This window comes from Meriones unguiculatus, chromosome 5 (assembly GCF_030254825.1).
Source record: "Meriones unguiculatus strain TT.TT164.6M chromosome 5, Bangor_MerUng_6.1, whole genome shotgun sequence".
Classification (NCBI taxonomy): domain Eukaryota; kingdom Metazoa; phylum Chordata; class Mammalia; order Rodentia; family Muridae; genus Meriones; species Meriones unguiculatus.
The window spans coordinates 119,377,511-119,449,599 of NC_083353.1; the positions used below are offsets into that span (position 1 = coordinate 119,377,511).

General features: G+C 38.6%; 3 protein-coding genes and 1 pseudogene across 3 annotated transcripts; 1 reads left to right on the top strand and 3 right to left on the bottom strand.

Annotated features, from left to right (window-relative positions):
• Positions 1-16,849: 16,849 nt before the first annotated feature.
• LOC110564129 (taste receptor type 2 member 14-like) lies at positions 16,850-17,725 on the bottom strand (annotated as a pseudogene).
• A 15,520-nt stretch (positions 17,726-33,245) lies between these two features.
• LOC110542392 (taste receptor type 2 member 136-like) lies at positions 33,246-39,070 on the bottom strand. The gene is made up of 2 exons (XM_021628984.1): positions 39,051-39,070; positions 33,246-34,149 (listed from the first exon to the last, which is right to left on the bottom strand). Exons 1-2 carry the CDS (start codon positions 39,068-39,070, stop codon positions 33,246-33,248), a joined length of 924 nt encoding a protein of 307 aa, XP_021484659.1.
• A 9,760-nt stretch (positions 39,071-48,830) lies between these two features.
• On the bottom strand, positions 48,831-49,832 carry LOC110542393 (taste receptor type 2 member 136-like). The gene is given in 1 exon segment (XM_021628985.1): positions 48,831-49,832. A coding segment is annotated over 1 exon segment (1,002 nt).
• Positions 49,833-59,923: 10,091 nt separating this feature from the next.
• Positions 59,924-60,858, top strand: LOC110542389 (taste receptor type 2 member 117-like). The gene is given in 2 exon segments (XM_021628982.1): positions 59,924-60,832; positions 60,835-60,858. Coding segments are annotated over 2 exon segments (933 nt in total).
• Positions 60,859-72,089: the final 11,231 nt, after the last annotated feature.

Consider the following 72,089-nt stretch of genomic DNA (forward strand, 5'->3'; position numbering starts at 1 on the left):
TATTCCTGTATCTCTTATTTCTTTCAGTTTTTTTTAATTATTTCCTTTCTGAAGGCTACAAACTGTTTGGCTGTGTCTTCCTGTATTTCTTTACAGATGGTCCTAACCTGTTTGACTTTATCTTCCTCTATTTCTTTACACATTTTATTTGTTTCCTCCATTATCCTCTTCATAAGTATATATGTAAGGTCATCTTCTTGAATTTCAATAATGATAGGGTGTCCAGGGCTGCTTGCCTCTGGATAACTGGTTTCTGGAGATGCCATATTGCTTTGGCTTTTGTTGGTTTTGCTTTTACTCTGGCCTCTAACCACCTGGCTGTCTCAGGTGTTGGCTGTTAGTTTCTGGTGCCTACTGGAATCCTGGTGTGGGAAGGATCCCCTTGGCAGGATGATGGTTTTCCTCATGGAGGTCTCCTCAGCTTTTTGGGTATGGTCACTGATTGGCTGGTGCTTCTGAAGAATTGCCACATCTCACCTCAGGCATATGGACCTGTGTGTTGACTGTAGCAGTTGGTAGTCAGGGCTGGGGAAGGTGGTTGTCTTCCTCCTAGGAAAAATCCTGGAGACAGTTGCCCTGCCACTGGGTTTTTGGTCTGAATTTAGTGAGCTGCTGCTGCTGCTCTTATACTGTGCTTTCTGGGTACAGCTTTTTTGAAGAACCAGGTAGCCCTGCAGTTTGGTCAATTTAGCTGGAGGTACCGGTTGCTCCTTGGAGCAGCATCTGGGGGCTGATCCATGGATCCAGGCTCCTTTAGGTCTGAGGTTGGAGCTTTGTGCTCCAGTACCCAAGTGGTAATTAGTGACAGCTGAGCACAGCACTCATGCCTGGAAAACCCAGTCTCTGGTGTTGTGGGGCCCACAGTTCAGTCTGGGATGGTGATCAGAGCACTCAGTCATGTGGCTCTGCGCTGGCAACAGAGTGCCTGCCGGGACCAGGGGGGAACTCTCCAGGGTTTAGATGGAGAATGGACCCGATTACTTCTCACTTTCCTCTCACTTGGGAAACATAAGTGTTAGTGTTTTAGGGCCCAGAGTTCAATCTGTTGGTCTCTGTGCAGTCACTGCTGTCCTGCTTCTCAGACACAGTGTCCTCCTGGCACAGCCATCTTGGATTCCCCCATTTAATTCTTTAAATGTTCCATTACCTTGGAATAATTGCATATCTAAGCTGTCTCTAGTGTGTTTTATATTATTATTCTGATAAACATACAGATAGCAAATTCTCCTGAATTCTGTAACTCCCTAGGCATAAACTTTCATCCATATTTATGGCAAATTTTATTTTATATAGGACAATAGTTAAGGCAAAAATCTGTGACTTGTCAAAACACTGGAAACAAGTGACTGTTGATTCCTCAGCACGAAACCAGAAGTTGTTAACATTTATTTCAAGGCCTGTTTGTAAAGTAAATGACACAGTAGATTTCTCTCTCTGTCAGAAAATTCTGTTAATATTTTTAGATTTCTCGTTTGTTTATGCCTATGTTCAGGAAGAAAATCTGCATGCTTTGTGATGTAGATAAAATGTAAAAGTGCTTGTTTCTTCACTGTGGCAATGATAACTAGGTGGTGAGAAGCAGCCTCATGGTTTAGTACATGAGCTTTCTTGCAACCAAAGTGTTGAAAGATTACTTTGTCCACTTCAGATATGAGAAGACTCTCCAGTAGAAACTGGAATGAATAGAACTGGCTATTTTGAGCAAATAAAAGATAACAAGGGATATTTCACTCAGAATGATCTTTTCTAGATCCCACCATTTGCCTGCAAATTTTATGATTTCCTCCTTTTTGATTGCTGAGTAGAATTCCATTGTGTAAAAATACCACAATTTCTGTATCCATTCCTCCGTTGATGGACATCTGGGTTGTTTCCAGGTTCTGGCTATTACAAATAAAGCTGCTATAAACATGGTTGAGCAAGTATGCCTTTTGTGTACTTGAGCAAAGTGTGGGTATATACCTAATAGTGGTATAGCTGGGTCTTGAGGAAGCACTATTCCTAATTGTCTGAGAAAGCACCAGATAGATTTCCAAAGTGGTTGTACCAGTTTACATTCCCACCAGCAATGGAGGAGGGTTCCCCTTTCTCTACAACCTCTCCAGCATGTGTTGTCACTTGAGTTTTTCATCTTGGCCATTCTGATGGCTGTGAGGTGAAATCTCAGGGTCGTTTTGATTTGCATTTCCCTGATGGCTAAGAATGTTGAGCACTTCTTTAAGTGTTTCTCTGCCATTTGATAACCTATTGAGAATTCTGTTTAGCTCTGTACCCCATTTTTTAATTGGATTACTTGATTTGTTGCTGTTTAACTTCTTGAGTTATTTATATATTCTGGACAGTAGCCCTCTGTCAGATATAGGGTTGGTGAAGATTCTTTCCCAATCTGTAGGCAGTCGTTTTGTTTTGATGACGGTGTCCTTTGCTTTACAGAAGCTTTTCAGTTTCATGAGGTCCCATTTATTGATTGTTGCTCTTAGAGCCTGTGCTGTTGGTGTTCTGTTCAGGAAGTTGTCTCCTGTGCCAATGAGTTCTAGGCTGTTCCCCACTTTTTCTTCTAACAGATTTAGTGTATCTGGTTTTATGTTGAGGTCTTTGATCCACTTGGACTTTAGTTTTATGCAGGGTGATAAATATGGATCTATTTTCATTTTTCTGCACGTAGACATCCAGTTGGACCAGCACCATTTGTTGAAGACGCTATCTTTTCTCCCAGAAGGAGAAAGACAAACATAGTATATACTCACTTATATAGACCTATAAGATATGATAAACATAATGAAATCTATACACCTAAAAAAGATAATCAAGAGAGCGGACATGGGGTAAGATGATCAATCCTTGTTTAGAAAGACAGATGGGATGTGTTTTGAACGTATGACAGGAGTCTACTGAAGGCATCTGAAAGACTCTAACTAGCAGTGTTTTTAAAGCAGATACAAAGACTCATAACCAAACCTTCGGCAGAGTACAGGGAATCATATGAAAGAAGGGGAGTTAGTATGATGGGGAAAGGATAGGAGCTCCACAAGGACCAAATTTATCTGGGCACAGGGTCTTTTCTGAGACTGACATTCAACCAAGGACTATGTATGGATATATCCTAGAACCTCTGCTTGAATGTAGCTGTGGTAGCTCAGTAACCAATTGGTTTTCCATAGTAAGGGGAACAAGGATTATTTCTAACAGGAACTCAATGGCTGGCTCTTTAACCTCCCCACCCCCCCAGGGTCTAGCCAGCCAGACGTTGAAATGACTGGTCACAGTTCAGATAATATAAATAATTCTTATCAGACATTCTGTAATCTAAGAAACTGGATATACTATAGAAATCCACCAGTCTAAAATGTTATCCAGCACATAGAGATTCTGGAGATGGCCAGGGCAATGAGGATCTGATCCACTGAGGAGATCTTTCTTCTCTTGAGCCAATCCATGATGCTCACCGCAGCTATAAATCCATTCCCCAAACCTCTATCTATGAATTCCATAATGAAAATGATTGTAAGTGTGATCATCAGCTCCATGCCCATTGTCCTTAAGACAATGTCCCAATACCAGTTTTCATTAATGATTCCTTTGAATTTATCTAAAATGCTGCAAATATCTAATTTACAAAAATTCAACAATATTCTCAAAGTTTAAACGGGATTCTGCAAAGCAGCCAAGGATATACTTTGTACATTATTTTCACAGGTCACCTGACTTTATCTGTGGGGAGCCGAGACTCAGATGCCACTAGCTGGCGCTGACATCTCGCCCTCAAAACTTAAACCTCCAGGGTGCACGCGCAGATGCGTATACACGCTAAAGATTGCGTGAGCACGCTAAGGATTGCGTAGGCACGCCGGTAAGAGTGAGCAGCCAACCAGGGTATTGACACGTCACAAGGCCGCTAGCATAATGGTCCTAGTCATCAGGCGGGGTAAAAGTAAGCAGCCAGTCAGGGTATTCACACGTCACTCAGGTGCGACCCCGGCTTATATAAACAGCGCTACTCCGGGGCCCGTCCTCTCCTTCGATCTCTTCCTTCCCCGTTTCCCCGCCCGGGGCCGCGGCCCTCGGGAAGCCGCCCGCGCCCACGAGGTGGCCGGGCGGCCTCTCTCTCCCCTCTTCATCGCGTGACTAATAAAGTTTACTGCGGAAGGATTCCTGTGGTCGCGTGCGTTTCTGCCGGCGAAACATTCACGCGGCGGCTCCCAACATCTGGTGCCGAAACCCGGGAACATTGCTGGGTAAGGAGGGCCCCCTTTAGCGGGGAGGAATTCAGAACCGCAACATTAAGGTTTGTCCTAAAAGACATGTTCGATCTCGACTTATCCCGTTTCTCATTTTGGCTAGCAGAAGCCCTTATGGCCTTCTCTGCTGTGATAGCCGCCATAGCTTTCCTTTTTTTGGTCTCGTGCAAACTCAAGGACTGCCTCGGGAGAAAGAGGAGTAGCAGGAGATTAAGGATAGGGGGGTTGCAAGACAACATGCCAGAATCAGGACGTGAGATGAGGTTAAGGGTCCCAATGGATAGAGATAGGGACGTCTCTAAGAAAAAAGGCCCTTCTGTGGACGTTAAAGCCACGAAAGAGAGAGGTCAGGGAAAGGACGCCCTGGTAATAAGAGGTAAAAGAAAAAACCCAATTAAAAGGCCTCTTTATCCAATAAGATTAAAATTCCCGCTAAATGCCTGGGCGCAGCCATCTTGGCTTTCATCAGAGGCTTCCACGTGGCTGGCAACTGGGCGCAGCCATCTTGGCTTTGGGAAAAATGGGCGGGACCTTGGGTATGTCAGCGGTCCCCACGTGGCCGGCGCCATCTTTGATTCAGGCTAGGAGGCCCCTGCCTCCCATGTGCTCTCCATATAATTCATTTAAAAGACTGGTGATTGTTCATTACAAAATGTTTTTATGCTCTTTAAAAAAAAAAAAAAAAAAAAAAATTCTAGCTAATAGGTTTGATATGGCTAAAATAATTTTTACAGTTTAAAATTGTTCTGTTAAGCAGTTAATTTTAAAGCTTGTTTAATCATTAAAGAATTTTGGTTGTGGGGGATTATAGATGCTCCACAGTGTTTACTGTATCAGCAACACCTGGTGGCTGTACTTGGTGCTGTCAGTCGCAGCCTGCTAATGCTAACACATGGCCTGCCGCCATAATGGTTCAGCAATTAAAGACACGTAAAGCTGTAGTTTGGCTGCCATGTTTGTTTAGGGTTTCCAGCTAAGTTTAGGGTTTCCAGCTGAGTTCAGTTACACGTGGCCAGCCACCATACTGGTCCGGAGATAAAGAGGGTAAAGCTATGAGTTTGCCACCATTCTGTTCAGGTACTGTTCAATTTTATTTAAAGATTCCTTCTGCTAAATTAAAGCCCCTATTTGATATTTTAGAAGGGGATGTTCATATTTCTTCACCCAGAGCCTTAACACCGGCTGCAAGCCACGCTCTGCGAGTGGTAGAAAACGCTTTACAGGATGCCCAATTAAAACGTGTAGATGAAACTAAGGCCTTTGACCTGTGTGTCATTAAAACTAAACATTTGCCAACTGCTGTTATGGCAAGGTGGGTCCTTAGTGTGGGTTCATCCCAATGCCTCTCCTACAAAAATTATTAAATGGTATCCGGATGCAGTCGCTCAACTCGCACTTCGTGGGTTAAAAACAGCCATTACATACTTTGGGAGGGAGCCAAAGTCTTTAATAGTGCCTTATACGGCTCACCAAGTTCAGGTATTAACTGCTACCTCTGATATTTGGGCGGTGCTGGTTACCTCTTTTAGTGGTTCAATTGATAATCATTACCCAAAACATCCTATTTTGCAATTTGCCTTAACTCAGGAGGTAGTCTTCCTGCATGTAACGTCCCAAAAGCCACTTCGGGATGGACTGATAGTCTATACAGATGGGTCAAAAACAAAAATAGGAGCTTATGTGGTTAATAATAAAGTTATTTCTAAGCAATATCATAAGACCTCGCCTCAAATTGTAAAATGTTTAGTAGTGTTAGAAGTTTTGAAAAAATTTCCAGGTCCCTTAAATATTGTTTCTGATTCTAGTTATGTGGTAAATGCAACCAAAATCTTAGAGGCTGCTGGATTAATTAAAGCGTCTAGCAAGCTTGCAAAAATTTTTCAAAAGATTCAGTTTGCCTTAATTACCAGAAGATACCCTGTTTTTATTACACACATCAGGGCTCATTCCGGTCTACCGGGGCCCATGTCCCGTGGAAACGACCTGGCAGATCGAGCCACAAAGATGATTGCATTTGCCCTCCTTTCAAATTTAAAATTGGCTAAGGAGTTTCATAAAAGATTTCATGTTACAGCTGAGACATTGCGTAATCGATTTAACATAACTAGAAAGGAAGCTAGAGATATTGTTACCCAATGTCAAAATTGCTGTCAGTTCTTACCTGTGCCTCATGTTGGGATTAATCCCAGAGGAATCTGTCCACTACAAGTGTGGCAGATGGATGTCACCCACATTTCATTTTTTGGTAAACTTCAATACTTGCATGTTTCTGTTGATACTTGCTCTGGAGTTATGTTTGCTTCTCCCCTGACTGGAGAAAAGGCAGCCCATGTTATTCAACATTGCCTGGAGGCATAGAGTGCCTGGGAAAAGCCCAAAATTCTAAAAACTGACAATGGGCCAGCCTATACTTCTCAAAAATTTAAACAGTTTTGTCATCAGATGGAAATAACCCATCTCACAGGGCTCCCCTACAACCCCCAAAGCCAGGGCATCATTGAACGTGCTCACCGCACCCTAAAATCCTATTTAATAAAACAAAGGGGAGGAGTCCAGGAGGCTCTGCCCTCAGTGCCACGAGTGACGGTTTCACTGGCACTCTTCACTCTCAATTTTTTAAATTTGGACAGTCAAGGCCATTCGGCTGCTGATCGCCACTGTTCAGGGCCTAACAGGCCCAAGGAGATGATTATATGGAAGGATGTCTTAACTGGACAGTGGAAAGGCCCGGATCCTATTTTAATAAGATCCAGGGGAGCTGTCTGTGTTTTTCCACAGGAAAAAAACAATCCATTCTGGGTACCGGAGCGCCTCACGCGAAAGCTTGTGACAGCTGAAGATGATCTTCCAACAGACACACCTGCTACTGCTGAAAGAATCAAGGACAGCGAGGAGGACCACTAATTCTACTCGAGTGGATTCATTGCCCACAGACTGGCTTTACCCTGGGTTTCTTCTGCCTTTTCTTACTTCAGATTGGGTGGGGGTCGGAATGTTTGGTGTAGCATTGTGTCGTGGCTTAGTGTTTTTTACTCTGGTTGTTCTGCAAACTCTATACCCAAAACAAACGTTACTAGGTCGCAATCGCGCAAGCACTAGCACCCTTGGAACAAGGATCGTCTCCCAAAAATTTGGTTATCCATGTTAAAAAATTAAAACAGACTGTGACACTCAGTCGATGCACCTCAGGGGTTTCACCCATTGCACTGAGTCGATGAGTGATCCAGGTTAATGTTGCCTTTGCCTAAACGGTTATGGTACCTAGACAGGAGGGTGACAGCTCTTGCACTCCCTGGAATTTTATTCCATTGCACGGGAATGAGTGTCACCTCCTTTCTGAGATGTGGTACCTAGACAGGAGGGTGACAGCTCTTGCACTCCCTGGAATTTTATTCCATTGCACGGGAATGAGTGTCACCTCCTTTTAAAAATCTTCTCCCCTAGCCCCTGCACCCAGAGGACTTGTTTCCATTGCACCTGGTGGGGTAAGGGAGTAATCTAAAGCTTTTGATCGCTTACTCCCCAAAGAAGGAGTTTGCTTGATCGAGCTTAGGGCCCTCTTGTACCGTGCTCATAGGCTTTTAGGCAGTTTTCATTTATTTATTTATAACAAAAAGGGAGATGTGGGGAGCCGAGACTCAGATGCCACTAGCTGGCGCTGACATCTCGCCCTCAAAACTTAAACCTCCAGGGTGCACGCGCAGATGCGTATACACGCTAAAGATTGCGTGAGCACGCTAAGGATTGCGTAGGCACGCCGGTAAGAGTGAGCAGCCAACCAGGGTATTGACACGTCACAAGGCCGCTAGCATAATGGTCCTAGTCATCAGGCGGGGTAAAAGTAAGCAGCCAGTCAGGGTATTCACACGTCACTCAGGTGCGACCCCGGCTTATATAAACAGCGCTACTCCGGGGCCCGTCCTCTCCTTCGATCTCTTCCTTCCCCGTTTCCCCGCCCGGGGCCGCGGCCCTCGGGAAGCCGCCCGCGCCCACGAGGTGGCCGGGCGGCCTCTCTCTCCCCTCTTCATCGCGTGACTAATAAAGTTTACTGCGGAAGGATTCCTGTGGTCGCGTGCGTTTCTGCCGGCGAAACATTCACGCGGCGGCTCCCAACATTTATCCACATTCTGTGTCCTAACAACAATAGCTCAGTCTTTTGTCACCAGTGATGACACTACATTCTAACCTGCTGCAAGCAAATAAATCTGAGCACATTTGCAAGCCAAAGTGCTTATTCCCATTGGCATCATAGCTAACTTGTCCTCTCCTCTTTGGGGCATTAACAGTACTAACAAAATACTACTTTTTGAACACTGATCTTCCGTTAGAGTTTGAAAACAGACCGCAAAATCAGATATAATTATACACTCAACACTCAAAAAATTACCAGCTATTTAATGTATTATTTCTTATAAACTCAGTAATGAAAAACAGCACGTTAACATTTTACTGTTTATAAAAACATATTCTTTCCCTTTCTCTCCCTTTCTTCCTTTTCTCTTCCCTCTTTCATACACACACACATATACACAGAAGAATTTCCCAGTAACATATATTATTAATATTAAAATTATTTATTATTAAATTTAAATAATCTGTATTAATAGCACACATAGCAAAACTGCACATCATGTTTGAATTGTGTGGATGATTAAGAATTTGGTTAAAATACTTTCCATAACATATCATTAAATACAGGAAGTCAATAAACTTGAAGTTCTTCATCTGTGCCTGTGAATGCAGGAAGGAACATGTCCGTTGTCTCATGAACCAGATATTGAAATGAATGAGTTCATCCACACAGTGAGAATCCTTAACCTCTGGATCCTCCTTGCCCGGATGACACTTTCTTCTATCAGGATAAGAGATATTCTGATTTTATCTACTCCTCTGTGAGTTCTCATATGTCATTTTAATAACATTCAGTACTTCCTATTCTTCTCTCAAAGCCATTTTATTCTACACATATTTATATAATGAGAAACTTGATTATCCTTTATTCACAGGAATAGATTTGCTCACAATAGGTAATAACTATTTCAAACAAAAACAGTTTCCTTCTCCCTCACAGGCCTCCTTAAGAGCACCAGTGAATGTAAAATTCACTTGCATAAAATGATATAGGAATTAGATCAAATATACTAAGTGCATCAAATATAAAAATTTAATACAATCCATATATATATACATATATATACATAATATGTAACATATATTATTTCTCTTTCCCCAATCTTGTATTAAATCTATTTTCTTTAAACCCAAGAAAATGTTTTTCATGTCTTTAAATACCTTGCATCTGCATATTAAATCAGCTTATGCATAATAAGTTTAGTTATGATTTTGTAGTCTAAAACCAAGGCCAGCAGTACTGAATCCTGCTGAGGCCTCTCCTTCAAGCTTGGCCAGAAGCCACCTTTCTGCAGGCCCTTCTATGATGAGCACCTATGCCTGGACTCCTGGGTTCTGTCCTCACCTCAAAAGGACAGCACTGTCATTGGTTTAAAGCCTCATCTTTATGTTCCCATTGAATATTAATTATCATCATCCAGGCCCTACCTTAGTGTTTAAATGATAACTTAAAAGATTTTTAAGTAAAGCAATTCATTTAATAACAGAGTTTCTGATGTAGTTACAATACTAATAATTACTAAGCATTAGTGTATAAGAAATAACCCCCATTCATGTTATTGAAAATGTATTAATTATTTAAATCCTAAGGATACAATAATTTAGTGTTTTTATAGTCTTCAATGCTTTGAAAACAGAGATCACTTCTTTGACAAATGTGAATTATTGCTGAAGTTATGTTTGAAGTCACTTAATTCAGTTAGTTACCACTTTGGATATTAGTTATTATTATAGTATAGATAGTTTCTAGATTTTAATTGATATTTGTGAATTTTGCTTTTATTTCCTTAGATGAAAGGAATAAGAATAAGAGCCATACCTAAAATATAAGAATACATGGCTTGAGCTGAGCCCAGAGCATTTCTTCCCCTGTTCTAAACTAGTCCTAGGCCTAAGTCTGGCACCTTCTAGCCTTCATACAATCTAATATTCCACAAACTTGAATCTTGAAGCCTTCCGCTTCCAGTCTTTGTCTGCTGACCTAGGCCTAGAAAGGTCTTTCCTTGGTTTGCTTTAGAATGTATTTACTATTGTAATTGCTCGGCTCATGTTAGGGAAGTTAGGTTGGTGATACTTTATAGATGTAGCTTCTGGTAGCTTCTGAAATACCAAAAAAAAAAAAAAAAAAAAAAAAAAAAGCCTACAATTTCATAGAAAACTCCCTTATCCTCTGGCTAGTACAATCCTCTTCCACAAAATCCCAGAGCTGTAGGTGCGGAAGCTGTTTTGTAGATTTTTTTTTTTTTCAATGCAGTTTATTTAGGAACATTGAACAATTCTCGGACCCCGGGGAAAGCCAGCCCACAGCTTAAATAGCCTCTGGGTAGCCAACCCAGGCATGCCACGGGGGCAATGCAGATAGGTCCACATACATGGAAGCAAGCCAGATCCTCAGCCTTAGCCAAATGTGGAATTGTTCATGACAGAGAGCACTCACCATCGGGAAGGTGGAAGGCGGAAACCAGCTCCATCTTTAAGGCACAGCATTCCGCAGCTCTCTACAGTTCCCCCTTTTTGTTTTAGACGCATCAGGCAAGAGTAGAGGTCTGATCTCTGATATTAGAAATAAATTGGGACTTTGTACCGATGTTCATTTAGGTGTCATCCACCCAAAGAGCATCAGACCCGTCTGATACCTTTTTCTCAGAGGCGGGGCCTGGGGCATCAACCCGCATGCAATCAGACGTGCTGCAAATCTGTCTAAACAATTGTCGAGCTATATTTTAGGTAATTGGACTGGAGAATTCGATACTACGATGGAGCAGCTGAGAGTGGCCATTGTCACAGTAAATTCTACCGGAGTGGACGCAGGACTAGCCACAGGATTATCAACATGGATTGCTGCAGCCATGAATCATCTGAAGGAATGGGCGGGCATGGGAGTGTTTTGTAGATTTTTATATGTTTATTTTTACCTTGAAGCTGTAACAAATATGGAGAAAATATTAAGAGAACAAAGTAATACTCAGTCAGTTTCATATCTATCAAAAGCTTGTTTATAGGTCTTTAGAATTAAAGGTTCACATTCTTAGCCAGCACATTAACTGCCAAGGAATTCAAAGCAGAGTTTGTTTTAGATTCTTGCTTACCCAAACAAGAACAAGTAGTTGTCTTATAAGGTAACACATGAAGTTTGCTGAGCAGAATAAGAGGAACTTTTTAGTGACGTTTTATTCCCATACACTGATGTGATTTCAGACAGAGAGAATGGGATGGCCAACTGTCAGCTGTTTTCATGTCCCATCCTTCAAGGGAGTGACTGTATTTTCTGCCAGAGGAGCAAATGAACCAGTGGTTACCAACCTTCCTGATGCTGTGACCTTTTAATACAAATCTTCCTGTTGTGATAGCCCCCACAACCATAAAATTATTTTGCTGCTACTTCATAACTGTAATTTTGCTGTTCTTAGAAATTATGATGTAAATATCTGATATGCAGAATGTGTGATATGTGATCCCTCAGGGGGGTCTTGATCCATAGGTTGAAAGCTGAAAAGCGAGAACAGTTCCAACAATCTGAAGAGTATCAGAATAGCTAAGTGACTCTCTTATCTCTCAGTGGAGAAAAATAAAGGTGACTATCTTGAACATACATTGCTGAGAATAATATGCACCAATGTAGTTAATCACTGCTCAACCAACAAGCACAGTAGCTCTTATTTTCCTCTACATAAACCCGAATTAATCATTATATTCTATGAGTATATTAATTTTCTCATAGTATAAGAAAAATCTGTAGAAATTGAGGAAGACAAAACTTGATGAAGTCATGTTGTTCCAGCCATGAATGTAGTTCACTAATACCATGAACTCACTGTCAAAATTCCACAAGTAATTTGTGCACTACTAGGATTACAGTGATGAGTTAATTTAGGCAGAAAGAAAAGTTACCAAGCCTAATTCCCTGGTTATGACATATTTTGTGACTGAAATTTTTACCAGTGCTTGGATTTTAGATGTGTTTGTATACCCTGACGTTCTCATTTCCTTTTACTTCCTGTGACCAGTGCTAACCAGAAATGCAATGCAGTCTACTAAAGGAGAAATTTCATGACATTTAAAAATGAAAAAAATACAGTTATTCCCTGAACAGTACAAAATAAGTAATAATATATTGCATTGCCTTTTCACTGGAAGAAATCCTTCAGATAGATACAGGTGGAAGCAATGCTAGATTCCTATTTGTTAGTATGTAAATGGAGTTGTATTCTCTTGCAGATTTTACACATTTTTGACTTGCTTATGTTCCACAGGATTTGGTTTTATCAAGTTTGCATGACAGCTACTAAAATGTTTAAATGTAATATAATCATTTATGAGGAACGATAACCAGGGCCACAACATCATATAAAGTTATATCATTTTGGTTGAACTGTAATTCCAGAAAATAAAGTAAGTTGTTTCTTTTTTTTTAAATTCTTTATTAAATACACTTTATTCACTTTGTATCCCCCCTGTAGTTCCCTCCCTCCTCCCTTCCCAATCCCTCCCTTCCTCTCTCCTCTGCAAGCATGCCTCACCCCAAGTCCACTGATAGGGGAGAACTTCTTTTCCTTCCTTCTGATCCTAGTCTATTAGGTATCATCAAGAGTGGCTGCATTTTCTTCCTCTGTGGCCTGGTAAGGCTGCTCCCACCTCAGGGGGAGGTGATTAAAGAGCAGGCCAATCAGTTCATGTCAAAGACAGTCCCTGTTCCTATTACTATGGAACCCACTTGGACACTGTACTGCCATGGGCTACATATGTGTAGGGGTCTTAGGTTATCTCCATGCATGCTACTTGGTTGGAGTATCAGTCTCAGGAAAGACCCCTGTGCTAAGATTTTTTGGTTCCGTTGCTCTCCTTGTGGAGCTCTTGTCCTTTCCAGATCTTACTGTTTCCCACCTCTTTCCTAAGATTCCCTGCACTCTGCCCAAAGGTTGCCCATAAGTCTCACCGTCTGCTTTGATAGTCTGCAGTGCAGAGCCTTTCAGAGGCCCTCAGTGTCAGGCTCCTGACTTGTTCCCTGTTTTCTCCTTCTTCTGGTGTCCATCCTCTTTGCCTTTCTGGATAGGGATTGAGCATTTTAGCCAGTGTCCTCCCTCTTGATTAGTTTCTTTAGGTATACAGATTTTAGTAGGTTTATGCTATATTATATATCTATATGAGCGAGTATAAACCGTGTGTGTTTTTCTGTTTCTGGGGTAGCTCACTCAGGATGATCTTTTCTAGATCCCACCATTTACCTGCAAATTTCATGATTTCCTTGTTTTTTATTGCTGAGTAATATTCCATTATGTAGATGTACTACAATTTCTGTATCCATCCTTTAGCTGAGGGGCATCTGGGTTGTTTCCAGGTTCTGGCTATTACAAATAAAACTGCTACAAACATGGTTGAGCTAATGTCCTTGTTGTATACTTGAGCATCTTTTGGATATATGCCTAGTTTATCAGGTATCTTCACGACTGGCTGCAAAGTCCTCCTCTGTGGCCTAGGAAGGCTGCTCCTCCCTCAGGGGTGGGGGGAGGTCAAAGAGCCTGCCACTGATTTTATGTCAGAGACAGTCCCTGTTCTCCTTACTAGGGAATTCCACTTGGATACTGAGTTGATTTAAATTTTTATTGAAAATAGTTTTTATATAATTCTCATCAATGTTTTCTTTCTCTTGCCCCTTACAGGTGTTTCCCATCTCCCCACCTATCCAATTTCTTATCTTCTTTTTCTCTCTCTTTAGAAGACAAACAGGCCAATAAACAAACAAACAAACAAGAATAAAACCAATCACGTAGACAAACAGAGAAAACAAAAATGAGGAATACCTATGTGAATACACACACATATGCACATGGACACACGCACAAACTCACACCATAGAAACACAAAATTAGAAACCATAATAGGCAAAAAATAAAAAGACAAGGAAACTAAACAATATGAATATTACAAAAGCATCCTTCTTACTGATGTTTAAAATTTTTGTTTAGTTAAAATATTCAGTTTAGCTCTAGACATTCTGATATCTACTATAGCATTTCATTAGAATTGTATTAGGCAGAAAAATTCTTGGCTGCATTATCTATTTTTCTTGTTAATGCTCAAGAGTACACACTTTTAAATACATATATATGTTTTTATTTGTTTTCTCAGTTTATTCAACACAATTTAATAAATATGACATGCATTTGCAAGAAACTTCTATCACCATTGCTACTGTGATGATTTATTTTTCACTATGTATTTATTACTAGGTTATATCCCCTTTAGAGTTATATTTAGAGAGTTTTCGAATTATTTCCATCTGGTTAACATATTATCCCTACCAATAGTTGCATAAGATAATTAAATATCTATCATTTCACTGTATTGGTATAACAGGAAAGAAGCCTTATATAAAAGACCCTACCCAGAAAAGCCTAGAACTCATTGGCACAGGAGACAACTTCCTGAACAGAACAACAACATCACAGGCTCCAAGATCAACAATCAATAAATGGGACCTCATGAAACTGAAAAACCTGGGAACTTTAGCCATGTTTACCCCAAAGAAGCCAAAACTATACAATGGAAAAAAGACAGCATTTTCAACAAATGGTACAGGTCTAACTGGATGTCTACATGTAGAAAAATGCAAATAGATCCATATTTATCACCCTACACAAAATTAAAGTCCAAGTGGATCAAAGAACTCAACATAAAACCAGACACACTAAATCAGTTGGAAGAAAAAGTGGGGAAGAGCCTAGAATTCATTGGCACAGGAGACAACTTCCTGAGCAGAACACCAACAGCACAGGCTCTAAGATCAACAGTTAATAACTAGGACCTCATGAAACTGGAAAGCTTCTGTAAAGCAAAGAACACTCTCAACAGAACAAAATGACAGCCTACAGACTGGGAAAGGATCTTCACCAACCCTTTATATGACAGAGGGTTAATATCCAGAATATATAAAGAATAAAGAAGTTAAAAAGCAACAAATCAAGTAATCCAATTAAAAAATAGGGTACAGAGCTAGACAAAAATGATCAATCCTCAGTCAGAATGTCAAAGGGATGGACATTGGAAGAAAGAGAAAACAGGAAACAGGGCAGGAGCCTACCACAGAGGGCCTCTGAAAGACTTGTATCAAAGCAGATGCTGAGACTCAAATCCAAATTTTGGGCAGAGTGCAGGGAATCTTATGAAAGAACGGGGAGATAGGAAGACCTGGAGAGAATAGGAGCTCCTCAAGGAGAGCAACAGAACCAAAAAATCTGGCACAGGGCTCTTTTCTGAGACTGATACTCCAACCAAGGACCATTCATGGAGATTAACGAAATGATCTAGAAGCTCTGCACAAATGTAGCCCATGGCATTTCAATATCCAAGTGGGTTCCATAATTAATGGGAACTGGGACTGTCTCTGACATGCACTGATTGGTTGTTTCTTTGATCACCTCCTCCTCAGGAGGGAGCAGCCTTACCAGGCCACAGAGAAAGACACTGCAGCCACTCCTGATGAGACCTGATAAGCTAGGGTGAGGTGTAAGGGGAGGAGGACCTCCCCTATCAGTGGACTTGGAGAGGGGCTTGGGAAAATGAAGGGAAAATATTTCTCAAGCAATTAAGTTTGATTACTTTTCCCTGCTATTATTACTTGTTATTATTTTGCATCTAATTTCTGAATTTCAATTTTTCTCTGATAGTATCAAATTTATTCTAATATAAACCACAGGTGAACATTTATGTGACATTATTGGATTAATATGGACTGTATACATTAAGGAAATGTGTTTGTGTACAACTGTTAACATTATTACATTTGATCAAAGGAGAGATAACTACACAATCATCCTAATAAATAGGAATACACTGTTGGTAACCATTAGCAGATATTTTATTAGAAAGGACAAGCATATAAATTTAGCAAGTGTTTGTCTCAAAGTGAGAGTCAGTCTTATACTTACTGGGAAGACTGGAAGAAACTTTAACATACCAACAGAGAAAATGCTTATGACAATTACTTCAAGCTTTGAATTTTTGAGCCATTTTATTATTAGACCAACTTGTCTAAAGTAATAATAAATAATTGAAAACAAGAAAGAAAATAAATTATTTAAAACATTATAAATAGTTATATGCAAATGACATGATGTCCTACTTCCAAAAGACAAGACTGATGTAAAAAACAAAGTACAGAAAGATACACTTGAGGATTTTGCTACTATTCATAGCTGTAACACACTGCAGAAATATCTGATATGTCTGTTATCTAATGCAGACTGGTGAATTTTAAAACAGGATATATGACAAAATATTTATAGGATTATTTACTAATAATAAACCTAATTATTTATCCCAATGGTTGGTGTATATTTAGACAGGGCCATGTGAAAATTTTTGTGTAATATTCAGAAAGTAAAGAACAAAGAATATTAAAAAGGCACAAATTTAGAAATTCAGTAATTTCTTGTGAACTTATTTTCCTCTCTAATACACAAAGTGACACATAGAGTGGCCTATAGACCCAGGGTTTTCACATGTTTGCACCAATACCTCAGCCACTGCAGTCCTGAAAGCAAGTCCTGTCTCAGCTTTTTGTGTCCCAAAATGAAGACACAGGAGTGAACAGAAGGGAAAATTGTCGCAGGAATCTTCGCAAACATGAGGGTCAGACTTTCAGACATATCAGATGTCAAAACTTCCACAAATAGAGACAGAAAGAAAGTAATGTAAAATATGAGGAAGGTGACCACGGTCTGCAAGGCTGTGATGTGGGACATAGTTCGGACATCTCTGCATCCTTCATTGTAATATTGCACCTTCTTGACATGTTTCCAAAGGGAAAGGATGCGGAGGAGGAAAGCTGTCAAGGATACACCAAAGGGTATGAATATGTTAGATATGTTTCTTTTGGCTCCATCAACCCAAGCATCAATATGTTTGGTTACTAGAAGAATATTTAAAAAACCAAAAGGACCAGTGATAGCACCAGTGCCACCAAAACCACCTTATTAGCTCCCCACTTTAGGTAGAGGAAAAGAGAGTCTGAAAAAAATTGTTCTTTTGAGAAAATAAAAGATACTGAGGCTAGTAGCAAACCACATGCTGAAATGATTGCCTATATTCCAAGCAATCTGGATCAGTCTTAATGTATTTCAGGTCATCAGAACAGGGGAAGACTGTGTAAAAACTAGAATCTAGAAATAAAATCCACACCAGGGTGAGTCTGGAGATGGCCAGCGCAGTGAGGATCTGATCCACTGAAGGGACCTTTTTTTTCTCTTAACAAAATCCATGCAATTTACCAGAACTATGAATCCATTTCCCAGGTTTCCAATGGAGAACACCACAATGAAAATGATTGTCAGTATGTTCTGTAGAGCAGCATGCATTCTTAGGTGATCTCAAAGTCGGTTTCCATTGATGAATATTTCTTAGTGGATTTTTCTAAAATCAGAAATATTCTGCATTAAAAAAATGTACATGTACAATGTTAAAATAGAAAAAAAAATGAAGATTACTTGTGACTTACTTCTCAGTTTTAGCATGAAAATCTTGCATTTTCCCTCCAGCTTGGCTTAAATTCTTCCTAGTTCTGTGGCATAACACATCATTCCGTAAGTGATGAAGGAAATATTGAATTTCAATGTACTGTTATGCAAATAAAGATCTGCGAATTTGTAAATTTTGCCATCTCTTTCTTTGTCCCTGAAGGTAAACCACTTACTTGATTTTAGGGAATCAGCATTAGAAAATCATAATTATTTGGAACTTTTCCTACAAACTATGCTGTATAATAATATCAAATTATTTACAAATGCTAAATAATGGGAAATACCTATATACATTCCATTTTCATGTGTATAAAAGATATGCATATTCAGTTTACAATTCCAAACACACACAGTCACACACACACACACACACACAGTGTGTGTGTACACACTGCTACTAACCATAGCTTTACTTTGAACAAAGGCTCTGATTTTGCTAATTCTGCGGATTGTGCTTTTCAATAAACATGCTTTGGCCTCTTAGTACTGGTTAAGTGATTGCATAAAAACATTTAGATATATGCTACGGTCTTTAATGAAGGTTCTTGAAGATGGAAGAAATGCTTTTCAGGGCAGGCGATGGTGGTGAGACTTTTGTCTATCTGTAGAAAATTATATCTTGAATATGCACCTTACAATTTGTGTGTTTTAAAGTACAGTGCCAGACAATGACATTATTTTAGAAAGACGTAGAAATTTTGAGAGCTTGGGCTGTACGGGAGGATAAAAGTCACCGATGCTATACCTGAGGGAGCACTTATCTTGCTCCCCAACACTTTTCATTTCTGTTCCTACTCTCTGTCCTTCATGAAGTGAGCTGTTTGTCACTACCACGTTTCCTTTCACAAATTCATCAATATTTTAAGTCCACAGCAATGGAGTCAGTTAACTATGGGCTGGATCTTATACCATGACATAATTGTTTTTCTTCTTACATTTTAGAGCAACTAAACATCCAATGAATACAGATAATGTTTAAACACAAAACTGGAAGCGGTGGAGGTTTTTATATCAGCCCAAATGAAACCTGATATGCGGGTAAAACAGTTGGTCGCTCTGTCCCATGACAGCTAGAATGTTAGGTTGTGGTTACACATTCCAGAAGTTTTGGTTAGTCTAATGTGCCGAGAAACTTTTCCAACTACCAAATAAATACATGCACTAAAGAAAGGTCTGCGTTCTCAAATGACACGAGGTATTATAACATCCTTTACTGCTTGATTCCCTTTTAGGGCTTTTCAAGAGGAAAATGGAAACAAATGCTGAAAGGGAGACACAGTGCACTATAATCTGGAGGTCAGAGAAGTTTATCTTGATTCATGTCTATTTATCTCATATGTATTTCAAATCTCCTGAAGATTCCACTGCAAAGTACACAATGCTTTGCAAGGTCTACTCAGGTCAGAGCACTCTCACCATTCTCTGAAATGTTCCATCGGTTGTCGGAGTAGACTTAGGCTTAAATGGCCTCTGTCTGTTAGCTGTGTTATTTCTTTTGATAAGATGAGCTTCTTCACAGGCTAATGATGATTTGCTCATGTATTCAATCAACAATGTCATTTTGGTCAACTGTCATATGAGCTGTTTTATGTACCAGATGTCCACACTGAAAATTCCAGACATCTCTGTTTTCATGGTGTCTGTGCTATGTTAGAATAGATAGGTAATAAAGAAACAAATATATGAATTTCATGTCAAAGTGACAAGGGTACACATTAAAGTACTAAAATTTCACAACACGCTGAATTGATATACTCCTGTAGCAGCAATTAATTGAACAAGGGTAGCTGTATATTTTATTAATTAATTCAATTTACATCTCTATCTTAGTTCCCCATCCCCTCCCAGTCCCATCCTCCCTTCCACATCCCCTTTTCCCTATTTGTCAGAATACGGGAGCCCTCTACCCAGACACCCCAGCTCATTTATTCACATGAGGACTGAGTTCATCTTCCTCCCCTGTGACCTGGTAAGGAAGTCCCATCAGGGGGAAGTGATCTAAAAGTAAGCAGCATAGTCACTCACTTATAAGAGTATATATCATGTGTGTCTTTCTGGGTCTATATTACATCACTTTTCTAGTTCTATCATTTGCCTTCAAATTTCATGACTTCCTTGTTTTTAATGACCTAGTAGTATTCCATTGTGTAAATGTTTTGAAGTTTATTTATCCATTCTTCGGTGAAGGGACATCTAGGCTGTTTCCAGTTTCTGGCTATTACAAATAAAGCTGCCATGAACATAGTTGAGCAAATGTCCTTGTTGTATGGTGGAGCATTTTTTGAGTGTATTCCCAAGAGTATAGCTGGGTTTTGAGGTATGGCTATTCCCAGTTTTCTGAGAAAGTGCCACATTGATTTCCAAAGTAGTTGTACAAGTTTGCACTCCCACCAGCAATGGAGGAGGGTTCCCCTTTCTCCCCAACCTCTCCAGCATGTGTTATCACTTGATTTGTTTTTTATTTTCTCCTAGGAGGTGTAAGATGTTGCTCAGAGTGTTCTGGAACCTTGGGGCTCACCCTTTCTAGATCAGAACCTCAACATCTGCATCGCAAAAGGCAAAGCCTGAATTAATTTACTATTTCCCCGAATCAGGAAAAATGAATGGACAGAAGAAAAAAAACTGCCAAAATAGTCTTAGCAGTGAAAATAATCAGAGGCATCTCCTCTTCAAATATCCACACATGCAAAAATAGGGAACAAATAAAAGTGACATAGAATATCAGGAAGCTGACTATAGTTTTCAGGGCCTTTATGTGGGCTATGGTGCTGGTCTCTCTGGACTCTCGAGCACTGTGTTGTATCTTTTTCAGATGCTTCCAGAGTGAGAAAAATGAGCAGAGGGAAAGTTGCTAAGGACGCTGTAAAAGGTATGAGTGTGAAGATAAAATTTTGTAATGAAAGGATACTGGGAAAGACTTCAAAATCACTTGACTTAAAATGGTGAGACATATTTCTTTTGGATCCATTAATCCAGACATCAATTGGGATCCATGCTGTCAAGATATTTAAAAGCAAGAGATAGAAGCAATGTACCTGTAATGACTCTTTTAAATCTCTACTTCAGGTAAAGGAAAAGGAGGTTGAAAAATATAGTTATCTCGAGAAAATAAAAGATGTGAGGCTGGTAGCTAGCTAAATACTAAAATGATTGATCACAATCTAAGCAAAAAATGCCATTTTGAAAATAATTTTATTTATCAATAAAGTTGGGTTGATTATGTACAGCCTACAATTTAGAAGTAGTACCCATAGGTCAGTGATTCTGGAGATGCCCAGAGCAATGAGCAGCTGATGCACCCAAAAGAGTTTTCTTCCTTTTGCCCATGTTATGCAGTTCACAAATGCTATGAATCCATTTGCCAAAGTTCCAGTTATGAATTCCAAAATGAAAATTACTATGAGTATGCTCTGAAGGATGGCACTCACTCTCCATAGGACACTGTCTCTACATCAGTCATCCCAGATGAATATTTCTTAATGAATTCATCTAAATGTGATTTGAATCTGATTCTTCAAAACCCGGTTAAATTCTCCAAACTGAAAACTAACCCATGCAATATCAAGCTAGCAAAACCAACATTTGCTATTAATTTACTTCTCAGCTCTATCATGAAAATCGTGTATCTTCCCTCACCGCTCGGCTGAACCTCATTCACAATGTGTACTTCATGCAGAGGTGTTATGCTTCTGTGGTCATAGAGGAAGTAAACATTGAGTTTTTAATGCACTGGTATGCAAATAAACCCTATTTCATTCAGAATTTTCCCTTGTCTAAATAATCTCTTTTCTTCTTGCATAAAACATTATTAAATAAATTGTGCATAAGATAATTTTTTGTTTAATGTGGTCTTTTCTAATCTTGGAAGTTCTTTTAATACTTGAAAGGTAGGTTTATAGTGTTGAGTGTGCATATGTCACTCAATGTCATTCCAACAAACTGTGTCATCTAATAATATTGTTATTTTCCACATTCTTAATAATATAAATAATTCATGTTTTGGATTTTAATGTGTATGAAGACATGCATCTCACACAAAAATAAAGACAAAGAGGTGCTTATGCCCACAATCACCTTTAAACGTCCTTTTGTTTGAATCATGTTTCCCTATTGTGCTCTTATTGATTCAAATTAGTCTCTTATTCAACTCTTATTATACATTTACTTTATGGTTAATGATTTGTTAGTGTTTAAAGTGCATGGAGGTACATATTATAGAATAATAAATAAAAGCACTTGAGTTACTTTTATATGTGCCTATGAAAGCAGGAAGAAACAAAAACTGAAGTGGATGAGTTCATCCATGCTGTAAGCATCCTTGTCACTCTGCCACCATATTGCCAGAAGATACCTTCTTCTATCAACATGAAAGATACTCAGAGTTGTACTCTCTTCATTTGTCAGGACAGTCGTCGCAGATAGCAAGGTGAATGATAATATGCTATTCAGTCATGATGGCAAAGGAAGAGCAAAACACCAAAGTTCCTTTTCCAATAAAAGGAATACAATAGTAGCTACGAAAGAAGGCATAAATGAATGTACCAGAAACTTTAGACACTGAACAGGAAGACACAGAGTATTCTAGATAAATTGCTGTTTCACTCTCATTTACCTGAAATAATTCTGACCAAAGGAAAAAAAAACCACAATGTATCTTGAAAGTTATCACCATAGCTCTCTTTACATACAGAAGTTTCACAGGGCAGTAGAAGGGTTTTTTTAATTATTCTTTGATTTTTTTATTCCTTTGCACAAGAATTGCGCACAAACAAGATGCTCGGCCAAGCCCAAGCCCCAGAAACACTGATGGGTTCCATTTGGGGCTGAGACCAGATAGGATGAGCTGGTAAAACTTCCCAGATAATTCTAACTCATGGTAAGCTTATAAAACCTGAGAACATTTGATCAATGGGGAGTTCTTTAGAAAAAGAAGGAAAATAATTAGGTTAAAGTTTCATATTATTTCACAATCACACACAAACAGCAGAGGTTAGGCAAGTTCTTGGAAACCAATTTGAACTTAAGCCTGACAGAAAGATTTGAAAAAAAAAAAAGAACTATAAAAATATTACATACCACAGTAAATACCTATTAATTTTTGTGGGAAAGGGAGGAGGATCTCAGATTTCTGAATGCCAACTCAGTCCGGACACTTAGAAAATCCTCACTTTCTATCGTTTTTTTTTTTCCTTTTTTATTATTTTTATTATTTTATTACTATTCTTAGTTATATTTACCTAGCAGTGTATCAAAGCAGATACTGAGACTAATAACCAAACCTTTGGCAGAGTGCAGGGAATCATATCAAAGAAGGGGAGTTAATATGACCTGGAGAAGATAGGAGCACCACAAGGATGAAGTGTATCTGAGCACAGGGGTCTTCTATGAGACTGTTTCTCTGACCAGGAACAATGTATGGATATAATCTAGAACCCCTGCTCGGATATAGCCCATGGTAGCTCAGTATCCAAGTGGGTACCCTAGTAAGGGGAACAGGGACTGTTTCTGACATGAACTCAGTGGTGGGCTCTTTGACCTCCCCTCTCCCCTGAAGGAGGAGCAGCCCTGCTAGGCCACAGAGGAGGACTTTGCAGCCAGTCCTGAAGATACCTGATAAAACAGGGTCAGATGAAAGGGGAAGAGGTCCTCCCCTATCAGTGGACTTGGAAACAGGCAGGGAGGAGATGAGGGAGGGAGGGTGGAATTGGGTGGGAGTGAGGGAGCAGGATATAGCTGGGATACAAAGTTAATAAAATGTAACTAATAATAAGAAGGGAGTTTTAATGGAGAATTCCTAAGATTGGAAGCACAAACAGAATGTTGTGGAATGAAGTTCCCCTAGGAGTGACTTACACCAAATAGAAAAGATGAGTTCATGGAGAAGTTTAAAATGTAGAATCAACAGCTTCTCACACTTTTATTTAGATCACTTAACACATGATGATAATCTTCTGCCTATTGCTCTAGCAATGTCTGCATTTATTTTAATAAAAGCAAGCAAATGTTTGGGTCACTCTTACTAAGACTCAATAGAAATACAAACAAAATCATTGTAAACACTAGGTTTTTTTTAAAAAATGTTTAACACAGTTACTTATATTTCAATAGTTTAAATAATATGTTTTCCAATGGGAGACCAAGAGGTTAAAAGGTATATTTAAATTACCAACCTGAATAACACCTGTGAAATCATGTAGGTATATTTTTCATAAAGAGCTTTTGAAATCACCAACAATGTCAGAATGATTGGTTACAGACTGATGAATGGTTTCTTTGTTTCATTTAATAATCAATGCTTATTTAAAATAGTAATTATGAATTGTGTTTGTATTTTGATGGCAATTGCATTGAATCTGTAGATTGCTTTTGATAGGATGGCAATTTTCACTGTTAATCCTACCGATCCATGAGCATGGGAGATCTTGCCATCTTCTGCTATCTTCTTCAAATTCTTTCTTCAGAGACTTGAAGTTTTTTTGGAACAGGTCTTTCACTTGCTTGGTTAGGGTCACACCAAGGTACTTTATGTTATTTGTGGTTACTGTGAAAGGTGTTGTCGCCCTATATTTTTCCTCAGCCTATTTGTCTTTTGTTTACAGGAGGACTTCATTTTTTTGAGATAATTTTGTATCCAGCCACTTTGCTGAAGGTGTTTATCAGCTGAAGGAGTTGTCTGGTAGAATTTTAGGGGTCACTTATGTATACTATCATATCATCTGCAAATAGTGATACTTTGACTTCTTCTGTTCTGATTTGTATCTCCTTTATCTGTTTTAGAAAAGTATCTTGGTGTATCTTTAGTCATCTGGAAAATGCAAATCAAAATGGCCCTGAGATTTCAATTTATATCAATCAGAATGGCTAAGAGCAAAAACTCAAGGGAGGAAACATGCTGGAGAGGTTGTGGAGAAAGGGGAACCCTCCTCCACTGCTGGTGGGAATGTAAACTTATACAACCACTTTGGAAATCAATGTGGCGCTTTCTCAGACAATTAGGAATAGTGCTTCCTCAAGATCCAGCCATACCACTCCTAGGCATATAACTAAAAGACGCTCATACAAGGACATCTGCTCAAACATGTTTTTAGCAGCTTTATTTGTAACAGCCAGAAGCTAGAAACAGCCCAGATGCCCCTCAGTTAAGGAATGGATACAATATTTTGTTCTTTAACAAGAGTTTTAAGCTTTCCTTTCCAGTTCAGGGAAGAAAGTCATTAGGATTCAGATGTGAGCACACTCAGTCTATAGACAGCGCTTGAAAAGATATCTATTCCTACAAAGAAAATTCTGTTTCAATAGTGATCACGGTGCCTTTGATCCTTTGTGGTTTTCTTTAATTTCTTTCTTTGCTGTTTCACAATTTTTACTGTGGCCTTCTTCTCACCTCTTAGATAATTCTATTTATAGATGTTTTAGTTTTGAGACCTGTGTAAATGGAATTGCCTTGCTGAAGCTCTAGGTGAGTGTAGTTTTGGATATGGAAAGCTGCCTTCTTTTTCTTTTTTTGGTAAACTGCTTTGCATACTGCAGGTGTGAGGAATTAGCTAAACATATCTGAGTGTCTCCTGAGAAGGCATTTAGAGTCTTCTGAACATAGGATCAGACTTGCAAAGCAGGGTATTTGTTTTCTTCCTTTTATACCTTTTATTGTTTCTTCATCATGTCAATAGACGTGGTTAGATATTTAAATAATAAGCAGATGAGGATTGGTGCCTTGTTTCCTGATTCCTGAAGAAATTCAGTCGGTTTTTCATTTGTTGACAATTTGGCTACATTTGTTGTCTGTATTATTCCTCCGTTGAGATTTGCTTCTGCTTTACATTGTTTCTGCATAGTTTAATTTTTGTTTATTTTGCTATAGAATTTAATGCCTCATCTCTGTTGGGCTAGCTCTCTGAGACTGAATCACTCCAAGCCTCCGAGTTCTTTATTGTGTACAGCATTACATGTTCAGATTCTTTTTCTATGTTTATTACATGATGTTATATTTTCTTTTTTATGCTAAAACTTATACCCAGTACACATGACAAAAAAAGTGAATGTTAAACATGCATCACTGAGTTTTAAATATTTTTATTAAGAGTATTTTTTTCTCAGAATATATTTTTATTATATTTTTCCTCTTCCAAACTCCTCCAAGATCTTTCCAATCTCCTTACCCTTGAACTTCAAGTTCTATTTACTCTAAAAATAATAATAATAGGAATGGTTTTGTGTCCTTTTAAATGAAAATAAATGGACTCTTATGTACATTTGAGAACGTCACATAAAATGAACATTCAAATAAAAAGCATTAAAAATTATAAATAACAATATGAGAATATGGTACATTCACGTGTGATGGTTTTTGAATTAATATTGGGTCTCCTTGTTTATTGAAAATAGATTTTTTCTATTATGCACTACATTCTGACTACTGTTTCCCCCACCTCTGCTATTTCCATCTCTCCCTTAACCTTCCATCTCCTTCAGATCCACTCTCCTCTTTCCTCTTCAGAGCAAAGCAGGTCACCAAAGACAACAGGCACACATAACACAACAAGGTTCAATACTACAAGCCTTATATAGAGGCTGGATAAAAAAAACCCAATATGAAGAAGAGGCCCAAGAGCAAGCAAAGGAGTCAGACTCACTCCCTTTTGTTAGAAGTTCCACAAATACACCAAGGTAACTGTCATATCAAACATATCTCCCTGTTGGAGAACCACGCAGGCTCCATGCTAGATACTTCAGTCTCACCTGTTTAGTTGACTGAGTGGGCCATGTTCTCCTGAAGTTCTCTATCTCCTCTGACATCTTCAATCTTTCCTTCCCCATTTTTTCAGGGTTTGTCAAACAATGAAGGAAGAGACCTGACTGAGACCACCAATTTAGACTCTCTGCCTATAATGCCTGGCTCTCTACACCAGAGAGCCTGTTGGTCTCTACACCCACTCCAATTTCCTGCTGGTTGGAAGCCTTTCTGATGAAGACTGAAAAAAGCTCCAGGGTTCTACACTGATGTCTTTTTTGGAAGAAGTTTCCTAAGAAACAAACCAAAGAATTTCCCATGTTTAACACTGTTTCTATTTTAAACACTTTCTTAAAATTCATAAAGTTTAAATAAAATAGTTAGAAATGACACATTTTTAAACATAAGAATATCTTGTAAAATGAGTTCTGTTTAGAATATGCAAAGTGATCCACAAGAAATGGCCTACCATGGCATTCTATCTCCTACAATGAGCATGCAAGAATGGACAGACAGAAAGGCTAGCATTCAGACCTGTTCAAAATGAATGACCATGTTTTTATACAGAAATCTAAGCATCCAACCTTGTATCAAATTTGACAGAAGGAAAATTGCTTACAAAAAGAGAAAGACAACCACCATCTACAGGACCTTAACATGGGCCACAGTGCTGAGGTCTCTGCAACCTTGGTCACTATGCTCTGTGTCCTGCACATGTCACCACAGGGAGAAGATGGGCAGGATGGAAGTGGCCAGATGCACAGTAGAGGAGATGAGTGTGAACATTAGACTGGGAAACAAAAAGAGTTTGGAAAATTGTGGGTGGCTTCTTACATTAACAGTGTTTCTTTTAGATCTCTCATCCAGACAGCAACATGTATGCTCAAAAGTATAATCTTCAAGAACAAAAGAGCCAAAGACACAAATAAAGTAATGAATTCCGGAGAGCAGAAAAATAGAAAAAGGAGACATCAGCAAACAATTTGGGCAACAAGTGAAGTAACTTGGCCCCTACAGAACATTCACTAAGAAATGTCTAAGTGTCAGGTGCTAACATTTCAGAAAGCAATCTTCAAAATGCTTGCCACTGGTTAATCAGAATTGGGGTGAACAAGTGTTTGGGCCCAGGAACACAAGTTCTTGTTGCACATGAAAGCAAGTCAACATCCAAGTGGTTTCATGAAATTTTTCCTGTGACAGAAAATATCAAACAATAACTCAGGGCCTTTCTTACATATACAACAATGGTATGAACGGCAGGTCAAATTCTGCTCAAGTTTTTGGATATGATCTGATGTTATTCTCAGCTTTTAGGTGGAAGCAAGTGGTCTGTTAGTAAATTCGCAAGGTTTTTACTCATAAATAAGGGCTATGTTGTCAGATGCCCAGTTGACAGTAGATTGCTACTAAGAAGACTCATAATTGACAAAGATAATTTGGTTTTGTGTCCATAACGTTCCAACTCTCTACAATCATAAAGTTCTAGTCAATAAGAAAGTCTGGTACAATCTTCACCTCAGGTGTGAATTGGATCAATAGTACAACAGAGCCAGGCACTGTATATAATATTTAGTTATTGTTTTACATTGCACAGAGATGTATTTACATACATATAAAGGCCTATACACAAACTTCTTAAATCCGTTCTATTTTATCCTTTCCCCAATAATTCAGATTTTTCACTTTTATAACATTTATTGAGGTTATCTCTTACCAGTAATACTAATGAAGACACTGTCTCAGGATGCTTTACAGTTAGTATTCCTTGGTGTAAAGCAGTTGCCAGCCATAGCTCTCATGGCTGTTGTGGTGAACTACAAGATGCTTGATGTCATAGTCACACAATGAATTCACCACAATAATACAACCCTCCGAGGTACATGATGATGGCAATAGGCTTGTTTGTCATTCTCAGCATAAGGAGAACAGGATACAATTGTGAGAAACATTTGTGATTTGATCCGTTGTTCCCTTCAAACTCTCAGTTCCTTATGTTCTTGTGTTTGATGTGAGAATATATAGCGGGAGAAAGTAACTGAAGGTAATATCATCTAGGTCAGAGCATGATATTTTTACATACAAATACTTTTAGTTGAAATAGAATTAAATCTTTTCCCCATTCTCTATTCTTCGTCCAGCACTTGCTAGGTACTCTCCCTCCAATCCCTTCCATGACTTTCCATTCTTAAGCTGCTTTTTTTTTTTGTTACTGTTACATACACCCGCGTATATACATGTGTATTTGTATGTACACATATACAACCACAACCTACTGAGTCTATTTTTTGTTGTTTGAATACAATTTCAGAGCTGACTTCTCTGCCTTAGAGAATGAATAAGAAGGTTCAGACCCAGAGGTTAATTCTTCTCCCAGCTGTCATTAGTTGTCTGTAGTTCCCTGTCTAGGTGTGTGATCAAATAAAACATTTTGCCTTTCAGCATTACTCATGATGGCTTGGAAAAGCCAGAGAAGAAGAGGTGCAAGGACAAGAGGTTTTCTAAGAAAGAGTCCAAATAGTCTGTAGAGATGATGGCATAGCTTCAAAAATATTTTTTTCAATTAACCATTAATATTGAAACCCTGCACAGATATAGCTCATGGCAGCTCACTGCCTAAGTGAGTTCCCTAGTAAAAGGGACAGGGGCTGTCTCTGACATGAACTGATTGGTCTGCTCTTTGATCACCTCCCCCTTAGGAGGAGCAGCATTACCAGGCCATAGAGGAAGCCAATGCAGCCAGTCCTAATGAGATCTGATAGACTAGGGTCAGATGGAAGGGGAGGACTAATGCCCCTATCAGTCCATTAGGGGAGGGTCAAGAAAGGAAAAGAGGGAAGGAGGGTGGGATTAGGAGGAGACCAGAGAGGGTGCTACAGCTGGGATACAAAGTGAATAAATTGTAATTAATAAAAATAAATTTAAAAAATAAAAATAAATTGAAGGTCAACTTCCTGACATTTTTCTTAACATGGAGAAACATCTTAATTTGGAGAAGTATCTAGGGTGCTTAGGGAGATACAAGACCCTCTTGATATTATATGCTATTTGACAACAAATTTTGTTTGGGAGAAGACACAAGACGACATTCCTGAGGACTTTCAAGTATGCAATAGGAATTGACCGTATTGTGTGAGGACCAGAAGATGCTCTGTGTCTCATTACAAGAGTGGAAACTACTGATGTCAGATGATCACTGGAACCACATGTGATTCATGTCCATCACAAGGAAGTTTTTGTTTTATTGGTTGGTCTTTTTAGTTATTTCTGTAATAATGAATGTATAAAAGAAAAAGATTTGTTTGTAACATTCTATATTGCGTCCCTACATTATCATAGATCAACAGAAAGTCTGAAATCAAGTCTCACTATGGCTGCAAACCATTCTTAAGGGCAGGCTCCATGATCAACAGTAGATGAGCAAAGCAAAACAAACTCAATAGAAAATGTATGCATTGGTTCTTTGTCTACATATGTGCAGTGGTTCTAGGTTATCACCATGCATGGTCCTTGGTTGGAGTATCAGTCTCAGAAAAGACCCCTGGGCCCAGATATTTTGGTTCTGTTGCTCTCCTTGTGGAGCTCAAGTCACCTCCATGTCTTTCTATCTTCCCCTTCTTTCACAAGATTCCTGCACTCTGCCCAAAATCTCAGCATCTGCTTTGATAGTCTGCTGGGTAGAGTCTTTCAGAGGCCCTCCGTGGTATGCTTCTGTCCTGTTCCCTGTTTTCTCTTTTTATGTCCATCCTGTTTGCCTTTCCAAATGAGGACTGATCATTTTACCCAGGGTCCTCCTTTTTGCTTTGTTTCTTTAGGTGTACAGAGTTCAGTATGTTTATTTACATTATCTTTTTATATACTAAATTTCAAATGTCTTTTAAGAATGGAAAATGATGAAAGTAACCATCAATTTATAAACCTAGTGTAGGTCGGGAAAACCCTGAATTTTTTTTTTAAATCTCATTTCAACTTCCAAATTGGTCTTTGTTGTTTCGGCAAGTGCAATAAATGGTTTTCCTAGCTGTGTCTGGAAAGATTCATCAGCACTGAATTCAAGCCATAGTCACAGCTTGAATATGTTTCTAAACTTACCACTCCCTGTGCTCGAGCTAAAACCACTCTGCACTTCTTTTGGCAGCAATATGATAAATTTATTACAGGTCATTTGTGCATTAATACATGGTGTGCACTTTTCTAATGACAATTCTGTTTATTCTTGAAATAAACAAGAATATTCAGAAGAAAGATTTCCTGGAAAACTAAAGTCTACCTTAATCAATATGTAATTTAAAATTGAGTTTACATGAGATCCAGAAGAGGTGGTGATTCATTATTGAAATCTCTATATGTTTGGTTTACACAATCCTTAACCCTCTACTTCTCCATCCGAACATTATTTACTTAGATTTTTCTCCCCAGTATTCCCACCCTCTCTTTTCATATCCAGTATGGCCTTCTAGATAGAAAAGAGCTATTGTGGGTCAGGAGAAGAAACCAGAATGGAGGAGTATAATATAGCTTATGAATACTAATGATAGTTTCTGTAATTTCTTCAGAGCATTAAGACAGCATCAATAGAAAACTGCCATAATGTTACATAATAGATAAATATCTTTAGAATATTTAACTACATTTCCTATTCTCATTCATAAAATAATATTGGATATTTTCTGATAAAATGTACTTAAATTTGCAACTTTTATTACAAGCATACCAGGAAAATACAATTTTACATTTAATTATTTTTTGTTTTTAAGAATTCTACATGAGTACTGTATTTATACCATTTTCACCCTCTGTCTGCTTTTCTAATTCCTCCTCTCACCACCTCATAAATTCAAGACACATACTCACATACACTCACCCAAAAAAATATACTGAGTTCATTTAATTTTGCTTTCATATATACATATTTAGTATATATATAGTATATACATAAGTATTGGATAACTTATCAAAAAAAAACTAAAAAGATTTGAGACATCTATATCAAATACATATGTGTATTTGATCAAATATATGTATGTACAAAAAACAATGGGAAGAACAGTGATTTGTTGAGACAATACTGGAATACTTATGGAAGAAGAGGGAGACAGAAAGACCTTGGAGGGACCAGGAACTCCACAGGGAGAATAGCAGAGCTCAAATACCTGGCCCCAGGGTTGGCCTGCAGGGAGCAATTCTCCAATCAAGGACCATGCATGGAGAGGACTTAGAGCCCTTGTTCAAGGGAAGGCCAGAGGCTGCTCAGTTTCAAAGTGCATTTCATTTTAATGTATACAGGGGTTGTCTCTGACATGAACTCAGTGGTGGACTCTTTGATCACCTCCCCCTGGGGGGTGCACCTTGCCAGGCCATAGAGGAAGATGATAGACAGCCTTGATGAGACCTGACAAGCTAGGGTCAGAGAGAAGGGGAGGAGGTCCTCCCCTATCAGGGGACTAGGAAAAGGGCATAGGGGGAGAAGAGGAAGGATGTGTGGGAGTGAGAGGAGATGAGGGAAGGGCCTGCAGCAGAGATACGAGGTGAATAAATTGTAAGAAATAAATTTATATAAAGTAAATTTTAAAAAATAACAGTTTAAGAAAGTACATAAAAATGAGCCACATCCGAGCAGAAGTTCTAGGTTATGTCCATAGATGGTCTTTGGTTGAGTGTCAGTCACAGAAAAGACCCTGTGCCCGGATATATTTGGTCCTTGTAGAGCTCCTATCCTTTCCATATCATACTAACTCCCCTTCTTCCATATGATTCCCTGCACTCTGCCGAGGGTTTGGTTATGAGTCTTAGTGTCTGCTTTGAAACACTGCTAGGTAGAGTCTTTCAGATGCCTTTTGCGGTAGACTCCTGTCATACGTTGAATGCACATCCCATTTGTCTTTCTAAATGAGGATTGATCATCTTCGCCCGTGTCTGCTTTCTTGATTATCTTCTTTAGGTGTGTAGATTTCATTGGGGCTCAGTAACCAAGTAGTTTTCCAAAGTAAGGGGAACAAGGACTATTTCTAACACGATCTAAAGGGCAGGCTCTTTGACCCCCCCCCCCAGGGGAGGAGCAGTCCTGTTAGGCCACAGAGGAGGACTTTGCAGCCAGGCCTGAAGATACCTGATAAAACAGGGTCAAATGAAGGGGGAGGAGATCCTCCCCTATCAGTGGACTTGGAAAGGGGCAGGGAGGAGACCAGGGAGGGAGTGTGGGGTTGGGGAGGGAATAAGGGAGCGGGATACAGCTGGGACACAGAGTTAACAAAATGTAACTAATAAGAAAAATAAAAATTAAAAAAATGAGTCTTAAAATTAATATGATTATGTAGAGGATAAATAACCATTTATGTTAGTTGTGCCCAGCTTCATAATTCTGAAAAATGTGAATCATTTTTTGAATTATTGTATTGGTATTACAAAAATATTTTTAATGGAATGCTATAGACAGTCTTTGCTGTTTATTTGTTATGTGTCTGCAAACACAAATAATCTCTAATTTAGAAGGCTAAGATAAAATACATTTTAGAAATTGCTTTAGAAGTAATTCACATATAGTCCGTTTGTCAAAAACAATACAAAGCATCAAATGCTGCAAAGTATGCTACTAGTCACACCACATCTCTTAATGTTGGCTGACCAACATTAAGGTTTCTGTTCTCTCAGCCAAAGTATTGCCTTCACCTGTACCATTGCCAACACAAAGGCCTGTTTGATCCTCTTGTTTGTCCATATCAGGATGAAGGAATGGCATGAAGGATACAAGCTTCCAATAACCTGGCAAATCAGGTGGACTGGATCATCCAGAGGCTTTGTAGAATTGAAACCTGATATGGTTAGAGACAGAAAAAACAGGGAAAATAACAATAGAAAGGAGATCACAGCTTGCAATGCCTTAATGTGGACCAAAGAACTGGGATCTTGGTATCCTTTCCCATAAAGCTTCATTGTCCTAAGGTGTTTACAAAGGGAATAGATTAACAGCAGAAAACAGATCATGGATATGGTGAAGGGAATGACATTATCCAGAGTGAATGCCATCTTGGCTGTAAGGTTTATGACATAAGTCAGTTTGGTCTTTCTAGTCAAGTTGCCTCTGTGTCCATTCACTAGGATTGCCTCACTTATAGATGCCATCATAAGATTAGGAAATAAAAGCACCAAACTTCCCAAAAGCACAACTACAATGACACTCTTAATTTTTGCCTTCAGGCCAAGAAAAATAGGATTAGAGAAATTGCCTATCTTCAACAAATAAAATATGCTTAGTGTAGTTGCCAGCCAGGTACTAAAATGGTTGGTTACTGCCCAACCAACACAAATACTAACTGTTGCTTGTAGAGATAAAGCTGGTTTAAACACAGTGGAGCAACAAATCATTAATATTACCGAAAGCATGCCAACCCTGAAGATGGCCAGAGCTGTAAGAATTTGATCAGCTGAGGAGATTTTTCTTCTCTTGATGCAGTCAATGCAGTTCACCAGAAGAATGAAGACATTGGCAAAGCTTCCAAGAGCAATTTCTGCCACTATTGTGAAGGCTGTGATGCTTAGAAAGAAATTCATCACATCTGAACAAACAGTTTTCAAACAAAGAAAAATGAAATGTAGCTCTTGAGTCACTGGTTGTGAGTTCTTGAACACACTGATTCCTGTGGTTTTCATTTACGGTCAGTGAAGACTGTGCTTGGTTTAAATCCAATGGCCATTGTCAAGGGGGAAACAACCTACTGTACAGGTAGAGGAGTTTGATGCTGTTTTTATAGAAACAGAAATGCTTACAAATCAGTTCAAGTTGATTTTTATTCATACCAGCTTCTAAGAGATGGTGTACTTCAGAGCTGGGGTTAGAGCGATGCTATGACCTTATTTGCCAGCATGCAAATAAATAAGTATACACTTCTATGGTTTAAAAGAGTTTCCTCTTGTTCAAGCCTCCCATAATTTGTATTTTTCCGTGTAACTGATTTGCTATTAAAACTCAGCACACAGAATATGCAATGGGTTTGTAAATCATTTGGTCTCTCTTGTTGTATATAGTATTATTAACAATAGGTCCACTGTTAATTTTAGCTTTATGTATAAAAAAATCCCCAAACATCCTAATCAAATTGTCAAGGATTTTGCTTGGGGCAAAAGGAAGGCTAATATTCATAATGTCTGATCACTGATGAAAACACAAGTGCATAATATTTTCTTTAAGAGCTGAAAGAAGCTTGTGTGCACAGTGCTTGCATGTGCTCACACATGTGTCCATCTTTCTCACACATATTTCATAAATAAAATCATCATTGTCCTGTGGTCTCCTAAGTTGAAGGCTATTTTCAAGTATATTATGTAGGTTTTAAGTAGCTTGTTGTTGTACCTCAAACCATTTGTTCCATTATAAGCATTATATATATACATGTGTATATATAATGTGTATACCATAGTTAGTGATTAATTTATTCTATTGGGTATAATTAACATTTAGAAATCAGACCCTACCCTCTAACTAGACAGGACTTCTCGTGGAGGGAGGTGGATAGCCAACCCATCCACACAAAGTTCCACTCAAAATTTACCCTGCCAACAAGATGTCCAGGGATAAAGATAAAGCAGAGATAGAGGGAATATCCAACCATTCCAAACTTGAGACTCACTCAATGGAAGAGAGCCAACCCCTGACACTAACAATGACATTCTGCTATACTGGCTGATAGAAACCTAGCACAGCTGTCTTCTGAGAGACTCCACCCAGAAAGGATCAAAACAGATACTGAGCCTCAGAGCCCAAAGTTGGACTGATCAAAGGCAGCCTTGTGGAAGAGTTGGGGAACAATAGGAGGACTCAGAGCAGATAGGAGCTTCACCAGAAGACAAAAAGAGCCAACTATCCTGGACCCAGGGCTTCCTGTGGAGAATGAACACCAACCAAGGACCATGCATGGACTGGATCTAGGTCTCCTATACATTTATACCTGATAAGCAACTTGGCTTTCTTGTGGGTTCCCTAATAAGGGGAGTTGGGGCTGTTGGTGACATGGATTCTGCTGCATGCTTTTTGATCACTTCCCCCAGGGTGGGCCGGCCTTGCCAGTCCACTGTGGAAGAGAATGTGCTCAGTTCTGATGTGACGTGAAGTGCTGGAGTGAGTGAGGGGGTGGGGTGTTTTCCTGAGGGTTAGGAGAGTGGAAAGGGGGGAAAGATGGAGGGGGGTGGGACCAGAAGAAGAGGAGGATAGGGACTATGATTGAAATGTAATGTGAACAACTACATAATTAAAGTTAAAAGTTAAAAAAAAATTAAGTATTACATTCAAATAATGACTAATTTTCTAAATATTTCTTTTTAAAACTCTTTCAATTTTGTTTTGTTATGTTCTGTTTATGAGTGTTTTTCCTGCCTACATGTTGCTACTCCACATGTGTGCCTGGTGCCTGAAAACTAGAAAATCTGGAAACCAGGGTGCCTGGGAACCTCTCTGTTGGAGCTAGGAATCAAACTGGTCAAGAATATGCTCCCTTCAGCACCAAACCAACTCTCCAATTCCAACATTTTAAAAATATTCCTCAAAAGAACATGTGTTTGATCAAATATCCTTGTATGGTTGGGCATCTTCCAGATATATTCCCAGGAGTGGAATAGCTGGATATTGAGGAAGCACTATTCCTAATTATCTGAGAAAGTGCCAAATTGATTTCCAAGGTGGTTGTACAAGTTTACATTCCCCTCAGCAATGGAGGAGGCCATAGACCCCCTACTCAGATGTAGGTCACGGTCTGCTCAGGGAACCCTCCATGTGGAGACTTTAGTAAGGAAGCAGGGGCTGTCTCTGAAGTGGAGTCAGTGGCCTGCTCTCTGGTCACCTCCCCCTTGCAAGTTGGCCTAACTAGACCACAGAGAAAGAGGATCCAGACAGTCAGTCCAACGAGATCTGATAGGCGTAGGGTTAGATAGGTGGGAAAGAGGACCACACCTATCTGTGCACTAGGGGAGTTTCATAGAGGGGGAAGAGAGATGGAGTATGGGATCAGGAGGAGATAAAGCAGGAGATACAGCTGGGATACAAAGAGACTAAATTATACTAAATAATGATAATAAGTAAAAATTAAAAAAAATACCAACTATGGCCAAAGTGACATTTAGGGAGCAAGGAAAAAAACCTTGCAGTGGGCTCAGATGAAAGCAGCTAAAGAAGCTTTGAAGTGTGGAGAATATTGTACAGGAAGAGACAAGGGAGGATGGGCTACTTTTCCTCAGGATTTCCTTAGCTGTTCACAATATTTTGTTCTTTGACAAAAGTTTTAAGCTTTCCTTTCCAGTTCAGGGAAGAAAGTCATTAGGATTCAGTTGTGAGCACACTCAGTCTGTAGACAGCACTTGAAAATATATCTATTCCCACAAAGAAAATTCTGTTCACCAGTGATCACGGTGCCTTTGATCCTTCGTGGTTTTCTTTAATTTCTTTCCTTGGTGTTTCACAATTTTTACTGCATTTAGTGTCTTCTGCATGTAGGATCCGACTTGCAAAGCAGGATATTTGACTTCTTCCTTTTATAACTCTTATGTTTCTTTATCTTGTTAATAGAGTTGGTTAAAAATTTAAATAATAAGCAGATGAGGGTTGGTGTGCTGCTCCCTGATTCCTGAAGAAGTTCAGTCTGTTTTGCATTTGTTGACAACTTGGCTACATTTCTTGTCTGTATTATTCCTCTGTTGAGATTTGCTTCTGTTTTACATTGTTTCTGCATAGTTTAATTTTTGTTTATTTTGCTATGAAATTTAATGCCTCATCTCTGCTGGGCTAACTCTCTGCTACTGAATCACTCCAAGCCTCCTTCAAATTTTTATTTTGAACAGCTTTAAGTGTAAGATGCTCAATCCTCATTCAGAAAGCCAAAGAGGATGAAGAGAAGAAAACAGGGAACAAGACAGGAGCTTACCACAGAGGGCCTCTGAAAGACTCTATTCTGCAGGGTATAAAAGCAGATGCTGAGGCTCATAGCCAAACTTTGGGCAGAGTGTTGGGATTCTTATGAAAGAAAGGTGAGATAGAAAAACCTGGAGGGGACAGGAGCTCCACAAGGAGAGCAACAGAACAATATAGATAGATAGATAGATAGATAGATAGATAGATAGATAGATATAGATATAGATATAGATATAGATATAGATATAGATATCTGGACACATGGGTGTTTTCTGAGACTGATACTCCAAAGAAGGACCATTCATGGACATAACCTAGAACCTTTGCAAAGATGTAGCCCGTGGCAGCTCAGTCTCCTAGTGGGTTCCCCAGTAATGGGAACAGGGACTGTCTCTGACATGAACTGACCAATTTATACATTGGTTCTTTGTCTCATGTTTTCTCAAGGAGTTTTTAAATTAAATTTTCATTTTTATTTTTTTCACAATTATTCATTATATGTCCCAAATGGAACCCCCTCCCTTATTTCTTCCAGCTCCTTCCCTTTCTCCCTCTTCCTGCCTATCCCCTTTCTCTAGTCCATGGGAAGGAGGAGGTCTCCTCCCCTGCCATATGCCCATAGCTTATCAAGTCTCATCAGGACTTCCTGGATCCTCATCCTTTATGGCCCTTCAAGGATGCATCACCAGGGCAAGTATTCAAAGAACAGGCAATGAAGTTCATGACAGAGGCATTACTTGCTTTTTTTTTTATTAATTACACTTTATTCACTTTGTATCCCCCCATAAGCCCCTCCCCCCTCCTGATCCCACCCTCCTATCCCCTTCTTCATGCATGCCTCACCCCAAGTCCACTGATAGGGGAGGTCCTCTTCTCCTTCCTTCTGATCTTAGTCTATCAGATCTTATCAGGAGTGGCTGCATTGTCTTCTTCTGTGGCCTGGTAAGGCTGCTCCCCCCCAGGGGGAGGTGATCAAAGAGCAGGCCAATCAGATTATGACAGAGGCAGTCCCTCTTCCCATTACTATGTAGTTTACTTGTAGTTTTTTTTTTTAACTTACAGTTTTGCTATGTAGAGGAATTTTAATTTAGAATATAGCTAATTATAGCAAAAGATCATATCAAAAGAACTTCTAGGTCAGTGTGATCCAGACAGAATTCAAACATGCCTTTAATCTAGGAGACAGAGGCAAGCAGGTCTGGGTTCAAGGTCAAGCTGGTATAGAGCAAGTTTCAGGTAAAGAAAAGCTTAAGTCAAGTCTGGGTGGTACATGCCTTTAATCTCAAACAATGAAGGCAAATTTAGTTTTGTAGAAGGAAGCACCCATCTTTGAAAGAGATATTGACTATAGTAAGCAAAAAATTACAAATCAGAAAAAGATCTGTCAGAATAGGAGACATCCAACTGTCATGATAAGAGACAGGAAAGGGAAGCTACTTAAGGGCCAATGCCTAGAGAGAAGGGGCAGTTTTGCCAGCCAAGGTTTACAGAAAAAGATTAGATAAAGGAATCCGAAAATTAGAAAAGATTGCTGAAACAGGTGAATAAAAGTTACCATTATTTATGGATACATTATGGCTTCTGGTTTTGTGTTTTCATAAGATTTATGTGTGAAGGAATATGTTTTTCTATGTCTACAGGTTTTCCTCATGCAGTTTTTTTTGGCTCTTTTTCTTCTGTTTGTTTCTATTCCAATTTGTTTTCTCTTATTTTGTTTTATTATTGTTCTTTAATGTCAGATAGAAAGGGTGTGGATTCTGATGGGACTGGAAGTGGAGAGGATCTTGGAGGAGTTCAGGGAGAGGAACCCATAACTAGAGTATTTTATATAAAATATCTATTTTCAATAAAAGAAAAATGTTGCTGAGGCAGATGAGTGATTAATAAAATCAGTTGTGTATAATTTTAGAAGCTTTTAGTTAGCAGTGCTGAAGTTTCACAATGTCAAGTCTAGCACAGTTACATAAATTTAGCTATTGCATAGATTTGTATATTTTCTTCTTACAACTGAAGTTTCTTCAATGATCATTTCAGTACACTATCTCTCATTTCCACATTTTACACAAGAAGATACATTCTAGCTAAGCAAGAAAGAGGACCCTGGGTAAGATGATTAATCATCATTCAAAAAGGCAAATGGGAAGGACATTGGAAGAGGGAGAAAACAGGGAACAGGACAGCAGCCTACCACAGAGGGCCTCAGAAAGACTCAACCTATTAGGGTATCAAAACAGATGCTAAGGCTTATAGTGAATCTTTGGGCAGAGTGCAGGGAATCTTATAAAAGGGTCTGGAGATAGAAAGACCTGGAGGGGACAGGATCTCCACAAGGAGAGCAACAGAACCAAGACACAGGGGTCTTTTCTGAGACTGATACTCCAACCAAGGATCATGCATGGAGATAACCTAGAACCACTGCACAGATGTATCCCATGGCAGCTCAGTAGTCAAGTGGGTCCAATAGTAACTAGGACAGGGACTCTCTCTGACATGAACTCATTGGCTGGCTTTTTGATCACCTCTCCCTGATGAGGGATCAGCTTTACCAGGCCATAGAGGAAGACAATGCAGCCAGTCCTGATGAGACCTGATAGGCTAGGGTCAGAAGGAAGGGGAGAAGGACCTCTCCTGTCAGTGGACTCTGAGAGGAGTAGGGGAGGAGATGATGAAGGGAGGGTGGAATTGGAAGGGAATGAAAGTGGGGGCTACAGCTGGGATACATAGTAAATAAGCTGTAATAAGTATTATTTTTTTTAAATGATGGAAAATGAAGAAAACGACCATCAATTTAGAAACCAGATTTAGGTTGAAAAACCCTGAAAAATTTTAAAATTTCATTTCAACTTCCAAATTGGTCTTTATTTTTTCAAGAAGAGCAATAAGCAGTTTTCCTAATTGTGCCTGGAAAAAAATCATCAACTCTGAATTAAGCCATAATCACAATTTGAATATGTTTTTAAACTTACCACTACCTGATCTGAAACTTGTCTGTACTTTTTATTGAAGCAATATGGTAAATTTATTATTGGTCAGTTTGTGCATATGTACATAATGAGCAATTTTATAATAACAATTGTGTTTATTCTTGGAGTTAACAGGAATATTCAGAAAAAAAATAATTCCTTGAAAAGCTAAAGTCTACCTTAAATTAATCTTCAATATGTGATTTAAAATTGAATTTATGGAGTGGTCCAATATGGCAGCGAACAGCGCACACCTTAACTAAGGGGCTCAGGCTCTGAAATTCTGAAAATGGTGAGTGGAGGAGCAGTTGAAGCCAGAATATCGACATTGAGGCTTCCTGGGTGAGAGGGGACAACCCATGAGCTGGGGCAGTTTGGATCCAGTTCAACCGCGGACATCTCCGGTGAATGAGAATGGTGACTATTCAGCTGTCCTGCACTTCTCCTTGCCCCAAGCACCAGCGGCCCCTGCTGGTCGGGTGGATGTGGCAGTGGTTGTGCCAAGCAGGAGAAGGCAGAGGCAGCTGCCCCAAGTATGGGTCTCACTGTCTGGCAGCCAGACTGTAGACAACAGTGAGCTGATGGATCTCCTAATTCTCATTTGTCCCTGTGGGCCCAAATCTGAGAATAGAGTACAGGAGAACCACTGTGCTTTCTGATTAGGTCTGTGAGCAAGTGAGTGTGTGCAGAGCCCCAGATCCAGAGTCCCCCTACATTACTAGCCAGACATTGGATCCATTCTACCCGCATCCCCACTGTGTCCAACTTAGGGATCCTTGGGACAGCATTCTGAACATTGAAGCCCATGTTATATGGATCTACCAATAGAGTCCAAACAATTCCTGGAGCCCAGACAGATCTGAACACCAGGAGGGCAGTATGGTAGGCCTATAGGCCACTGAAGAAGTCAGGGCACCTGCGCATGCACAATGCACCTAGAGCAGAGCCAGCACCCCCTTCTGTGCTCAAGATCCACCCTTCCAGGCACCTATATGCTCTAGCACCCTGTCCTTTAAGGCATACTTCCACTCACACTCCCGTGCCTGCACAGGTGCCCCTGCAACCTTCCTCCCTTAGCTACAGCTGAAACACCAACACCCACTCTTGAATCAGTAGACTTCTCTCATCATTCTGAAGAATACTCCATACACCAGAGACAGATGGACCCAGTCTGAAGTACAAGCTCCAGGAACAAACAGTGAAGGTTACAGATAAACAGATGGCTAGAGGTCATTATTAGAACACAGCCAACAAAAATTAGGATATCACAGCTTCACTAGCAACCCCCAAAATCAATGGATATTCTAATTCATTAGAAACACAGGAAAATGATGTGAAATATACGCTTATCCAGTTATTAGAAGCACATAGGGAGGGAAGAAACAAAGCTCTCAATGAAATACAGGCAAATACAGCCAAACAAATAGAGACACATGTAGAGGTACAAGTAGTGGCATATAGAGAGGAACAAAAAAATAGAGGCCAACATGAAAAGATAGGAAGCCACATTCAAACACATGAAGAAAATGGTGCAAGACATGAAAACAGAATTAGAATCAATAAAGAAAACACAAACAGAGAAAACCCTAGACCTGGAAAACTTAAAGAAAAGATCAGGGACCACAAAGGTAAGCATCACCAAAAGAATAAAAGAGATGAAAGAGAGAATCTCAGGCAGTGAAGATACAATTGCAGAGATGGATACATCTCTCAAAGAAAAAGTAAAATCAGAAAAGTTCCAAACACGAAATATCCAAGAAATTAAGGGTGCCATGAAAAGATGAAATCTATGAATAGTAAGAATAAACAAAAAAGAAGATTCCAGACTCCAAATCAGAAAATATTTTCAAGAAAATCATACAAGAAATTTTTCCTAACTTAAAGAAAAAGATATACATAAACATACAAGAGGCCTATAGAACATCAAGTAGACTAGACCAGAAAAGAAACAGCTCACATCACATAATAACAAAAACACTAAATCTGCAGAACAAATAAGAAATATTAAAAGCAGTGAGGGAAAAAGGCCAAGTAACATAAAGGTAGACCTATTAAAATCACACCAAATTTCTCAACAGAAACTGTGAAAGTCAGAAGTGCCTGGGCAGGTATCATGCAGACGCTAAGTAGACACATATGCCAACCCAGACTACTACTACATATGCAAAGCTTTAAATCAACATAAATGGAGAGAACAAAATATTCCATGACAAAACTAAACTTAAACAATATCTACACAGCCTAGCCCTACAAAAGCTACAAGAAGGAAAACTCCAATCCAACAAAATTAACTACATCCAACAAAAAAGAGAACTTCAGACCTATCTCGCTTATAAACATTGATGCAAAAATAGTCAATAAAATAGTTACAAACTGAATCCAAGAACACATAAAAGCTATCATCCACTATGACCAAGTAGGCTTCATCTCAGGCATGCAGAGATGGTTCAGTATATGGAAATCAATCAATGTGATCCACCATATTAACAAACTGAAGGAGAAAACTACATGATTGTCTCTTTAGATGCCGAAAAAGCATTTAACAAATCCGACACCCATTCATGTTTAAAGACTTTGAGAGGTCAGGGATATAAAGCACATACCTAAACATTAGTAAAGAAAATATAAAGTACAAGCGAATGACCTGTGATTAAAATAAAAAATTAAATTAAATAAAGAAAATATACAGCAAGCCTATAGCGAATATCAAATTAAACAGAGGGAAAATTAAATTAATCCCACTGAAATCAAGGACAAGGCAAGACTGTCCACTCTCTTCATATCTCTTCAACATTGTACTTAAAATACTAGCTAGAGCAATAAGACAACTAAAGGAGATAAAGAGGATACAGATCAGAAAGGACAATGTCAAAGTATTACTATTTGTATATGATAGGATAGTATATGTGAGTGACTCCAAAAATTCAACCAGGGAACTTCTTCAGCTGATAAACACCTTCAGCAAAATGGCTGGATAAAAAATTAACTCAAAAAGAAAGAAAGAAAGAAAGAAAGAAAGAAAGAAAGAAAGAAAGAAAGAAAGAAATCAGAAGCCCTCATGTATACAAAAGACAAAAGGGCAGACAAAGAAATTTGGGAAAAGACACCCTTCTTCGCAATAGCCACTAATAACATAAAGTAACTTGGTGTAACTTTAACCAAGCAAGTGAAAGACCTGTTTGAAAAAAAAATCAATTCTCTGAAGAGATTGAAGAAGATATCAGAAGATTTAAAGATCACCCATGCTCATGGATTAATAGGATTAACATAGTGAAAATGGCCACCCTTCCAAAAGCAATCTACAGATTCAATGCAATTCCCATCAAATTACCAAGACAATTCTTTACAGAACTTGAAAGAACAATTCTCAATTTCATATGGAAAAACAGAAAAAACAGAATAGCTAAAACAATCCCTTACAACAACAGATCATCTGGAGGTATCTCCATGCCTGATCTCAGGCTCTGATACAGAGCAACTGCATGGTACTGGACAGAAACAGAATGGTGGATCAATGGAATTGCATAGGAGATCCAGAAATAAACCCACACACCTGCAAATACTTGATTTTTGACAAAGAACCAAAACCATACAATGGAAAAAAGACAGCATCTTCAACAAATGGTGCTGGTCTAACTAGATGTCTATATGCAAAAAATTGAAAATAGAACCATATTTACCACCCTGCACAAAACAAAAGTACAAGTGGATCAAAGACCTCAACATAAAACCAGACACATTAATTCGCTTAGAAGAAAAAGTGGGAAGAGCCTAGAACTCATTGGCACAGGAGACAACTTCCTGAACAGAACACCAACAGCACAGGCTCTAAGATCAACAATCAAGAAATGGGACCTCATGAAACTGAAAACCTTCTATAAAGCTGAAGAAGTTCCCTGGTTGAATTTTTGGAGTCACTCACATATACTATCCTATCATATACAAATAGTAATACTTTGACATTGTCCTTTCTGATCTGTATCCTCTTAATCTCCTTTAGTTGTCTTATTGCTCTAGCTAGTATTTCAAGTACAATGTTGAAGAGATATGAATTTGTAATTAGAACAAAACAAGAGCCTACAGATTGTGAAAGGATCTTCACCAACCCTATATCTGACAGAGAGCTAATGTTCAGAATATATAAAGAACTCAAGAAAGTAAACAGCAACAAATCAAGTAATCCAATTATAAAATAGGGTACAGAGCTAAACAGAAGATTCTCAATAGAGGATTATCAAATGGAAGAGAAACACTTAAAGAAATGTTCAACATCCTTAGTCATCAGAGAAATGCAAATCAAAACAACCTGAGATCTCACCTTACACCAATCAGAGTGACTAAGATCTAAAACTCAAGTGACAACACATGTTGGAGAGGTTGTGGAGAAAGGGGAACCCTCCTCCATTACTGGTGGGAATGTAAACTTGTACAACCACTTTGGAAATCAACCTGGCACTTTCTCAAACAATTAGGAATAGTGCTTCCTCAAGATCCAGCTATACCATTCCTAGGTATATATCCAAAACATGCTCAGTTCCACAACAAAGACATTTGCTCATCCATGTTCATAGCAGCTTTATTTGTAATAAGCAGAATCTGAAAACAACCCAGATGACCATCAACAAAGAAACTGTGGTATATTTACTACTGAGTAAATATATTTAATACTGAGTAGTATTGTGGAATACTACTCAGCAATTCAAAACCAGGAAATCATGAAATTTCCAGGCAAATGGTGGGAACTAGAAAAGATTATCCTGAGTGAGGTGTCCCAGAAGCAAAAAAACACTCATGTTATAAGTGGATATTACACATATAATATAGGATAAACATAGTAAAATCTGTACTCCTAAAAAACCTAAGCAAAGGTGAGGACCCTCGGTAAGATGATCAATACTCACTCAAAAAGGAAAATTTGACAGACTTTGGAAGAGGAAGAAAACAGGGAACAGGACATGAGCCTACCACAGAGGGCCTCTGAATGAATCTACCAAGCAGGGTATCTAAACAGATGCTGAGACTCATAGCCAAACTTTGGGCAGAGTGCAGGGAATCTTATGAAAGAAGGTGGAGATAAAAGTTCTGAAGGGAACAGGAACTTCACAAGGAGAGTAACAGAACCAATAAATCTGGGCAAATGGGGTCTTTTTTAAGACTGATACTCTTAACCAAGGACCATGCAGGAAAGTAACCTAGAACCCCTGCACAGATGTAGTCCATGGCAGCTCAGTCTCCAAGCAGGTTCCCTAGTAATGGGAACAGGGACTGTCTCTGACATGAACTCAGTGGCTGGCTCTTTGATCACATCCCCCTGAGTTAGGAGCAGCCTTACCAGGCCACAAAGGAAGCCAATACAGCCAGTCCTGATGAGACCTGATAGGCTAGGGTCAGAGGGAAGGGGAGATGGACCTCCCCTAGCAGTGGAAGTGGAGAGGGGCATGGGAGGAGATGAGGGATGAGGAAAGTGGCTATAGCTGGGATACAAACTGAATAAACGGTAATTAATGAAAAATAAATAAATTTAAAAAATTAAAAACTGACAAAAATAAATAAAATCGAAGTAATATGACATTCAGAAGAGGTAGTGTTCCATCTTTGAAATCTCTATCTGCTTGGTTTTGCTTACACATTCCTTACCCCTCTTCTTCATTCACTCATCATTTATCTCTTTAGATTTTTCTTCCTTAGTATTCCTATTCTCTGCTTTCATATCCAAAATGGTCTTCTAGATAGAAAAGAGCTATTGTGGGTTTATAGAAGAGACAAGAAGAGAAGAGTGCAATATATCTTACAAGTACTAGTGATAGTTCTTGTAATTTCTCCAGAATATTAAGTGAGTATCAATGTAAAACTGTCATAATATTGCTTAACAGATGAATATATTTACCATATTTAACTACATTTCTTATTTTCATTATAGTATTGAATTTTTTTCTGATAAAATGTACTTAAATTTTCAACTTTTCCTCCAAGTATAACAGGATAAGTATGTGTTTTACATTTCAATTTTTCACTGTTTTTAATTATTTTATACATGAGTACTGTATTTATACCATTTTCAGCATCTACTGTTTTTCTAATTAATTTCTGGTATTCTCTCATCAATTCAAGATTGTTTTCTGTAACTTTAATCACATACACACATACAATCGCACACCAAAATACAGTTTATTTGATTTTGCTTGTATCCACACATATTTAGGGTTGAACAGAATTTGATAACTTATCAAAAAACTGAAAAAGATTTGAGTCATGTATGTCAAATACATACATGTGATATGAAAATAATGGGAACAACAGTGATTTTTTGAAAGAAGATAACAGTTTTAACAAATGCATAAAAATAGGTCTTAAACTTAATAGTTATGTTACTTGTGCCTAGCTTCATAATTCGGAAAAATGTGAATCATTTTTTGAATTATTGAATTGGTTTTAGAAGAATAATTTTAAGGGAAAGCTATAGACAGACTTTGTATTTTGTGCATGTCTGCAAACATAAGTAATCTCTAATTTAGTAGGCTTAGATAAAATACATTTTAGAAATTTCTTTCGAAATAATTCACACAGTCCATTTTTCTTTTTTTATTTATTTTTTTTACATTCATTAGAGTTTATTTACTTTGTATCTCAGCTGTAGCCCCCTCCCTCATTTCCTCCCAGTCTCACCCTCCCTCTCTCGTCTCCTTCCTGCCCCTCTCTAAGTCCACTACTGGGGGAGGTCCTCCTCCCCTTCCATCTGATTCTAGCTTATCAAATCTGTTCAGGGCTGTTATAATGTCCTCTTCTGTGGCCTAGCAAAGCTGCTCCTCCCTCGGGGTGGAGGGAGGTCAAAGAGCCAGCCATTGAGTTCTTGTCTGAGATCATCCCTGTTCCCCTAACTAGAGAACCCACTTGGATACTGAGCTGCGATGGGCTATATCTGGGCAGGTGTCCTAGGTTATATACATGCATGGTACTTGGTTGGAGAAACAGCCTCAGAAAAGACCCCTGGGCCCAGATATATTTGGTCCTTGTGGAGCTACTGTCCTCTCCAGGTCATACTAACTCCCCCTTCTTTCATATAATTCCCTGTACTCTGCCCAAGGTTTGGTTATTGCCGCATCTGTTTTGATAGACTACCAGGTGTAGTCTTTCAGGGGCCCTCTGTGGTAGGCTCCTGTCCTATTACTTATTTTCTCCTATTTCCAATGTCCATTCCATTTGTCTTTCTAGGTGATGATTGATTACCTTACCACAGGTCCTCTTTCTTGTTTATCTTCTTTAGGTGTACAAATTTTAGTATGTTTATCCTATCTTATAGATCTAGTAATCACTTATAAGTGAGTATATACCATGTGTGTCTTTCTGCTTCTGGGATACCTCACTCAGCATGATCTTTTCTAGATCCCACCATTTGCCTGCAAAGTTCATGATTTCCTGGTATTTAATCGCTGAGTAGTATTCTAGTGTGTAAATGTACCACAATTTCTGTATCCATTCCTCAACTGAGGGACATCTGGGTTGTTTTCAGGTTCTGGCTATTATGAATGAAGCTGCTATGAACATGGTTGAGCAAATGTCCTTGTTGTGTACTTGAGCATCTTTTTGATATATGCCTGAGAGTGGTATAGCTGGATCTTGAGGAAGCACTATTCCTAATTGTCTGAGAAAGCGCCAGATTGATTTCCAGAGTGATCATACAAGTTTATATTCCCACCAGCAATAGAGAAGGGTTCCCCTTACTCCACAAACTCTCCAACATGTGTTATCACTTGAGTTTTTGATCTTAGCCATTCTGATGGGTGTCAGGTGAAATCTCAGGGTCATTTTGATTTGCATTTCTCTGATGGCTAAGGACGTTGAGCATTTCTTTAAGTGTTGCTCTGCCATTCTGTATTCCTCTATAGAGAATTCTCTGTTTAGCTCTGTATCCCATTTTTTAATCTGATTGCTTGATTTGTTGCTTTTTAACTTCTTTAGTTCTTTATATATTCTGGATATCAGCCTTCTGTTAGATATGGGGTTGGTGAAGATCCTTTCCCAATCTGTAGGCTTTAGTTTTGTATTTTTTGCTTTACAGAAGATTTTCAGTTTCATGAGGTCCCATTTCTTGATTGTTGATCTTAGAACCTGTGCTGTTGGTGTTCTGTTCAGGAAGTTGTCTCTTGCGCAAATGAGTTCTAGGCTCTTCCCCACTTTTTCTTCTAACCGATTTAGTGTATCTGGTTTTATGTTGAGGTCTTTGATCCACTTGGACTTTAGTTTTGTGCAAGGTGATATATATGGATCTATTTGCATTCTAAAGCAATAGAATTCATAAAATGCTGCAAACTCTACTACTAGTTGTATCACATTTCTGCTATTGCCTGAAGGACTTTAAGGCTTCTGTTCTCTCAGCCAAAGCTTTGCCTTTACCTGTACCATCACCAACACAAAGGCCTGTTTGATCCTCTTGTTTCCCCATATCAGGATGAAGGAATGGCTCGAGGGATACAAGGTTCCAAAAACATAGCAAATCAGGTAGACTGGTTCATCCAGAGACTTTGTATTATTGAAACAGAATGTCATTATAGAAAGAATGAACAGGGAAAATAACAACAGAAAGGAAATCACAGCTTGCAAAGCCTTAATGTGAGCCAAAGCACTGGGATCTTGGTATCCTTTTCCATAAAGCTTCATTGTCCTAAGGTGTTTACAAAGGGAGTAGATTAACAGCAGAAAGCAGATCATGGATATGGTGAAGGGAATGACATTATCCAGAGTGAATGCCATCTTGGCTGTAAGGTTTATGACATAAGTCAGTTTGGTCTTTCTAGTCAAGTTGCCTCTGTGTCCATTCACTAGGATTGACTCACATATGGATGCCGTCATAAGATTAGGAAATAAAAGCACCAAACTCCCCAAAAGCACAACTACAATGACACTCTTAATTTTTGCCTTCAGGCCAAGAAAAATAAGATTAGAGAAATTGCCTATCTTCAACAAATAAAATATGCTTAGTGTAGTTGCCAGCCAGGTACTAAAATGGTTGGTTACTGCCCAACCAACACAAATACTAACTGTTGCTTGTAAAAATAAAGCTGGTTTAAACACATCTGAACACCAATTCACTAATATTACCGAAAGCATGCCAATCCTGAAGATGGCCAGAGCCGTGAGAATTTGATCAGCTGAGGAGATTTTTCTTCTCTTGATGCAGTCAGTGCAGTTCACCAGAAGAATGAAGACATTGGCAAAGCTTCCAAGAGCAAATTCTGCGAGTACTGTGAAGGCTGTAATGCTTAGAAAGAAATTCATCACATCTGAAAAAAAAAGAAAAAACAGTTTTCAAAAAACTAAAAATGAGAGTAGCTCTTGAGTCACCTGGTGTGATTTCATGAACACACTGATTCCTGTGGTCTTCATTTACGGTCAGTAAAGACTGAGCTTTGATTAAATCCAATGGCCATTGTTAGGAGGGAAAACAATCTAGTGAGCTGGTGGAGGAGTTTGATGCTGTTTTTATAGAAACAAAAATGCTTACAAATCAGTTCAAGTTGATTTTTATTCATACACTCTTCTAAGAGCTGGTGTATTTCAGAGCAGAGGTTAGAGCAATGCTATGATCTTATTTGCCAGCATGCAAATAAACAAATACAGTTTATTGGTTTAAAAGCGTTTCCTCTTGTTCAAGCCTCCCATAATTTGTATTTTTCCATGTAACTGATTTGCTATTAAAAATTTAAAACTCAGCAAACAGAATATGCAATGAGTTTGCAAATCATTTGCTCTATCTTGGATACACACACACACACACACATAGGTTTACAATTAAATTTAGATTTATGTATAAAAAATCCTCAAACTTTGTAATCAAATTGTCAAAGCATTTGCATGAGGCAGAAGGAAGGCTAATATTCATAATATCTGACCATTTATTAAAACACATGTGCATAGTATTTTCTTTAAGAGCTGAAAGGAGCTTGTGTGCACAGTGCTTGTGTGTGCTCACACACGTGCCCATATTTCTCACACATCTCTCATGAATAGAATCATCATTGTCCTGGTGTCTCCTAAGTTGAAGGCTATTTTCAAGTACATTATGTAGTTTTTAAGTAGTCTATTGTTCTTCAAGTCATTTGGTCCATTAGAAGCATTTTTCGTATATATATATATAATTAGAAATTAATGTATTTATTTTATTGGGTATAATTAGCATTTAGATATCAGACGCCAACCTCTAACTAAAAAGGACTCCTTGTGGAGGGATGTGGAAAGCCAACCCACCCACACAAAGTTCCACTCAAAATTTACCCTGCCAACAAGATGTCCAGGGATAAAGATAGAGCAGAGATAGAGGGAATTTCCAACCAATCCCTGACCCAACCTGACTTCAGCTCCATGGGAGAGAGTCAACCCTTGACACTAACAATGACAGTGTGCTGTGCTGGAAGATGGGAACCTAGCACAGCTGTCTTCTGAGAGACTCCACCCAGAAAGGATCAAAACAGGTTCTGAGCCTCACAGCCCAAAGTTGGACTGATCAAAGGCAGCCTTGTGGAAGAGCTACAGGAAGAATTGAAGGACCAGAGAGGATAGGAGCTTAACAAGAAGACCAAAAAATCAACTTCCCTGGACCCAGGAGATCTTGTGGAGAATGAAGCATCAACCAAGGGCCATGTATTGTAATACATGAAAGGCAGAGATAAGGGGTAACTACAAGTTCAAAGCCATCTCAGTCGGACAGTGACTCCCATGTCAACCATGGCTACCTGAACAGATCCTTCCTCAAACCAAAATAAAAATTAATATATAGAGTGATTATTTCTGTGGGATATTAAAATAGTTTCTACATCCTTATTTCAGACTCTAGACTAATGCTAAACAGTAAATGAGACATGTTTGGCAAAATCAAGGTAAAACAGAATGTTAAAACATAGTTGTCAAAATTAGTTAATTGAACTATAAGACTATAGTGTTTGTTTATGTGTTATTTAATGATTATTTGCTGATACCTGAAAACTTACTGGCCTGAAGGAACCGTGAACAAAGTTCAGGATCAGAATCTCTATTCCCTGTTATTCTCTGCTTTGCTTTCTAAAAAGCACTGGAAATTCTCTATCAACTATAGAAAGCTTTTATGTAAGGGGATTTTACATTTGATTCAGAACTTATAGACAATATCTCTAGTGGAGATGGTTCTACTAGAGCCATTTGAAAATTAGTACAAATTAAATAAATTTTGTATTTTTAGTACATGCTGTCCTCTTTACCTTATTTACTTTTTCATATAGATTGGTGGTGATTATCTTTATACTCTAATCTATGGAATACAAATGATGGATGAATACTGATGATATAATTAAGGGAAGAATTATTTGTCATATAATAATGAATTTAGGAACTGTGCTCACATAAACATACCAACTCATTAGTAAAGATAAAATCAACTTTAAAAATGTGATAGCAATGTGTAGAGGAGCATTCGTGGAGAAGGGGGAGGAAGGGAGGGGTTGGGAGGAGAGAAGGGATGGAACTACAGAAGGGATACAAAGTAAATAAAGTGTAATTAATAAAAATAAACAAACAAACAAAAATTATATGTACTTTTGTCCCTAAATTAAATTTAGCATTTCTGAGTTTGATAGCTTGACACATCACATAAGTAGCTAGAGTGTAATCCACCTACCCTGAAGATTTGTTTTCACAATAAGTATGTCACTATTAAATAACATTTATAGAAGGGTATAATGTGAGCCCAGCAGTGGTGGCAGATGTCTTTAACCCCAGCACTCGGCAGGCAGAGTCAGGTGGATCTTGATGATTTTGAGGACAGCCTGGTCTACAAAGTGAGTCCAGGACAGCCAGGGTTACACACACACACATACACCACATACACACACACACACACACACACACACACACACACACGTATATATTGTGATGTATTCCAGGGTAGACATTCAGCCCCAATAAAACACTAATGACAGACCAAAGAAATGATTTCACTCATGCCCAGCCTAGTGAACCAATGGGTTTATTTGGGTTACTTATAAGAGGATAGGTAAGGGATTACTTACAGGGACATGGGTGTCTTAAGATAGCTCTGTTACCTGCCACTGGGTCAATTTTCTCTAGCTAGGCTGCCTTTTCACTCCTGTGCTTAGTCCTGCTGTGACTTGAGATGTCAAAGAGGATTGGTACTTGAGGGCCTCTCCTCCAGAGGAAGGAGAGAAGCAAATGGGAGGCTTGGTGTTTGGGGGTGGGACTGGGAGGAGAGAAGGGAAGAGGCTGGGATTTGGATGTAAAGTGAACAAATAAATAAATGGAGGGGTTGGGGGAAAGATCCCAGGGGAGCATGCAGGAGGAGCCTATCCCAGCTCCCGTCAGGACTGAGGAAAGACACATGACTTAGACTTACAGGTGGCTCAGAAGGGGGAAGTCTCTCCCCAGTAGTTGTTGTTGCTTAAATGACTCTGGAAGGAAGCTTGAGTCTTGTACAGGCTGTAAGCATCCGGATCCCTGTAAGTTCTTACTTTCCTGGTATTGAGCTTCTCTTATCCCTCCAATTGGGGTTGTTTCAACTTAAGAGGAGACAGCGACACAGCAGAGGCTACTAATTTACCCCAGATTTGGACTGAGCTCTTACCCTAGCCTTAACAGACCAACTAAAAGAAAGCACCCATGCTGCAATTCAGTATCATGAATCCCAAACAGAATATTTTTTTTTGCTTGTTAAGATTGAATAATAGCATTTTATTTTATATACATAGTTCCTTTTTAAACTGTTCAGCCATTAATGGACAGTTAGATGTTTACCATATCTTGGTTATTTTAAATAACCTGTCAACTAACATAAAGTACTTTTGACATACTGATTTTAATTCTCTAGAAGTCAGATTTCTGGATCAAATGGTAATTCTATTTTTGCATATTTTTTTAGCAAAAGGGTCTGCATATCATTTTACAAAATGATTTTATTTTATACAATACCTATATCAAGTTACAGTTCCATCAGCATTGTATAAAGGCTCCATTTGCTTCCATCCGAGTCAATGCCTGCAAATCTTCAAACTTTGAAACATGATAAAAAGAAAAACACAAAATGATACTTTACTGTAACTTCAATTTGCTTTATCCTAAGGATAAGAAACGTTGGACATTTTCTTTTTTTAATTTTTTATTTAACTTTTATTAATTACACTTTATTCCTTTTGTATCCCCCCATAAGCCCCTTCCTCCTCCCCTCCTGGTCCCACCCTCTCCCCCTTTCTGCATGCATACCTCTCCCCAAGTCCACTGATAGGGGAGGTCCTCCTCTCCTTCTTTCTGATCTTTCTTTCTTTCTTTCTTTCTTTCTTTCTTTCTTTCTTTCTTTCTTTTTATTCTTTTTTTTTTTTTTTTTTTTTTGTTCTTCTCAATGCAGTTTATTCAGGAACCTTGAACAATCTTCTGACCCTGGGGAAAGCCAGCCCACAGCTTAAATAGCCTCTGGGTAGCCAACCCCAGCGTGCCTTGTGGGCAATGCAGATAGGTCCACATACATGGAAGCAAGCCAGATCCTCAGCCTTAGCCAAAATATGGAGTTTGTGACAGAGAGCACTCACCATCGGGAAGGTGGAAGGCAGAAACCAGCTCCATCTTTAAGGCGCGGCATTACGCACCTCTCTACAGCTCCCCCTTTTTGTTTTAGACCCATCAGGCAAGAGTAGAGGTCTGATCTCTGATATTAAAAATAAATTGGGACTTTGTACCAATGTTCATTTAGGTGTCATCCACCCAAAGAGCATCAGACCCCACCGATACCTTTTTCTCAGAGGCGGGGCCTGGGGCATCAACCTGCTTGCAATCAGACATGCTCTTCTCTGGGTCGAAAGCAGCTGACCCTGAGTGCAGTGCTTAGCCTCGCATCCTGAGCGTAACATTTTAGCTTTTTATGGTAGCCAACCATGCTCGGGGAGACTGTCCTGCTTCAATGGCTGTAAGGGCCTGAATGGTCATGGCTGCATTACGCTGCTGTGAGACTCTAATCTTGCATATATACCATAGGCAAACCAAGGAGACCAACACCAGAAGGCCTGCTAACGCTCCCATGCCTGCCCATTCCTTCAGATGATTCATGGCTGCAGCAATCCATGATGATAATCCTGTGGCTAGTCCTGCGTCCACTCTGGTAGAATTTGCCATAACAATGGCCACTTTCAGCTGCTCCATCATAGTATCGAATTCTTCAGTCCAATTACCTAAAATTTAGCTAGACAATTGTTTAGACAGAGTTGCAGCATGGGAAAAATTCTCATATTGTATGCTAGTGACTCAAAGTCCAGCATACTTCCATTGACAGCCAAGTTGAGCGATTTGCCATAGGGTATCAATTTGCTCCTGCACGAGGTCAATCCTCTGATTGAGCACCATCAAGCCTCCTTCAGAATTTTTTAAATGAGCAGGAAAGCAGATAGAAGAAACAGGAGGAAGAAGGGAAGAGAGAGAAAGAGAGAGAATGAGATATCCCCAACTAGCCAGTTTTAGTAAATATGATTTTAAAAGAACAAGTCTCTCAGCTTTTACTTTTGAAAAAAAAAGTTATTTGAAATGATCAATTTTTTTGTTGTCTTTAGTTTTTCACTTTTTATTTGTGAACCGTTGTTTTCCTTAACTGTATTCCATCTAACAAGCTAACACCAATTCCCAGAGCATCAGAATACACCTTTCATTAGACACAATGAGGAGTCTATTAAAAATAATTTGCAAATAAGAACAGATTAAGTTCAATTTGTTGCAATGTTGTCTCCATCTCAAAGAACATAAATTGGGTAGAATCTATGGCTAGGTTAGGGAACGTCATTTCTTGTCACTTCTGTTTCTAGAGCTCTAAGTCACAATCTTGGAGAGAAATATAGAGAAATTAGAGCTGGTTCAAGGATCCTTTGCTTTTCCAGCTCTTGCAGCACTGAGAGGATGAAAATCTAACTCACAGGAATAGGAAAAGATACCTGTGTTTCTGGTTATTACTGAAATGCCACTAAAATTTGTATTGATTTGCAATACAAAGGAGATGCCTAACATAAGAAGAATAAATTTGTTTGTTATATGGAGGTTTGCAATTTCTTTTTCTTTTGTTTTATCCAGACAGGGTTTTTCTGTGTCACCTAGCAGTTACAGAACTTGCTCTGTAGACCAGGCTGGCCTTGCACTTAGAGATCCACCTGCTTCTGCCTCCCAAGTTCTAGGATTAAAGGCGTGTGCCACCAGCGCCCAGTTGTGTTTCTGTTTTTAATTTTAACTAAAAGGTAATAATAATAATATAAAAAAAAAACTTCAGGGAGCTGAATAAGTAGACCAAGTCAGTCAATTTCAGGTGCTAGGAATGGAGCTCTCTGATTTTAGAAAGCTAAATGGAGATATGTTCCCCTGCCTGGCCTGAGGTTTTAAGAATTACTGAGGTGGCTTTCTCTTAAGTCAGCTGTCCAGCTTTCTTTTTCCCGTTCTTCAGGACAACATTGTCACTCACACCTGCAGCAAGAAGCATATACAAGGTTTCCCTCTCACCTTTGGGGTCTAGATCATGACAGGAAATTAGTTTACACACACACACACACACACATATTTTAGTAATCATGGCATTCATATAGATATGCATCAAATCATCTTGTAGAGATTGCTGAGGCCGTAACCAAATTACTTACATAAAGTTCCTACAGTAAAAACTATTGGTTTTGTGTGTATTATTTTTGCATCAATTATTTGAGGTTTACTGATAAATGCACGTTATGAGGTCTCTCTTATGATGTATTTACTATTTAGGACTTTAAAACAAACCATTTCCCCAACTTGGTAGCTTTAAGTAACAAGATTGAGGCACAGCTTAGCTAAATATGTCTACCTCTCCTTTTATTTTTTTTTTTAAGGTACAATTTCCCTGGGATTACTGAGGGTACAATGTAGAGGTTAACCCACTGTCAAACTCACTTGGGTGTTGGCAGGCTTCAGATCTTCAATGTGTGTTGGTCAGAGATGCTATGTCTTGTCACATATCCCATTCTCTTCAAAGGGTAAGAATAGAAATATGACAGTATCTAGAGAAAGTTGATTTATATAAATTTCATGAGTGTGTGACTTTCAGCTTAAAGAAAACACTCCAAACAAGCACAGTCTAAAGTGAAATCTTTATACATTGGCTCTATTCTATTTATTGGAAGTGAACTAAGTCAAGCTCATACTCAAGGACATGGCTTACAAAAACACATGGAAACTGTGGTGCAACATTCATTGGAGATCCTCTACTATACTCATTGAGAGAGAAAACCATCAATCAGATGTTGATTTTCAGGCTTGCTTTTTTTTTTTTTTTTTTTGGCCATTGCATATGGGAATATTTCCCTGTTGTCTGTGAAATAGAAGCTAAGGAACAAAGAAACGGAATGTATGCAGATTCTTCTTTGGAAAGGTGTTGCCAGTCATGCTGGTGAAATTAAGATCCTCACTCTAACCTAATAATATTATCATTTGGTTATTAGACACTTGCTCAACTTATTTTCCTTAATTCTTTGTCTAACAACAAACAGAAAAAGACAACCCTATGAGAAAGCATGATTTCAATGGTGGCTTATTGTTTTTAGAAGAGACCAAATAAACACCTATTCATGAATTTCATGTTTTGCTCTCTTCATGTCTCAAGGCTGCTACCTCAGTGAAAGCTAAAGGCTCATTTACTAGCATGCAAAAGCAGCACAATGTCTTGCGTTGTGCTGCTGCATTTTGCAAATCTATGTGTAAGTTTTGCATTCATCATGTTAGCTAGTAAAATTTTAGTGACAAAGTATCAAATTTCAACTTGGTGAATCAATGAGATTTATTGAGATTGCTACTGAGAATATGGATGAGAGCTTACTTACTCAGGGAGAGCCTCATCACCAGAAGCTCACCTCAATAACTGTGTATTGCATAACCTTCAGGCAGCTCAACCAGCTGGAAGGCATCCTTCCTAGGTGGCTCAGGTGGCCTAAGCCTCTTCCCAGCATCTCTCTCTCAGAGAGTTTTTTTAATATCGTAAAATAAATATATACCTGAAATTATCACTATCGGTGTACTTACTTTGGCATAGAGCAATAAAGAAAAATCTGGTTGATTAAACCTTTTTGTGAATACTTGAATTTAGCATACTCAGTGTATCAACCAGTCACAGATGAAAATTAGAATAAAATTCGTTAATTCTAGATACAACAGGCACGTATCATTGACTTTGTAACGGGTAAGGGCACATCTCTTTCCTGAAGCACTTGGTTTTAAAGAAAGCTCTGATTCACTGCTAGATGGCTGACAAAAAGTAAAATGTGTCCTTTCCAATGCACAGTTTTGCAAAATTCCGGCTAGCTGTTCCTTTTCTTTTGCAAATAAAATGTGAGAACAATGCTGCATTCCATTCTCACCTTATCTACAAACTCTCTCTGTAGGAGTTGGTTGGCAGGCAGAAGCTATGAAGATTCCATTTCAGAAGGAAAGTTGTTCAGAAGAGCTTCTTAAAGGTGAGTGTAATCCTTGCTGTGAAATCATGTCCTGACCTTCCTGAAAGCCTATGAAAGTCTGGGCACAGGGGTCTTTTCTGAGACAGATACTCAAAACAAGGACCATGCATGGAGAAAATCTAGAACCCCTGCACAAAAGCAGCTCAATATCCAGGAGGGTTCCCCAATAATAGGACCAGGGAAGATCTCTGACGTGAACTCATGGGCTGGCTCATGGATCACCTCCACCTGAGAGTGGAGCAGCCCTGCCAGGACACAGAGGAAGACAAAGAAGCAGTCCTGATAAGACCTGTTAGACTATGGTCATATGGAAAGGGAAGAGGACCTTCCCTATCATTGGTCTGGGGGAGGGGCATTGGAGAAGAAGAGGGGGTGAGGGTAGGATTGGGAGGGAGTGGGGGAGGGGGTTACAGCTGGGATACAAAGTGAATAAACTGTAATTAATACAATAAAAAAAGAGTTAGTTCTTCCATAAAAAGGAAAGAAGAAAGAAAGAAAAAGAAAGAGAGAGAGAAAGGAAAGAAACAGAAAGTCTCACTATCATCACCCATTCCACAGAACTCCACCTTGTGGCCTGTTTCTATTTGTTTCTCTTTATACTCATTTTGCTACTTGGAAGGAGCCAAGCCACAGGGAACTTCCTGCCTCTAAACTGAAGGTATGTGTATTTTTCCATTCATATTCTACACTGGGCTGTTATGCCTACTTCATGAATCTTATCACCAAATGATGGATAATAGTGAGTCTTCAAATGAATCAGGTTAACTTTTTTTTTCTTCTCAGTATTGTTTCAGGGAATGAAAGTACCATCAGTCCTAGACATTAAATCACTGAATGCTTTTCTTTGCCAGCTACATGGTAGTTGGCAATCATTTCTGAATGCCTTTATGTCCTGTATTGCTCCTTAACTACTGAATCATGACTGTAGCAAAATGCTCATTCTTCATTTTCCCCAGAATGTCTCTCCCTGGCATCATTTTTTTCTTCTCTGGTGACAGTCCATGGTATTTACAAAATTGAGGGGAGACAGTTGAGGGGAGGTTGATAAAGTCTGATTGTATTCTTTGCTAATGAAAGAGTAAGCTCCACCAGCCAAAGGAGAGGCTGGGAATGAGGAGGTGTCTTACTGTGGGCGTGAGATAAGAGTCTCCGTTAACTTTTCACAGCCTAAGAAGAGTTTCCAAGCTTACACGCATAGATAGAGTAGACGTAATGCATCAGATGAAATGGAAAGTGTATCATATTCATGGCCTGGCTAACTTTTACAGTACTAAACATGATCTAGATGCACAATAAATATTGACGAATGTGGACACAGCATTAAAAACAATTCGAATCTCAATAAATATGTACTTATAGGTGAGTCTATATATTCACACGAGAAAACAAAGAAATATAATTTTTACTGCTTAATATTTAAAGGTTATGGATCTTCATGACACTATTGTACAGATCTTAATATGAGAGTTAAGAACATCACCTGGCCCACGTGGCACAGACTGGCAGTTTTGAAGCCTATGAAGTCTTATAGACGAGAAAGATTCATATAGGTGTATATTAGTGTCAGCTTTTATATACTTGAGAATTTCTTAAAGTGACATGTGTATAACTCAGATAGTCATATCAAAATACCTAGATTGGCTTAAACATCTAGGTATTGAAAATAATGTGTTTTCATTTCCAACCTTTCTTTTATCATTGACTAGAAAATACTGCAGGAGCTGAATGTGAGCAAAGCAGTTCTGGTCTGTCTTGCCTGACCTGTGTGAGGAGACACATTTTCACGGAATGCGCTTCAGACTCTGTCATTGGCAAATCTCCATGTTTGTTTCTCTGTTATGTGTGGGAGAGTTAGGCGTAAGTGTGTTATGAGAGTCAACTGAGAAATTCTCAAAAATCTTCAAAACAGCATTAAAAATAGCATTACAAATCAGTATATTAGTAAATCTTCAAAACTGATATAAAATGGAACATATTTTGAAGACAATATTTGTTATCTTCGAGAGAATACTTGTAATAATTTTTATCTTGGAATTAATAATTGGAAATTTAGGAAATGGAGTCTTAGCACTGGTGAACTTCATAGACTGGGTTAAAAGAAAAAATATCTCATTAGTTAATCAAATCCTCACTGCTTTGTCAACCTCCAGAATTTTTCTGCTCTGGTCACTGTTGACAGGTTTATTCATCATTTTATGGTATCCAGATTTAATACAGACTGTAAGAATGATAAAATTCCTTAATAATCTATGGATTATAAGCAACCATTTCAGCATCTGGCTTGCCACATGTCTAAGCATCTTTTATTTTCTCAAGATATCCAACTTTTCTAACTTTATTTTTCTTTATTTAAAGTGGAGAGTCAGAAAAGCAGTTTCAGTGACACTGTTGGTTTCTCTGGTCCTTTTGTTTTTAAATATTTTACTTGTCAACTTGGAAATTAACGTGTGTATAAATGAATATGAAAGAAACACATCCTACAGCTTCGGTTCTCATTACCATGCAAATTGTCACAGGCATGTGTTAATCCTTCATATGATTTTCCTGACTGTCCCTTCTGCTGTGACCCTGCCAATTTTCCTCCTGCTCATCTTCTCCCTGTGGACACACCACAAGAAGATGCAGCAGCGTGTCCAAGCATGCAGAGATCCCGGCACCACAGCCCACTTTAAAGCCTTGCAAACCATGATTGCTTTCCTCCTATTATACACCATTTTTATCCTGTCTATGTCACTACAGTTTTTGAAACAAGAGTTACTGAAGCAAAATCTTTTCATTTTATTTTGTCAGGTTGTTTATATAGCTTTTCCTTCATTCCATTCATGTATCCTTATTTTGGCAGATGTGAAGCGGAGACAGGTCCCTCTTTGTGTGCTGTGGTGGAGAAAATGCAGGACTAATTATATGGAAAATTTATGTCTCTAAAACACTAGATATCATGTTGCATATTCTAGACAAAAAATTAATAAAAATTCTTCTGTATTACGCCTTTTTCATATTTTAATTATTCTTTGAATTTGACTGTATGAATTTTATGGTTTGTTTGAAATAAGCACTAACTAGAACTATTGCTAATTTAGCAAGCTGTGTAAATGTTATTTCTTAATATACATATTTTAAAAAGATGTGATTATAATCTGCTAAAACATACATATATCAAAGTTATATAAATTTCATATCAATTATTAACCACTGAGATTCTGAGCTATTGGATTGTATGCTTTAGTATCCATAGCAAACTGTAATAAAAGTATATGATTGAAACCATATAAATGTAATGTAGAATATGTGGCTAAACTTTTGAAAAATGTATAGCATCAAATGTACTTATAAACCAGTGGTAATAAAGGTGTTTTGTTAAACTCAGAGCTCAGTTTGAAGTTATTTTTGCCAGTTCTTTAGAATCATGAGATTACTGTATTTGAGTTACTGTATATCTATCATTAGTTCCATTACCAACTAGTTTAAAACAATTTTCTAATTATTAGAACTACATTATTTACATTTCTAGGTACAATATATTTTTCTGTATTATTTTAGAGCATATGGTGTAATCTAATTTTATTTTAACGAATAATTATAAGAAATAAAAGGTGCAATGTTAGGCAAGTGGGCCTTTTGGAAGGTGATCTGGTATTTTGCAGGGTCTGTTCCATGGTGCATTCCCAGAATTGCTTCCAGCCTCTGACACAATATCAGGAGCCATTGATAAAGGGAAATTTCGTAGGCCTGTGAACTTTCTGGAAAGCACCTCAGTATTTTTAAAGGTCTGTACTGAATTGCACCTGGATTTGCTTCTTCCTCTGACGCACCCCTTTCCTCTGTGCTGAGCCATTCTGCTAAAGAATTCAGTAAGCACGTGAGCTTTCTTCTTCCAGATTTGGTTCTTTGCAAGGTCTGTACCATGATACACCCCACAACTGCTTCCAGTCTCTGACACTCACTTGTGCACTGCTACATGTCTCTAAAATCTGGCGTGATATGAACCGTCACCTTCTGGGTATTTACCCACTCTGACTGAACAAACTTCCTATAGGATCTTACTGAAGATGCACTGCTGTTAAGATGAAGTAATTCCTGATTATGGAATTCCTGACTTGATTCAAACAATTTTAAAATTAACTTGTTTTAGTACTTCTAAAACAATTTTAAAAAGTTTATGGCCTTGTGCAGGAGCAAATTGATACCCTATGGCAAATCGCTCAACTTGGCTGTCAATGAAAATATGCTGGACTTTGAGTCACTAGCATATAACATGAGAATTTTTCCTGTGCTGCAAATCTGTCTAAACAATTGTCGAGCTATATTTAGGTAATTGGACTGGAGAATTCGATACTACGATGGAGCAGCTGAGAGTGGCCATTATCACAGTAAATTCTACCAGAGTGGACGCAAGACTAGCCACAGGATTATCATCCTGGATTGCTGCAGCCATGAATCATCTGAAGGAATGGGCAGGCATGGGAGCGTTAGCAGGCCTTCTGGTGTTGGTCTCCTTGGTTTGCCTGTGGTATATATGCAAGATTAGAATCTCACAACAGCGTAATGCAGCCATGACCATTCAGGCCTTTACAGCCATTGAAGCAGGACATTCTCCCCAAGCATGGTTGGCTACCATAAAAAGCTAAAATGTTACGCTCAGGATGCGAAGCTAAGCACTGCACTCAGGGTCAGCCGCTTTGGACCCAGAGAAGAGCATGTCTGATTGCATGCGGGTTGATGCCCCAGGACCCGCCTCTGAGAAAAAGGTATCTGACGGGTCTGATGCTCTTTGGGTGGATGACACCTAAATGAACATTGGTACAAAGTCCCAATTTATTTTTAATATCAGAGATCAGACCTCTACTCTTGCCTGATGGGTCTAAAACAAAAAGGGGGAACTGTAGAGAGCTGCGGAATGCTGTGCCTTAAAGATGGAGCTGGTTTCTGCCTTCCACCTTCCCGATGGTGAGTGCTCTCTGTCACAAACAACTCCACATTTGGCTAAGGCTGAGGATCTGGCTTGCTTCCATGTATGTGGACCTATCTGCATTGCCCACAAGGCACGCTGGGGTTGGCTACCCAGAGGCTATTTAAGCTGTGGGCTGGCTTTCCCCAGGGTCAGATGATTGTTCAAGGTTCCTGAATAAACTGCATTGAAAAAAAAAAAGTTTATGGCTGCAAAAAACACATTTGTGGAACTCCAGATGCCTCAAGCTTGTTACAGATTTATGTCTTCAAGATAAGCCTTCACTCATGAATCCTGGTATATAGCATGAACATAAACAAGTTGGCTTGAACTTCCCATGAATCCAAATTATAATGGGAATAGCAAGCAATGTCTAATTAAGTACAAACCTCGATTTCAATGTATGTACAAAGTGTTCTGTCGTGATTTTCTGTATATTGACACCTTGTGGTGTTACATGTTGTCATTTTAAATTTACTTTGTTTCTCAGAATGAAAGGCAGATAAACTTATTGTCCCGAGCTCACTATAAATTAAGAAATAGCTGAGAAAACATTTAGCCAGGTCAGTCCTAATTGAAAAGACATAAATTCTTGTAACTTTTAGACCTTGTTAACCTTTCGGCCTTGTCAACCTTTGTCCTTCTGAATGCACTATATCCCTCCCCTAGTCCACTGATAAGGGAGGTTCCCCCACCACACACACTATCTGACCCTAGCCTATCAGGTCTCATCAGGACTACCTGGAAGCTCTTTCTCTGTGTGGCCTAGAAAGGCCATCTACCATGGTGATCGAAGAGCAGGCAATCAAGTCTTTTGGAATATATTTAACTTATATAAAACAGATACTTACTAAGTAAACCATGGAAAATCATATAATTCCAAAACATTGGAGACAACTGATGTCAACTGGCCTTCAGATAAAATGGCTAACAGGAACAACTAATACCTATTTAAGATACCAATGGTTTTTTGTTTTTGTTTTTTTTAGAGTTCTGAAAAGGCTGATTCTGTGATTGCACATTTATTACAGTTAATGGCTATATTAAAGATGCTTTTACAGATTGAAGCTGATGATGCTCTGACATACGTTTCCAGCAAAATACAACATTTTTAAAGACATTGTGGCACAGAAGATGTTACAGATATGTATTACAAATTTGCAGGGGAAGCAACAAAGGTGAGAAAACATAAGAGAGCTAGTTGTAACATTTCTTGTTCATTCTCTGTGTGGCTGGAAAGTTCAGAGCTTATCTGAAACTTTTGCTGGAATAGTCTGTGAGGCTGGATGATCTTAGCTAGCCTTTTGAAGTTTTTCTGGATGTAGATTTTGAGGAAAGATCTGCTGAAGCAGGTTGTATGGTTGGATCATCTGGGTTACTTGTCTTGTCTTCTTTGGTGTCTGGTCCTTCCAGTCTGTAAACATATAATATACATTTCTGCATTAGCACATGTGTGGAATGTGCTGTGTCCATGAATCAGCTAGAGATGATTCTCTGCTCTATGTTTAAAGCAAGTAAAAGGCATCAAACTTTGTAAATTCCTTTGGACCGTATAACCAAGCTATAACAGAAATCTCCATCCATGGCATAGGAAAGGATGGCACGTTAAGTCCTGAGGACTCTGGAGACAAGATTGGCTACACAAAGACAATTTCATATCTCCGCTAGTCTCAGAGTGAACCCAAGTAGAGATATTAGCATATTCAGTACCTGTTTTGTTATTGTTCTTGGTTTCTTCCCTTTTGTCTGCAGCACATCTTTTCTGGAGGTCTCCCCCAGTCAAACCTAATCTTTATCAATTTTGAAGGAATCCATAGCTTTTTATTTCTTATTGAAACAAAGACAAACCTCTTTACCAATGCAACATATTTCCTGTCTTCCACTGTGAGTTAAGCATATCTATAGACTGATTTAATTTAACAGTCCTTTCTAAAATTTAGTGTTTTTCAGCAGCTGTTTTTTCCCATTAACATTTTAAAGTTAATAAAACATTATTTAACCTGTCTCTTGGAGGTCCCATATTTCTCTTCTGTTCTACGAGCATTTTATTAAAGTATTGTGCAGGTTGATACTCTTTGCATTTTTCTACACGTAGACATATAGTTAAATCAGCACTATTTGTTAAAGACACTGTCTTTTTTCCATTGTATGGTTTCGGCTTCTTTGTTGCTAAGAAGAAATGGGACCCATATATTCTTGTTACTCTGACATTCTTCCTTATCCTGGGACCAAAGCAATAGATCTAGTCCACCATAGACTGAAGCCTCTGAACCCATGAGCCAAATAAATCTGTCTTCAACTTGCCTATATCTTAGTTGCCATCATCACTGAAGAGCAAGTAAGAACAGCATAGATGACAGAGACAGTGAACTACTGCACACAAATATTTATACCCAGCAGGGACCTATACATGTGAACTCATGGCATACTCAAAAACCGTGAAAGCTCAAGCCAGAGCAAATCCTAGCATGACGAGTTCATGTAGGCACGCAATCCTAATCCTAGTCACAGAGCAATGACAATCACTGACTTCTGGGAAAAGAAAAAAAAAAAAAAAACAGTTTTATCTAAGAGTATAACCTCTGATAACTTGACCAGATTCCAATGGAAGACCACACATCCAAAACTTTTTGTGCAGAAGAAATAGGTCTTTTTTAGGGGGGAAAGGGGCACAAAGATAGTTAGGTAAAAAAGGAGGTTGAACTTGAGAAGAATTGGATTATGGGGTGTGAATATGATCAGCATTCCTTGCATGAAACCATGAAACTCAAAACACTCCAAAAATTAATAAAAAATAAAATAGATGAAACTATGTCATCCAAAAGAAATCATGGATATTCTTTCATATATTGCTAAAATAATTTATTGTTAGTAGTCATACATTCCTTTGATATTTAATTTTTTCACACTTTTCATGTAGCTACTTCAGAACTCAATTCCAGCAATGCTTTTCCTAAACTTAGAAGAATCAGCCTTTTCTCTGAGTGTCAATATGTACACATTTGTTCAGGTACCCAAGGAAATCAGAGACATTGGATCCCCTGCAACTAGAATTATTGGCAAGTGTGATCTGTCTGATGTGAGTGCTGATAATCAAATTGGACTCCCCTGTAAGAGCATACATGCTATCAACTACTGAGCAATCTTTTCAGCCCTTGACTGTAAGTTTTATCAAACACTCACTTCTATGTTTAACATTTATCTTCCTAATTGTTTCTAAATTCTGTCAGGTTCTCTTTTAAAAGTAAGCAAAGGCTTCATTAAATGTTGTCATCTTATTGAATGAGTCACTATTTCTATTGGGTGTATGAAGATATTTTTGTTTTATTAATAAACATTATTAAATAATCTTATAATCAATTAAAATTTCATGTTAGATGGCATAGTTTATTTTATTTAGAATATTAAAAGCAATATACCTTAGGTAATAAGATCACATTTCGGTGACTTATTCAGAGCTAAGGTTTTATATATTTTTTCTGTATATTTACTAGTTCATGTGCTAAATCTTCTCTTTGTATATTAGTGGGTAGCTTCTGTGGCAAAATTCTATTCACAATTGCTTGAAAATCATAATTCCTCATAGTTTCAGAGGCTGCAAGTGAAAATCAAAGAGTTAGCAGGTTTGGACCCTGGTGAGGTTTAGCTGGTAGATAAGACACATTCCCACAGAGCCTGATGCGGTGTTCACAGTCTCATGGAACTTCCTCTTTCTCACGAGCAGTAGTCTTTTCAGATTAGAGCCTTGATTGACAACCCTATTTAACTTCAGTGATATCTTACAATTGGGTGCCATCATATATAGTCACATTGAGGGTTAGGCTTTTAGCATTTGGAAACAAGTCAGTTCATGATAGTGTTTGTAAAGCAGAATCATTATTAGAAATTGCAGTGAGAGGTGTGTGTGTGGAAAATTGTACAAGTCATTAAAACCTATATTTTAATTCATTCTTTATCAGTGGACTTGGAAAGGGGCAGGGAGGAGCTGAGGGAGAGAGGGTGGGCTTGGGAGGGAATGAGGGAGTGGGATACAGCTAGAATACAGAGTTAATAAAATGTAACTAATAATTAAAAAAGTGAAATTAAAATATTGTATTTCAATCCTATTTTCCCCCTCTCGTGTCCTCCAAGACATACCTTCACCCCAAACCAAACATCTTTGTGTCTTCTTTGAGTTTAGATCCAGTGAGCCTATGTACTCTCATGTGTATGGCACATCTAACCCCACAGGGGACACAGCCATATGAAAGCTACTTCTCCCTACTCCAACACCACCAATCACAATAGCTGTACCTACTAGTCAGGTTAAAATAGCAGTAACTAAGGGAATGCCTAAGTACAGGCTCAATTGAAGAATTTCAGAATATGGTGGCATTTTTGAGCATTTCTTTTTTAAAATTATTTACATTTTTATAAATTATAGTTTATTCACTTTGTATTCCTGCTGTAGGCCCCTTCCTCAGCCTCTCCCAACCCCAAACTCCCTCCTTCATCTCCTCCCATGCCCCTCACCAAGTCCACTGACTCCCCTTCCCTTTGACTCTAGTCTATCAGGTCTCACCAGGATTGGCTATATTGTTTTCCTCTGTAGACTGGTAAGGCTGCTCCTCCATTAGGGGGAGGTGATCAAAGAGCCAGCCACAGAAATCATGTCAGAGACAGTTCCTGTTCCCATTACTAGGGAACTCACTTGCAGACTGAGCTGCCATGAGCCACATCTGTGCGGGGGTTCTAGGGGTTCTAGATTATCAAGCACCATGCATGATCCTTGGTTGGAGTATCAGTCTCAGAAAAGACTCTGTGCCCAGATTTTTTTGGTTCTGTTGCTCTCCTTGTGGAGCCCCTGTCCCCTCCAGGTCTTTCTGTCTCTCCCTTCATTCATAAGATTCCCTGTACTCTGCCCAAAGTTTGCCTATGAATATCACGATCTTCTTCGATACCTTGCTGGGTAGAGTCTTTCAGAGTTGAATATCCAGTTATAAGTGAGTATATTCATGTGTGTCTTTCTGCTTCTGGGATTCCTCACTCAAGATGATCTTTTCTAATTCCCACCATTTGCCTGCAAATTTCATGATTTCCTTGTTTTTAATTGCTGAATAGTAGTCCATTGTGTAAATGTAACACAATTTCTTTATCCATTCCTCAGTTGAGGGACATCTGGGTTGTTTCCAGATTCTGACTATAACAAATAAAGCTGCTACGAACATGGTTGGGCAGATGTACTTGTATACTTGAGTATGTTTTGGATATATGCCTAGGAGTGCTATAGCTGGATCTTGAGGAAACACTAGTCGTAACTGTGTGAGGTGATAACGAGTAGGCAATGGAGTTTATGACAGAGGCAGCCTCTGCTCCCCTTACTCGGGAATCAACTTGGAGACTGAGGCATGTATTGGCTACATCTGAGCAGGGAGTCTAGGTCCTGTTGAAGCATAGGCCTTGGTTGGTGCACCACTCTCTGCAGCACCCCTTGGGCTCAGGATTTTTAGCTTTGTTGGTGTCTTTGTGGGACTCCTGTGCCCTCTGTATCCTTCTATCTCTCCCTTCTTTCATAAGACTCCTCGTACTCTGTCCAAAATTTAGCTGTGATTCTTCTCATCTGCTCTGATCCCCTGTTGGGTGGAGACTTTCAGAGGACGTTCTAGAGTAGGTTCTCATCCTCTTCCCTCTCTTTTACTGTTTCTGGTGTCTATCCTGTTTTCCATTCTGAATGAGATTTAAGCATCCTCCCTAGGGTTTCAGGAGGTCCCATTTATTAATTGGTTGATCTTCGAGTCTGAGCTGTTGCTGTTCTGTTCAGGAAGTTTACTCCATTGTCAGTGAGTTCAAGGCTCTTCCTCATTATTTTCTTCTAACAGATTTATGCGTCTGGTTTTATGCTGACATCTTTGATCCCATTTGGACTTTAACTTTGCATAGAGTGATTAATATTCAATTTACATCCTTGTTGTAGCCCCATCCCTTCTCCCCTCTCAGTCCCATCTTTGATCCCTCCTCCTCCCTTTTTCTCAGAAAAGGGGAGCTTCCTTTCCCATCTATCCAAGCTCATCCAGTTGCATCAGAATGGAGTGTGTAGATTTTATTATAAAAAAAAGAAAGAAATTATTCTATGCATAGATAATTGTAAACTGCTTATCTCAAAATTTAAATTGATATGACAGTCACAATTTATTCCCTAAAGAAACATTCCATTTATCAAGACATAAGGTATTGTGCAATTATTTAACACTGGAAAGTTTTATTTATTTTCATTATGTAGCCAATACGAAAATTAAAATTATAAATAACTATAAAAAAATCACTATAAACAACATATATATTGTGATTTTCTATCATATAATAGGACAAGAGCATGAACTTCATGCACAAAGTTCATGTGACACTTTAGTAAAGCATCTAACCTTCAGTTCAGTAGTTATATTTTATATTATAGTATATTATATTTTAATATATTATATATTTTAATATACTATATACTACATTATAATATGTTATACTATATATTATATACATAATATGTTATCTATTATATATTAATAGAATATATTATATACATAATAATATTATATTGGTGAGTAATTACATGTATTTACACAAATAGCATGGATTTTTATTTTGCACTATCTATTTTTCATTAAAATGTCTTTAACAACATATGGTCAGTACACACCTTTTCAGTTAATCAATATATGAGTAAACTCACTAAAAAATGTCTGCTGAAATACAAGGCCATAGTCTAAAAGGATTTCTTTGTTAAAATAAACTAATGAAATTTGCAGGTAAATGGTGGGACCTGGAAAGGATCATCCTGAGTGAGCTGTCCCAGAAGCAGAAGGAAACACGGTATACACTCATTCATATAGACATGTAATATAGGATAAACATACTAAAATATGTACATCTAAAGAAACTAATCAAGAGAGAGGACCCTGACTAAAATGCTCAATCCCCATCCCTAAAGGCAAAGAGGAAGGACATCAGAAGAAGAAAACAGGAAGCAAGCTAGAAATCCGCCACGGAGACCTTCTGAAAGGCTCTGCCCTGCAGACTATCAAAGCAGATGCTGAGACTTCTGGCCAACTGTTGGGCAATGTGCATGGAATCTTACATAAGAAGTGGGAAATAGTAAGATCTGGAGTGGACAGGAACTCCACAAGGAGAGCAACAGAACCAGAAATTTGAACAGAGGGGTCTTCCCAGAGACTCATGCTCCAACCAAGTACCATGCATGGAGATAACCTAGAACCCCTGCACAGATGTAGCCCATGGCAGTTTAGTGTCCAAGTGGGTTCCACAGTAATAGGGAGAGGGACTGCCTCTGACATAATCTGATTGGCCTGCTCTTTGATCACCACCCCCTGAGGGGGGAGCAGCCTTACCAGGCCACAGAAGATGACAATGCAGCTACTCCTGATGCGATTTGATAGACTAAGATCAGAAGGAAGGAGAGGAGGACCTCCCCTATCAGTGGACTTGGGGAGGGGCATGTGTGAAGAAGGGGGTGGGAGGGTGGGATCGGGAGGGGAGGAGGGAGGGGTTATGGGGGGATACAAAGTGAATAAAGTGTAATTATTAAAAATAAAAAAAGAAAAAACTAAAAAATATTTTTCATTATTAAAAATGTAAAAGAGTGCATCACACTGAAAACTTAACAGCACTGAAGCACAAACGACCATATTTCTGTTTGTATCAATTCCTCAACTTAATTCAATTTTAAGAAATGATTTCAATATTTTGTGTAATTTCGCATTGCCCCATTATTTCTACCACAAAATCAATGCTAGCAACATGTTTATAGAGAAAAAGATCACATCAGCTGTGTGCTGTCATAATTAACTCAGAAGTCTCTCTAGATTTTGTTCCATTAACAACCATAACAAAACGTTAGTACCCAAGGACATAAAGCCAAGCATAAACACACGCTTCTCAGTGCTGTGGTCAGTGAACAATTGGTGTAAAGTAAAATAAAATAAAATAAAATAATCTCTGGCTTATGCCAGATAACTACAAAGAAAACTGCAGTGTATTTTCAAATGTAAATTACACAATCCTAGCAGTATTAGGCATGGTCCACTGCTCTTCATTATGAAACTAGAAACACCCATAGCAACTGGAGTAAAACATTTCACTGTATTTGAGAAAACGACGTCTCTGCATCACTCGACAAAGCCGTGCACCTTTCTCAGATGTTTCCACAGGGAGAAGAAAACAGAAAAATGCCTATCAGAGACACAGCTCATGGTATTTCACTAATAAAAGATGCTTGGAAGTCTGTCTAACAGTCTTTGGTCTAGAGCTGTAAGGCAAGTTCATTCTCAATTCATCAATCAGGATTATAATATGTGTGTTCATCATTAAAATATTTTAAATTTAGCGGATCAGAGACATGATCAACGTTTAAATGGCTTTGTTAATTCTCCTTTTAGGTAGAGAAAACAGAATTGGAAAATTCTGGTAACCAGGTAGTGAACTTGTTAGTAATTACCATGGTGAAATTAGTCACTGTTACCAGTTTTAGAGATATCACTAAATCTGGATGCACTACAGACATTAATAAAATAATAATTACTGCCCCACAGCACACAAATTCTGAATATGGCCAAAGCTTTGAGGATTTGATCCCCTGTAAAAATATGGATTCTGCTCCAATCTATGTAGTCCATCTGGACTGTAAATACATTTACAATATTCCCAATTAAAAATTCCACAATGAAAATGATAATAAATATAAGGTGTATGAAGATTCTCATTGTCTGTAAGAGTGTACTGATGTCTCTAGTCACTGAAGTATATTTGATAGTGAATTAATTTACAATGCTATCTTTATATGGCTTTTAAGATTTGATAACATACTCACTTTTTAAAATCTTCCATTCAGGTAATAAACAAGCAGGCATCAAGACTTTCCAGCGTAGAGAAGCTGTCTTCCAAATTCGTTGCTGTTCTGTCACAGTCCAGGTGTGATTCCTTCAGGTCCCTGTGCTACAGTAGCAACAGGTGTGACTGAAGAGGAAGAAACATTGAATTCTCAGGCTAGCATACAAATGAAGATGTGTTTATTTGCATTGTCTGCAGTTTTTCCTTCACTGCTGACAATTGGAAATTTGGACAAAATCGTCTTACTAACTATAGAAAGCAGAAGAAAACGTATTTGGTTTTATAGTACTTTTTAATCCCTAAGAT

Excerpts from the sequence above, each read along its gene's own strand:
- LOC110542392 (XM_021628984.1), bottom strand. The coding sequence starts at position 39,070 with ATGGTAACTTTTATTCACCT. Across the intron at positions 34,150-39,050 it reads ATGGTAACTTTTATTCACCT|CATCACAGCCTTCACAATAG; the intron begins GTTTCAGCAATC and ends TTTCTTTCTAAG.